At 34.3% G+C, this 72089-nt stretch overlaps 2 protein-coding genes across 2 annotated transcripts; both read right to left on the reverse strand.

Moving 5' to 3' along the window:
* Positions 1-8119: 8119 nt before the first annotated feature.
* On the reverse strand, positions 8120-16855 carry LOC145630775 (uncharacterized). Its single transcript, XM_081682946.1, has 8 exons — positions 16420-16855; positions 16058-16204; positions 15823-15941; positions 14548-14640; positions 13866-13968; positions 13591-13665; positions 11047-11142; positions 8120-8442 (listed from the first exon to the last, which is right to left on the reverse strand). The coding sequence occupies exons 1-8, from the start codon at positions 16504-16506 to the stop codon at positions 8383-8385; spliced, it is 780 nt and encodes a 259-aa protein (XP_081539072.1). The 5' UTR covers positions 16507-16855; the 3' UTR covers positions 8120-8382.
* An 8717-nt stretch (positions 16856-25572) lies between these two features.
* Positions 25573-58752, reverse strand: LOC145632126 (uncharacterized). Its single transcript, XM_081684416.1, has 43 exons — positions 58615-58752; positions 58249-58375; positions 56576-56654; positions 55356-55436; positions 55195-55275; positions 52995-53071; positions 52820-52874; positions 52606-52654; positions 51935-52072; positions 50953-51034; positions 47011-47086; positions 46868-46914; positions 46546-46740; positions 44861-44936; positions 44211-44291; positions 43628-43708; positions 43405-43475; positions 42932-42986; positions 42795-42843; positions 42165-42302; positions 40672-40753; positions 40508-40586; positions 39932-39978; positions 39487-39698; positions 39180-39267; positions 38952-39068; positions 38741-38859; positions 38592-38664; positions 38389-38508; positions 38064-38132; positions 37794-37964; positions 37630-37677; positions 37296-37437; positions 36436-36533; positions 35601-35745; positions 32376-32464; positions 32183-32293; positions 30197-30271; positions 29522-29587; positions 28969-29157; positions 28768-28878; positions 27111-27191; positions 25573-26072 (listed from the first exon to the last, which is right to left on the reverse strand). The coding sequence occupies exons 2-43, from the start codon at positions 58354-58356 to the stop codon at positions 25893-25895; spliced, it is 4131 nt and encodes a 1376-aa protein (XP_081540542.1). The 5' UTR covers positions 58357-58375; positions 58615-58752; the 3' UTR covers positions 25573-25892.
* Positions 58753-72089: the final 13337 nt, after the last annotated feature.

The following is a 72089-nucleotide window of genomic DNA, read 5'->3' on the forward strand; positions in this document are numbered from 1 at the left end:
CGACGGATCGAGAACTTAGTATCATGTATAGGGATGACTGAGTTAAATTGTTTGGTTATACATTGTGAATTTCGTATAACGTGCACTATTTTATATTGCAAGTATTATTTGTGCTCTAATTATGCAAGGTGCGCTTAGAGGCAAAGGTATATTATTGGTGTAATGATTAATTTATTACTCATTCATGATTATGCAAGCAGGATGAGTAAAGGAAGAATTTAAGTCTTCTAAGACGAGGTTAAGGTTTTGGGGTGCCTTATGCACTCAAGGTGTTTATACACCGAGGTAGTAAAGGAATAAATAATAAATGTTGCTTGCCACTAATAAATCAAGAATTGAAATTGAAAAGTTGTTTTACTTGATTGAATTGATATTGGATTGATTGTATTGTTATGCATATGAGTCATCACCAAGTCTAAACCTGTAAATCACGTAAAGTGCAAGATGGATGAGCAATAAAACTCTGGATTGGTGCACTTCTGGAGTAATGACAATCAGGGGTTGGGGTACATGGGGTATTAGCCGTGTACTTTTCTCGAGGCCGTCTGATCTACGAGTCTCTTATTTCAAATATTTTTCAAAACTAGGAGTTAGGTGAGATCTCATACTAACTACGGTCACGGAGTCGCGCCCGTGATCGTTGGATGTTTATTGATGTTTCCGAAAGGAGGCATGGGGTTTTTCTTTTATTGATGTTCCAAATGGAGCATGGGTTGGACAACCTTGTCTATTGCGTAATCCAATGAATAAAAATAATGATTTACCTATTATTAATTAATGGAGTCTTAGTAATATAAATAGTTGAGTCGTGTGTTGAGTCTATAATTTAATGATGCATGATGATTGATTATTAGTAGCATGTTATGGATTTCTTAATTTAATTTGCAGCTTGTATGTACTCAGCTTTGCTGATTGCGTGCTTTGTGTGTCTTTCTTTGGTCATGGCCTTCGCCTTTCAATGACCCTGTGACGATCCAATTTTTACACTTGTAATATTGGGGAGCAGAATTACCACAGGTTCTTACACATGCAGCATTCATCAGGGTTGTGGGATCTTGACTAGAGAGTTGATTGTTTGCATTTTATTTCTTTTGCAAGTTTGAATTTATTTTAATTCGATTTTATTTGACACTAATTCTTTTGGGTTTGAATTTATTCGAACACTGAATTTAATCACTTACTACTTTTATTGGGTTTTGAATAAGGGCCTTAATGGTTCCAAGTTGTATGACTTAATTTGGTTTCATTCGTTGGTTTTGAAACTTATTTATAACTTATTTAGTTTTTCCGCTGCCATTTTCTGATAAAGCCTTAACGTTTGAACACGTGGCGGTAGCACGCCAGTAATTCTCTTGAATGTTGTTCAGGGTCCTCACAGGTTTAAAGAGAGAATTATTGGGGTGTTACACAACCGCCCAAGGGCAAGTATAGCCGGATTATTATTTGCCGCATGCTATTTATAAGTTAAGAAAAATATAAAGTATATATGCAAAATTCAAACAATATGCAAAACCAACTCAGTTAGAGTACTTCATAAATTAAAATCAGCACAAAGGCCGAATAACATTGTTAACCGGATACACATCCGGTAAAAAGAAAGAAAAAGAAATTGTTATCCGACTCCATAGTCGGCAAAATTACAAACATACACGGCACACAGGCCGGAAGAAAAGAGAAATGGCATACTACTGCAGAAAGAACGGGGTGGCTGATTCAAGGCTCCTGAGGCTGCTGCTCCGGCTGTTTCTGACCGGGTTCGAGATTTCCTTTATTTGTCTCAGCAGTTGGGACTTAGTTAGTTTGGATTTGATTGGCTTGACCCTCCTTCTGACCCCTAGCTAGCTCCCCCTCATCATCGGAAACCTTATAGCTTTGCTCCAAGGCCCAGGCCTTGAATGGAGGCGGGGCCTGCTCACCTAGAGCTTGGGCATCGTACATCGTTGTGGCATAGTCATACCTAAGCTTGAAGACGTCGAACTCCACGTTTGGGTGGAGAAGACCCCAAGCAATCCTCAAGCGGGCCTCAGTGTCCTGCTCATTCTTTAAGACCAGCCGGTTTTGCTCCTTAGAGATCTCCTCTTGATGGTGGTTCCTCAGATTAACCAACTCCAATCCCAGCCGGCTGACGTCCGCCCTCAACTTGGCATTTTCTTGGTCAACTCCTTCCAATGCCCTGAGATCAAATTTGGCATTTTTCAGTTCCAGATCAAGGTCATTCACCCGGTTTTTGGCGGCATCGTTAGCAGCCGCCAGGTTCCGGATCTGCTCGTCCTGTTTCAACTCTACTGCTTTAATTTCTATATCGCACATTTATTAAGCATATTCAGTAGAGTTGAGAGCTTGGGTGCCCTCTTTTTGGCATCATTTACCTCATCTTGTTTCTGCCTGAAGGGGACCCGCAACTCGTCTACCCTCAACATTACCTAAAAGGGGTCAAACGGGAAGATGAGTAATTGATAATGTGAAGAAAAGAAGATCAAATGTTAAGTTGAAAACAACTTACCTCCGCCAGCAGGCCCTGAATGCGGTCGAAGTCCACCACCTGCAAGTCAGGCATGGAATTCTTCTCCAACCTGGTCAGGGACCTCACCATCCATTTGGCAAACGCCTACACATCAGGCGCTTCGGAGGTAACATCTAAACCATAAGAAGTACTTGGTAAGAAGGTTGCAGCATAGTCGACATTCATTCTTTGCCGACTGCTAACCGAACCTCTCCAGAGGGGCCGACCTTAGTCTTGACTCGCATGAAGTGAAGCGGCCAGGGAAGTTCAATGCGATTCTTACCTTGGGTTGGGGGCTTAGGGGTCTCTCCTTCCTCAGCCGTTGCAGCACCGGTTGCAGCATTGAGTGGCACACCACTCTTCGATGCCTCAGAGGCATCCGGCGCATTCTTGCCAGCGCGCTCTAAACTTTCGCTCAGAGCCTTCAGCGCTGAAGGAGATTTTCCCCCGGTCGTACGACGATCCAGGTTAGCTGAGGTGGTGGTCCTTGAAGAGTCCTTCCTCAGACTTAGCCGGGGTCTTGGCCAAATCCTCCCCGGTCACTTGATTAACTTAGAAATGGAGCGAGGAATAGATTTGCTAGCACCCTGCAAGTAAATCAACAAGGTTACAGCCATCAAAGAACTTAAGAAAAAATAAAAAAGCAATGGAGAATATCAGGCAGTCTTACCCAGCCTTTTTTGGCCTCGAGGGCTGCTTTCTTTGCAAGCAGTTGTTCCATGCGCAGCGGATTTAGCCGGAGTTTTGTTTGGGTCCACCATTCTCAGCGCTTCGTTTGCAAAAGGTAAGCAAACAGTTAGTCAAATAAACTCAAAAATTAAAGTGCATAAACAGAAGCGGCAAATTGCCGGATGTATAGTAAATCTACCCTACGGGAACATCGTGCTAAGCCCGCGGCGGAAAGGAATCTTACATCCTTGAAAAAGTCCGAATGGGGGATCCAGTTCTTGGGCACAACTATCTGAGTACCATCCTCCAAGGGTCATTTGTGGTTTCAAAGAAGCCCGCCTCCATTATTTGCTCGTAGGCTCTGGAAGAGATACGAGGAAGAGCGCACTTTCTGCCCAAAAGAGCCGGCTCCTTATTGTATCAGCACAAGCTCTGGTTGTGTCTCAGCGTGGGAGAGGAGATCAAATAAAACTTCTCCTTCCAGCCAGTCCACTTGGACACTTTGTCCAAGGTCATCAAGTATTGTGGGAGCGTGGTCAGTGTACACCACGCCCCATAGCCGCCTGGTGCCCTACTCATGTAATGCATATGAGCAAAGGTGGCAAAGCTTGGCTCCAAATTCTGAAACTCGCAGGCGGCGATGTAGCTCAGAATGTTAACCCAGGAGTTTGGGGTGAGCTGCCAGACGCCCAAGTCATACCCCTTCAAAATCTTCCTGATTCCCCTATGGAGAGGGAAGCAGAGACCGGTTGTAATCACGGCCTCATAGAAAACGAAAAAGTATTCAGCATTCTTTATTTTGTCCCCCCAAGCAAGCATCGCCTCCACAGGCGGAACCTCTATTTGCCACCCGGGTCCAAAGGGGTGTGTCTCTTTGAAAGCATCAAAGTTGCTCTCCAACAAAGCTATGTCTTTAAGGAGCATTCTTGTCTTCATTGGATTCGGAGAATCTGGTCCTTTAGCCGGCTGCTGGTAGTTAGTCGTAAAGTTGTCTTGACCAGAGCTGGACGCCTTTGATCTTGATCTCCTAGCGGCCTCTTCTTCGCTTGACTCTTCCCCTGACTTATGAGAGGAGGCGGCTTCCTCACCGCCTGCCTCCCTTAGAATGGTGTCACTTGGGGTGGAAGGGGCGCCACCCGGGGAACCACTTTACCCCTCCGATCCCTCATATTCCTCATCAGAAACAACTTCATCTGCGGGCACTTCCCTAGCGCGCCGCCTTCTCGGCTTAGTAGCCGTTTGCTTTACTCTTGCCATTGTGTCTTGCACAGACACAGAGAGGGAGGAATTCAGAGATGAGCAAAGTAGATCCGACTGTCCAAAAAAGGCACCCCCGATTCTAGATTCAGCCGTACCAGGAGACTGGCTGAATGTCCTAGGCAGTTCCTTGTGTGTGGATGGGGAGTCCATTTTTTATTTTCAAAGTCTATGTATACAGGCGGAAAAAGAATGTATATAAGCGAAAAAGTGAAAAAGGCTGAAAGAAGGTAGAGGCGGTTACCTTTATCAGAACTTTGAAAATCTAGAAACAGCCTCAGACGGTGACCGGTTGTGTTGTCTAGGACGCACACAGAAGTCTCAAGAAATCTGATGTAGGCGGGAGTAGAGTATCTCTCACTAGAATCTCTCTTTCTCTCTCTAAAGAATCTCAAGTTATAAAAATGAGAGGATAGAGGGAGGATAAAACCCTATTTATAGAGGGGTAAAACAGGGGCATCCCCGTCACACCCCATAAGATGAACAATCGTTTTACTATTCACCACTCACGAGGGAACACGTGGCCCGCCACGTCACCCCTGTGAGGGGCAAATGTTTAGGGTAAAAATACCCTAGACATGTGGACCAATCAGAGATGTCCACGTGTCAAAGGTGGGCAGGTCTCCATGGATCACTCACCGGCTGACACGTGGCAGCCTCAGATGTCAGCTGAATTGCGGCCTTCAAGGCCCAATTCCCGAGAAACCCGTAATGCGGCGCAGCTCACCAAATCTAGGTTAGAGTAACCTAGGGAGGGGCACTTTTCCCAACGACCCTATAAATAGGGAGATATTCCCCTATTTTGGGGACACATTCAATCACTTATTACACCCCATTTTCTCTCTTATCAGAGAACACCTGATCTCGGAATCCGAGAAGATCCCACCTAATTTTCCGCACATTTTCTCTCTCTTTCAAGTACTAACTTGATCGTCGGAGGCGGAGCTCCAACCACCCGGAGCCTCCGTTGTTTTGCAAGTACAACTCGCGCCGGACCAGTCTTCGAGTTGTAACTCTCCCGAGGGACAAAAACACCCAAAACAAGTGTAACATATTCTTTCTAAAGCAGATAAAAAAATGAACTCTTGCTCTTCCAATTTAGTCTCAAAAGTTGGTAAGGTTGTTCTTATTCAGAGCCACCCTGATGCTATACCTTCTTATGCTATGACCACTGCTCGTTTACCAACGTCTATCACTACATCTCTTGATAGATTGAATAAAGTTTTTTTTTTTTTGGAAGCAGTCCCCAACACAAAAAAAAAAAAAAAAAATAAAATAAAAAAATAAAAAGGCTTATCTTTGATTGCTTGGAATACTATATGTCAACCAAATTAAATCCCAAGGTGCTCTTGGTCTTCGTAAATCGGATGAAATTAACTCTGCTTTCTTGGCCAAAGTTAGTTGGAAGATTATGTTTGACCCGACTAACATATGGGTCTAGTCTATCACTGCTAAATATTTACGTAAATTCCATTTTCTTATCTACCGTACTCAGCCTAGAGACTCCTGGAGTTGGAAACAAATTCTTCATATCCGCCCTCTCTTAATACGCGGACTTCGCTGGAAAGTAGGTAATGGATCTTCTGTCCTTTTTTGGGTAGATATTTGGTTTTCTCACACCAATCTTATTGGCCTTCTTAATTTGGACCCTAATCAAATTGCGGATATTGATGTCACAGTTGATATGTTTATTAGTGATAACAATATATACTTGGGATGTTCCTCTTCTTCTTACTGTTCTTCCTAATAATATAGTTCAAATTATTCGAGGAATCTCCCTCACCTCCTCCCCTATTCCAGATGAACCATGTTGGGTCTCTTTACAAAAAGCCAATTCACAGTTAAATTTGCTACTTGGCTTGCTCATTCACATGTTCATCCTACCTTTAAATGGGAATTTAGATGGATTTGGAAATTGATATTCCTTTTAAAATTCAGATTTTCCTTTGGCAAATTAAATTCTCCATAACAGCCTCCCTACTCCTCATACTTTATCTTCACATAATATTGTTGTCCCTAGTGACTGTGCTCTATGTTCTAATCATTCTAAATCGCAAGATCATCTTTTCCTCTCTTGTCCATTTTTTACAGAACATTGGTCGTCTTATTCTATCATTCAGTGGTTTGGTCGCATCCCTAAGATTAATCAGATCCATGATTTATTTCGCTTTCTTAAAGCCACTTCGCCTAAACTCCTTGCTAAGATAGCTATCTTATTTTGGAGCATTTGAAAACATAGTAACGCAATCAGTTTTAAGAGCCCTTCTCCTAAGATTCATAGTATTTTTATTCGAGCTTTCTCTATGTATAAGGAATGAATGGGAGTCTCGGTCACTTCTTCATGCCATCCACTTTCCTACTACGACACCACCTCTGCCGCCTCCTCCTACCCCCCCCCCCTCCCTATTGTCTCGTGGTGTCCACCTTTATTCGGTTTTTGCAAACTTAATTTTGATGGTTCTGCCAATCAGAATTATGCTACTGCAGCTGTGGTCATTCGGGACCACCTGCGTAATCATGTGGTAAGTCGTACTTATAATGTAGGCTCTTGTCCGGCCTTCCTTGCAGAAGTTATTGCCCTTCGCAATAGCCTCCTTCTTGCTAGGGAATTGAAGGCGATAATCGTATTGTTATTAATATTTTGTAGGGTCATTACATTTGTCCATGGAAAGTTCAGCTTCTTATGGCGGATGTCAAGGTTATCTTAGATTCTTTTTCGAACTTTCAGGCCAGACACAAATATCGAGAAGGAAATCGTGCAGCTGACTATGATGTCTCTCTCTGTTATTCTACTCCGACTCATCAAGATACTGATCCTTTTTTAGATAGTAAATTTGCTTATTTTTACTCCTTGATAATTTAGGTCATGGTCCTATGAGAAGACGTACCTATTCTCCTCCATGGATCTTACTTTCAAAAAAAACAAAAAAAATAAGTGTTGCAATTTTAGTGAAATAGAGGTAGCATAATGACAAAAGAGGAAGCAATCAATCTACACCCTTCGTCATTGTTTAGTTGACACATTCTATCTCTCTACAACTTTCTCAATCCTCATCTTACTTGATTAATGCATCATTTTATCTATGGCTAAGTGCTGTTATCTCACCATTCTCTTACTTTCAGAAGGTTTCAATAATTGCCCTGATAACATCAACTGCTACCGGTAGAAGGAAATTGTTTGCGGAGATTAATAGTTTAATTGCCCTTTTATATATGTTCAGGGAAAATCACCTTAACGCTTTGCATACCAACTGTTTTTATTTGCTTTGCTCTCTTAGTAGCTTTACTCAGTTCAATTGCCGTATCTGCATTGGTGTTTGTGAAACCATGGGAAGGATATTATGTCCGAGTATGTTGTAACTAGGCCAGGAAAGGACTCCTGTTTACTGTTGTTTCACAGGAGTCGAAATACAAAGCCAAAGCGTGCGTAGATGGCATCGATACCACTGCAGTTGGGAATGTTCAAGCTGTTTTTCAGAGATTTTGAGGGAAAAACATCACTTGTATCAGCCTATGCCCTTCCTGTGTGATTGTTGTGGATACTTACAGCATTATACATACATGGGTAATAAATGAGTGCCTGTAAAGCTTCAGGCTCGTCGTGTAACCTCAGACTGTTCTGAAGATGATCTCAGTTTACACATGCACATGCTATAGACTTGTAGATCGAAACTAACTTGCTTGCAATCATAGAATTAAATTCTTGTAGATTTAAATATCATATACCCCTTTCATACAATCAATGAACATGATCCAAAGTTCATCAAAAAAAAAATATAAAATATATAAATTAAAAAAAAAACTTTCAAGAAGCAAAGCAACTACAACCAACAATTGATATTACACCATCAGCTTTATATAATCAAACTTCGCCATAAAAAATTCTTCTACTGCACATATGATTGATTATCAGAGATTTCTGAACTTCAGAAGTTAACTTCTCACCTTCCTGCTCATGCACTGATGCTATAGAAAACTCTTGACATTCCCTTCTTTGATCGGATTTTTGATATCTGCAACGTCATTAAACTAAAAATGTCAACTAGATAGTTTGGTTGTGATTGATAATCCCAAAATACGTGGCATAGAAAAATTCATATTCATATAACCAAAGCACGTCATAGCTGCAATTTGGTTGTTTTTAATTAGCATGGTCAATTGAATGATTCTTGTTTGAGCAAAGATGTCCAATACCGAATAAAAAAAAAAAAAAAAAAAAAAAAAAAAAAAAAAAAAAAAAGCAAGTGTTTTCATTATTTCTATCTTCTAAATAGAAAATAGCTAAATAAGCCTTAGTTGAAAATATAACATGATTACTTCCTTTGGCCTTAAGCAAGAAGGGTTTATCAAAGAGTATGAAATTCTAGACTGAAATTCACTGACTTGGACAGGACAAGAATCTAAAGTTAAATTAGAAAAAGGACAGGACAGAATCAAAAGTTAAAATTCACATGTTTTAACAAATGGAATCGTTGCATTTACAAAGAGTAATCCTAAAGATATTTGTGCAACCAAGCTAAACACTAAATTGGCCGATTTTGAGAAGAGAAAGCTAATAAACTTATCCCCTGCCTCAAGTAATGAAAACATATATGGTGTCAGGCAATTTGTACATCAAGTTGTAGTTAAAAGAAGTATACATCCCCTAATTAATTTTTATGCTCATTTAAAAAATAAAATTATTAGTAAATAGGCCCATTATCTTAGAAAAGAAAGCCTAATGTTGGTACAACATAAAATAGGGGGAAAAGGTAAGGGAAAATAAAACGACAGCAAACTAGTAAATAAGCCACACAATAATCTGAACATAAAACCAACAGTGAATTATGTTCAACCTCCTGAGAAATTCCAATCATTTCATGTCGCTGTTTTCTGATGAGTGGCATTTATGCCACTCTTTTATCCTTTTTCTCTAAGGATTCTCCCCTCATTTGGCGCTTGTTTGAGCCTTTTCCAAGCATTTTGTCCTAATTTTTGCTATGTTGGTTCCTTCTCGTGTTTCCCTTTCTTTTCCTTTCTTTTCGCCTTTCTTTATCGCTTTCCTTCTCTATTTTGCTTATGTTTGTGTATGAGTTCTTTGTTTAGGTTGAATGGAGATGCTTGCGTGATCTCGCTCGAGGCTTAGTTCTCCCTTTGGAGTCCATTGGAATAGGCGAATAGAGGAGCATGGACTTTGAAGAATCCGGAGCACACATAAGGAGCGGCCGCTCACCCCTTAGGAGCGGCCGCACCACATGCTGAGGAGCGTCCGCTCCCCTTAGGTCGGTGTCTTTGTTTATACCCTCTAGAGCGCCCGCTCCCCCTCGATGGAGCGGCCGCTCTCATGGGTATTTCCGTGCACTCTTAATCTTTTATTTAGGGTAATGTGAGGGGCATATTAATACCCCTAGGATTTTAATGAGATGATTATGTACATTTTAACCCTAATCTTAGAGAGAGAAAGTGTAGTATTGCTCAAGTTATCTCCATTGTATTCAACTTTGTTCAAGTTTCTCTTCAATCAATCAAGCAACATTCCAAGTTTTCATCTTTCATTTATTTCCTCTTTAGTAATCTCTAATCCTTTCTCTTAGTTTTATTTATTTGCCTTTAGTTGCTTATTCTCACTTATCTTGTTAGTTAATCTATCTTTGTTATTTTCATTGTTCTTAATCATGTTTGGTTTTGTGTTTCTTGAGTTTACTTCTAGTTTTGCTATCATGTTTAACCCCCCTTTTCTAGGCTAATTTCTTAGCTAGGGGAAGGGGGTGGAAAATATGTGTTGTTTATTGGATGAATGATGATGGTTGGATTGAATACATGCCTTAAATAGATGAAAGACATGATTTTTGATAGCTTGAGATTATTGTTGCACTTTATTTGATTGCCCTCTAGTTTAAATGCATGAAAATGATTTGAACTAGATTAAGATCACCTCTATTTTAATGATTGCATGAGAATGAGTTGTTAAAATGGAGTTTTATGAATTGTGCTTCTTTATTCTCTTGATTTGCTTGTGTCTAATAGGATGCATGAGAATGATCCTAATTAGTATAGACCTCTTTCATTGATTTGCCTAGACTATTGCATGAGAATGAATTGTTTAGGTAGAATCTTGTGTTCTTTGGCATGTTCTTCATGATAACTATCATTGTTCCCCTCTTTCTAATCATGTTTGACATCCCCGTATCCCTAGCGTTCTTCTCTCTTGATTCTATTTGTCTTTATCTTTGCTTATTCGTAGTTTTAGTGCTTTTTATTCAAGACAGTCAACAAAAACATTTCCCTTCTTACTCTTGCATAGTGATTTTGATGTTGAACGAGTGTGCTTCCTTAGTGGTTCGACCCTTTACGACCCCTATACTTATATTAGGGTAGTTTGGGATTATAAATGATTAATTTGATCAGGGTAGTAGCTTAACGACCTATCTATTCCCGATCAATTCTTAGAACATGAGTAAAAGAAATCGTTCTTTGTATAGCAGTGCGAGAAATATCTTCAAGATTATCTTCTTGCTCTTTGTTTTAAAAAAATAGTTGATGAGAATGCATATATGGCAAACATTACATTTTCTTAGGCAATAAGGCTGGTTTTCCATAAGCATAAAAAATTAATACTCTGTCCAATAGACATTTACCTTCATACTTCTTATTTCTGAAATATCAGTAACATGTGTGCCACCACAAGGACATCCCAGATGCTCACCTATCTTTACAATACGAGGACTGCTACCCTGCAACAGTCAAGAGTACAAATTATGGAATAAACAAAGATTACTCAAAGAAAAATTACACCACAAACTAATTTTATACTTCAGAGACTACAGAAGAAATAAATAAACAGTTGCTCTTCAAACTCCGAGGAATTTTTTACATGGGGTGGGGGGTTTGAATTAAGCTGAAATTCAGGCAATTTTAAACACATTAAAATCTGAAGTAAACATTTACATAGCTATAGTTGATCCATCAAAGGACTCTCAGCAAGTCAGCAACAACAACAATAAAGTCTTAGTTCCAAAATCATTTTGGTTTAGGTAATATAAATCTGTCACAACGAATTGTCGGCAAAATATGTAATAAACAACAAAAGGTGATACAATGAAAGTGGACAAATAATAAGAAAAAAATAAATAAATAGTGCATAAAATCTGAAAAAGGATATAAAAAAAATTAGAGATAGCTTACAAAAGGAGGCTATGGGGAGATAAAAACAAAAGAAAAACATGTGAGTAAAAACACAATAAAGTTTGAGAAAAACCTTAACAAAGGAAATAAACAAAACTAAATGAGTTCAGATACCAGGGGAGGAAATAAAAAGTGTATATTTAAAGTCATGACATGTCCTCGGTGTAGATTTTCTCCCCCTCCAACCGATTTATTCAACACCATACTTTTCTCAATCACTAACGCTTTGTTTGGACAGCAAATAAAGAAGGAAAGGAAGGGGAGGGAAATAGGAGGAAAGGAAGGGGAAAAAAGGGAGGGGGAGGTGAACTCCATTTTCCCTCCATATCTCTCCAAATTTGGAGGGATTATGCCTATTAAAGAGAGAGGGAAAATGGATCCCTCCCTCTCCTTTCCCTTCCTCCCCTCAATCTTTTACCCAAAGAAAAGAGTTTGTCCCCCTCCCTTTCTCTTCCCTTCTTTTTCTTCCATTTCTTTCTATCCAAACAAAGTGTTAAAGACTCATATTCTCAATCATCCTCTGAATTTGCTTTGGCCTTCCCCTACTGCACACTTTACCACTCTTCAGGTTCATTACGCCTTAGATGAACAAACCACCTTAGGTGATTATCCCATAACAGAACTCATATAAATAATAATATATAAAAAAAAAAAAGTAGGACAATCTTTGGGCTATTACATGTTTTCAGAATAAAGTTACAAGGAGTTAAGTTTCTAGAAAATCACTTTAGAATACAATTGGAGAGCGAAATGCAGTTTCTCGTTCTAAAAGAAGCTAATCATATGATTGATGAAAGCATAAAACAACTGAATTTAGCAATGGAAGATGACAACTTGACAATTTAGGAAGCTTTAGTAATATCTAGACCTGGTTATTGACAGGTTGGGACAAGGTCGATGCGGGTCAAAAGAATATGAAGTCATAAAAGGGTCACCTGAAAAAGAGTTAAAACATGTCGGGCTAAAATGGGTTGTGGGTATAGTGGGTCGATAGTGCACCGGACGGCAAACGAGCAAGACAAAATGTTTCAAAATTATTGGGACATCGTATTGGCCCTATAATGACCCTGTCCATTAATGCCTTGTGCCCTGTCTAATAAAAGCCCTCTAAATTTGACCCTAACCCTATAGTAATGGGACCTGTCCATAACCACATCTACTAATAAAAATAAAAGTCACAAATAGCTAATGAAATAGGAGTTTCTTAATGTGTGGCAATGCTCCTCAACCCTTCAAGTTTGGCTATTGGTGAAAATTTATACTCTGACATGAAAAGAAACCTAAGCCCGTACCACAACCAAGACTACAACCACAGGGAGCATTGGTGAAATCTGTCACCACAACCAATAGCGGGCTGATGGAATTAGAACAAAGAAGGGAAAAAATGTCAAAAAGAATTATAGGAGTTCAAAATAACTGGACTATTAAAATTTTACATATATAGCTGAAGTGGAAAAAAAAATAATAAAATATAAAATAAAATAATTCAGTTTGGCTCATGTCATGGGATCATTGGAATGTGAAAGTTTTACACGGGCTGTCATTGGCCTATCGAAACTCTCCTCCTTTATCTAGGCTTGGGACTGGCAGCGGGAAACCCACTAGCAGAGTTATATAGCTGAAGTGAAAAGAGGAACAAAAATTCCCTTGCCTAACCTAACCAGTCTTTTGCACTAGACACACAACCTATGTTGCAAGCTGACTGCAACTGATTGAGTAGACCGTAACATTTTCAGATCCAATTGTTCTTTCTAGAACTAACACTTTTAATCCATGAACATATATACACAATGATTAATTGAATATTTTAGATATTAGAAAGGGAAGGATATGGAGAGGTTTAGTTACTTTTCATTTACTAGTTAAATCCTTATTTTACGTCTAAATTAAATTTCAGGTTTTTACAGATGACAACTGTCTATGGCAAGGCATGAACACTTAAATGAAGAAGATAACACCTGATATTAGGTTGGTAGTTACTAAGAAAAAATTTTAACCTTGGGGATGTAATCTGGTAGCTGACCACCACACATCTCAGCAGCTTCATCATATGGCAGTACAGAAACAAAAACCTGAGTATAAAAAGATTAGAATAAATCAGAGGATATTACACAATCAAATTTCACAATATAAAATAAACTAAATAAAGGATTCAAAAAACTAATAGCAGAGCAATAAATCAATCTATCAATCAAGGCCTAAATCCCATAAGTGGGGTAAAAAAAATTTGGAAAGAAAAAAAAATTAAAAAAAATAAAAAACCTTAGGATACCTTTTCACCTCTTGAAATTTGGACATTAGCACCCCTTTCTAACTGTTCTAGTTTATTTTGCAATTCTGTTTGTGGAATGGTCCCTTTATACTCAACAAATGGCCTATAAGAACATACTCAATGTCAAACATACTCAATGTCAACTGCAAAGTTTTTGAAAAGGATACACGACATGCGGGTGCAGATGATACAGGAGAATCAGCAAACACTAGAGCTGAAGCCAAAATTACTGTGCAAGTTAGCATGGAAGGGAAAGAAATAAAAGGGATGCACACCATAGTCTGCACATTGTTTTGATGAGCTGTGACAAACACTAGAGCAGGGATATAGCTGGAAACTAATGCAAATTACTATTATAAAACCTTGGCTTTATGCCTTTATATTGCAACCAAAGATTGGTGCATTAAAGTGATTTTGCTAACTATACTAGGTTAATAGTTTGTAGAACTAAAACAAGTTCAAAAAAATAAATAAATAAATAAAAAAAAGGCATGAAAATTGGACACATTGTAGTTTTACTATTGGATCGTCCTAAAATGGGGCGGTCATGAATAAAAGAAAGCTTTTAGCATGAAGTATACATTGAATTAAGCCCAAATAATCAATTAGATAAAACATGCCGTTATGAAACACTTATCACTCAACAAATATAGATGTAACAAAATTAAGTTTGAAACCATACCCATCAGGGAAGTGATAGGCTTTCCCGGGCTCAAAATGTCCCAATCCCACATTACGTATGGCTATATCTAGAACATGTCCTGCTGAATGCAGCCTGTACAAACCATGAACAGTAAATAAGCACAAAAATCTAGTTAAGTAATGGCAATAACTTTCTCCAGGCACAGACTAATAGACTCTTAATCAACAATTGAGTATGAAATGCTAAGGAACGACCCAAAGTCCAAACATTATAGGAGTTTTAGCAATTGAGAAATTTTGACAATTACCACCTTCTGTTATCTCAATTTTAGCAATTACCACCTTCTTTTTTTTTTTTTTTTTGAAAATTACCACCTTCTATTTTCAAAAACATCAAAAGTTACCACCTTCTTGCCCCCAGCTACCACGTGACGTCATTTTGGGCCCATTCTTTCCTTACCCTCCCTATTTCCCTCACATTTCTCATTCCTATTAGGATTCTCATCTCCCCTTTCACTTTTTTCCCCCAAACCACAGATAATTGTTCGTCAATTTTGATTTGGAGGAGTGAATTAAAGTATTTTTGATTGTTTTGGGGAAAAAAGTGAAAGGGGGGATGAGAATTGAGTTAGGAATGAGAAATGTGAGGGAAATAGGGATGAAAGGGAAAGAATGAGCCCAGAATGACGTCATGTGGTAGTTGGGATGCAAGAAGGTGGTAACTTTTGATGTTTTTGAAAATAAAAGGTGGTAATTTTCAAAAAAAAAAAAAATAGAAGATGGTAATTGCTAAAATGGACATAACATGAGGTGGTAATTGTCAAAATTTCCTATATCAAAAGCAAGGAGTTTCAACTCGAAAACTGTTTCCGCATCCATATACTGAGCATTATATGCCATGGTTAGAATTTTGCAAGACCACACACATTGACTCTTTCTATCCAGTTTAGTAATCACATTGTCTAAACCTCTAAACCTCTCATTAGTCACAACTCATAACTCATAAGGATACATAATTTAATGAATATACCCTATATAGTTTTTGTGTTATTTTTAATAATTTACAACCTCTCATTTCACAATTTCTCTATAATAATGTGATTAGTAATTCTGAACAAATTTCACTTCTTTTTTTGGTGTTTAGAGAGCCACAAGTGCAGGGGTGAGAATCGATTCCTTATTTTCCGGGACCAGGAGTAAAGCTCTAACCACTTGAGCTATCCCTCACTCTCTCAACAAACTTCACTTCTAAATCTAAGGACACATACATATACTACTATCATTGAACAACAACATAAAATTAAACACAACACACCTTGAATTGAGATTACGACGAGATTCATCTACATGTAAATTAACAATCGTTCCACTCTTAATATCCCACTCCAACACATCATTTCCTTTGAAATTTTCAACATGCCCATAATGATAAACCTGTAAAAAAAAAAAAAAAAATTATCATCATTCATTTTTCTCCCAAAAAATCATAGAAAATTCCATTTTTCTCAAATACCCAAAACTTATATTGAAGAAATTAGATGACTACTTACAATTCCATCTTTGTTCCTTACATCATCAACAACAAATTTGAAGGATAAATTGATATTGGTGATGAACCCAGTATCTGAGGGTTGCCCACCTCCTTGAGGATGAAATATAGTGGAATCCAAAATCATTGCTTGTCTACCATCGTCTGTCTTTTCAATTGAACATTGAGATTTTAATTTCAAATTAGAAGGAATAATAAAAATGATTAGTGTAAATAATAAATAGTTAAATACTTTATGACTTATACAAAATTACTAGTTTAATTTTATTGTATAAATTATTTACAAATGATTTTTCTTTTTTTTTACAAGAGATATTTACATATGATTAAAGTAATAATTTAATTGTGTAAATGAAGAAAAACCTGCAAATGGGAGAGAAATGTTGCCTCTGAATGAAGCTTCAACATGTTGTCAAAGTATTCTAATTTGGTTGCTGTTGAATGATCCATTTCTTTGGGTTTTTTTTTTTCTTCTCTCTGTCTCTCTTACTTTGTGCAGTAGACGTAAACTTAGGATGGTAGAGAAGCATTCAAATATGGAGTGAAAAAACAAAACAAAAAAAAAAAAAAAAGCTCCATCATATAGCAGCCGCCTTGCGTCCAAAAAAAAAAAAAATAAAATAAAATAAAATAAAATAAAATATATATATATATATATCAGCCGCCTCAATTTTAATTTTTATACTCTCTCTGTTTTATTTTTTTTGGAAAATTTATCAATTACAACCGCAAGTTAATACCACTTTGTAAATTAATACCGCAAATTAAAAAGTTGTGAATTACTACCGCTTAAAATTTTAAGATGTTACGATTACTACCAAACCCCATTAAACTCAACTATGACGTCATTATATCACTTTAACCCATGTTTGACCATGGTTAAGGGCTTTAACCAGCCAAAAAAAAAAGGGTTAGGGATATAATGATGTCATGATTAAGGGATTTAACCCGTGTTTGACCATGGTTAAGGGCTTTAACCATAGATTAAAGGGCTATAATGACGTCATAGTTGGGTTTAATGGGGATTTGGTAGTAATCACAATATCTTTTTTGTGGTAGTAATTCACAACTATTTTAATTTATGGTAGTAATTTACAAAGTGGTATTAACTTGCGGTAGTAATTCGCGAATTATCCAATTTTTTTCAAGAGAAATGATATATGTACACTTTGTGAGCCTGGACTCTAGTAATCGGTGGGCCCCACATTCTAAATGAGCTGGCTGGAAAAAAAATCTTTAAAAAAAAAGGAAGACAATAATGTGGGACCTGCTGACATACATTGTCCCTTGTATCTTCTTCCAAAAATAAAAATTTTCTGTCTTTCCCCCAAATTCACAGGTTTTTTTTATTCTGATTTTTTTTTTTTTTTTTTTTTTGTAATTTTTGCAAACAATAATTGGATTTGCTCATAATCGGTAGCACTATAATAATTTGTTGAGCATTTCCTTCTCATAATTTGTTTTCCCATTGAATTCTTTATAAGTCATTTTTATTTTCTTAATCTTTCCCCCATACCTAAATTGGATTTGTTCTCTTTAGATTACATATTCTCACATCTGGTGAAATTAGTGAAATATTTTTGTGGTTGACCGAAGATGCTCAGTGTTGGTGGTTGTAGTGGTGATGGTCATAGTAATGAAAAGGTTAGTGCACTTCAATTTTTTTCAATTTTTTCCAGCTTTCGAATTATTTGAGGAATAATTGTCATTAAGCAGTGGAGTTATTTGTGGAAGCATAAGCATTAATAAGTATTGTTGTTGTTGGATACCAATAATTAGGTCGAAATTGTTTGCTGAAATTATTAGCATTAATTAAGTAGTGTTGTTGAATAGCAATTGTTGGAATGAATAGCAATAATTTGTGTTATTTTTTACTGTGTAGTTAATGGTAGATATATTAGGTTGGATTTAGAAATTCTGTAGTTAATGAAGTATATAACACACCTATATAATTGTGATGTGAGGAGGTTGTTCTACTCTAGTATGAAATTGAGAATCATACCAATTACTCATTTAATTGATATGATTAAAATGTGTGGCATTATAACCAATTACTGATTAGTTGGTATTCGATATTAATACCATTTGTGAACTGAATTGTTTTGTTCTGATTTTAATACTGTTAGTTGGTATTCGACTGTTTTACATAAAAGTTCTTGCTGATTTTGAACATGTAAATGCATATGTGATATGTTTGTTGATGTTGATATTGTGATTTCATGATGTGTTTGTTTGTTGGTTGTGTGATATCTGCACAGAATTTGGATGTATAAATCCATATGATTTTTTATGTTGATATTCTGGTTTCATAGGTGCCTTGATCTTTCAAATTCTGATTTAGATAAATGATGTATTTTGATATACCAATGCGGATGTTGTTGGTGTATTGATGGGTGTTGTTGATATTTCAGTTGTATATTTTGGTATATCAATGCGGATGATGTTGGTGTATTGACGGGTATTGTTGGTATTTCAGTATTGTACTAATTATGTATGTATTATTTATAGTTTAAGGGTTTTCCTTGTGTTGGTATTAGGTTTGTATGCGCAGTGAGAAATGTGGATCCCTGCATACGTGAAGGACATTTTTTGGGATGGGATGCAGACTACACATCAAGTTAAAAGCATCACAACAATTTTATTTATGTAACACCCCAATAATTCTCTCTTAAAACCTGTAAATACCCTGAAGAAAATCCAAGAGAATTACTGGCGTGCTACCGCCACGTGTTCAAACGTTAAGGCTTTATAAGAAAATAGCACCGGAAAAACTAACTCAGTTATAAATAAGTTTCAAAACCAATAACCAAAACCAAATTAAATGATACAAGCTGGAACCATTAAGTTCCTTATTCAAAATCCAAACTAGAAGAAATAGTATAAAAATAAAACCGAGTTTAAATAAATTCAAACTTGCAAAAGAAAACAAACTGCGAACAATAACTAACTCTCCACTCAAAATCCCACAACTCTGATGCAAATGCTGCGTATGTAGGAACCTGTGGTTAATCTTCTCCCCAATATTACAAGTGTAAAAATTGGATCGTCACAGGGTCATTGAAAGGCGAAGGCCATGACCAAAGAAAGACACACAAAGCACGCAATCAGCAAAGCTGAGTACATACAAGCTGCAAATTAAATTAAGAAATCTATAATATGCTACTAATAATCGATCATCATGCATCATTAAATTATAGACTCAACACACGACTCAACTATTTATATTACTAAGACTCCATTAATTAATAATAGGTAAATCATTATTTTTATTCATTGGATTACGCAATAGACAAGGTTGTCCAACCCATGCTCCATTTGGAACATCAATAAAAAAAAAAACCCATGCCTCCTTTCGGAAACATCAATAAACATCCAACGACCACGGGCGTGACTCCGTGACCGTAGTTAGTATGAGATCTCATCTAACTCCTAGTTTTGAAAAATATTTGAAATAAGAGACTCGTAGATCAGACGGCCTCGAGAAAAGTACACGGCTAATATCCCATGTACCCCAACCCCTGATTGTCATTACTCCAGAAGTGCACCAATCTAGAGTTTTATTGCTCATCCATCTTGCACTTTACGTGATTTATAGGTTTAGACTTGGTGATGACTCATATACATAACAATACAACACATTCTAAACACAATTTAATCAAACAAGACAAGTTTCCAATTTCAATTCTTGATTTATTAGTGACAAACAACACTTATTATTTAATCCTTTACTACCTCGGTGTATAAACACCTTGAGTGCATAAGGCACCCCAAAACCTGAACCTCGTCTTATAAGACTTAAATCCTTCCTTTACTCATCATGTTTGCATAATCATGAATGAGTAATAAATTAATCTTTTTACCAATCGCATATCTTTGCCTCTAAACGCACCTTGCATAATTAGAGCACAAATAATACTTGCATTATAAAATAGTGCACATCATTTGAAATTCACAATGTATAACCAAACAATTTAACCCAGTCAATCCTATACATGATACTAAGTTCTCGATCCGTCCTTCAAGATGCACCTAAAAGAAAGGTTTCGTAACTCGTACGTACCTTGAGCAAACGAATTGGTATGCCACTTTACTAAATAGAAATCACCTTCAATAAACTTCTCTCCTAAACCAAATAATAACATCTCAATCAAATTTACAACAATACTAACTTACTTTAAAACCTTCAAAATCCAAATCAAACAACACTCAAAAACCTTCCCTTTAGTTAAAATTAAAGGCTTATATACAGTTCTTTAAATTTTCTTCATAAAAACCTTAAAATACACTCTTATACATGAAATTACAGCAAGTTCAAAGTCTAATAAAAATCTGAAAATTATATAAAAACCCCTAATAATCTCCCTTTTTAATGGGTGATTAAACCCTCTTTATAAAACATCAAAAGTAGTATTTAGGAACTATTTTCAACACTTAAAACTTCAATAAAAACATATATATTTATGATTAATTAACTTTAAACATAATTAATTTTATTAATCAAACTCAAGGATAATATTTTAAGTATAAAAAAACTTCGTTAAAATAAAAAACTGCCCTTAAATCATATTTAGAGGCTGAATTTGGCCACGAGAGGGTGTTATTCACTACCAAAGGTAGTGAGTCTTTCGTAAAACGTTGTTTCCACATAAAAAACACTACTTTTTCATCAAAATCGGATGAGTTCAGAACCTGATCGGGATTAAAACGGGATTAATATTAACGAACGAAAATCTAAAAATTAAAACACGAATCTACGTATTCAAAATAATCTGGAATTAAATTAAACTAATCAGTAATTATAATCACCAAAATTTCAAAACATCATTACTATAAAAGCCCTAAATCAATTGTTCATAAAAACCCTAAAATCATGATTTTCAATAAATTGAAACCCTAGGTTTATAATTCATTAAATATGAAAATTTATAACATAAATATAATCTGAAATTTATAATCTTTATAATATCAAAATATAATTTGATACTAAAAATATAATCTTTATACTAAAATCAAAACCCAAAACAATTAAATTAACATTAAGCAAAATAATGAAACAAAGGAGGATGAAAATAAGACTAACCTTTTTGTGTGGGAAATTTTTGGAGATTCATGGGGTATTTATAGAAGAGAATTATTGTAGGGTAAAAAGGAAGATTGAGCCTCATAAAAATAATGGGTCAATTAAGTAAACAAATGGGTTAGGTTTGTTTGATTGGACATAAATTGTAGAATAAAGGTGCATAATAATTTGTTCAAATAATTTTCGACCCAGATTAATAATTTGAAACTTTTGAAATTAAATTCCGGAAAATAACAAATAAATATTATAAATAAAATAAAATTTCATTTATAAAATATTTTAAAAATACGGGGGATTACAATTTAAGACTACCTAAACAAACCCACAAGGCTGTTCAAGTTTGCTCCTCGTTACTGTAAGGCAATGGAAAATCGGGCTAATGATGAAAGGGAGGCTGATGCAAATGCATCTCGTTATGTTTTTACAGATCGTGTATGGATATATGGAGAGGAACTTCCAAAAATTGTACATGGATGCCAAGTTCTTGGAAGTACAAATTTAGTGCACTAGGCTTGGGTATCTAACTTGTGAATTTAGGAAGATGTGTAAAAGTGAATTGGAGTATGTCTTTACAGATTGTGTATGGACATATCTCGGTATGTAAGAACAAGATCGAACATAGTAGTTGTTATTAAAGTCGACAATATTGTTATTAATGTTACCTTATTCTGATATGTTATAGGAAAATTTGTCAATTACTACCGCGTATTAATGTCATTTTGAAAATTACTACGGCGAATTAAAAAACTTGTGAATTACTATCGTAAAAATTTTAAAAATTTTGATTTTACTACCAGACTCCACTTTAGGCCATTTATGACGTCACTTTTCCCCTTAAACTATGTTTAACCATTAATTAAGCATTTAAGCAACCAAACAAAAATCCCTTAACCCATGGTTACCCCATCTAAACTAACACACATTTCCTTTATTTCTCTCTAACAATTTCACTTTAACCCACTAACCTTCAACCTCCATTATTAAAGAACACTATAAATTGGTGTCACAATCTTCTAATCTGCAATGAATCCTTTTCTTTGCAAAATTGACAAGAAATTCGAGCAATGAAAGAAAATGGAGGGATCATAGAAGGAGAAGGAACGAAAAGAAACAATTTACAATTCCACGCTATAATTCGTTGATATATACTTTAATTCAAAGAAAAATCACATATTATGCATAATTGATAGCTTAATTCAAAGAAAAATACAAAAGCCCTATGTTAATCAACCAAAATCATAGACCATTAACCCTAAAATTCAAAAACCCTAGAATTCGAAAACCATAAAGAAGAATTTATTAGAGATGAATCACATGTTCTCTTGGAGCAATTGTAGGATAAATGGGAAGAATAAGTATTATTTTGGAGCATGAAGCTTGGAGGGTGTTTAGAAATGGTGAAGGAGGAAGATTAATTAGGTAGAGAAACCATGGTTTAGGGATTATTTTTTTGGTCGTTTAAATAGGTTAATCAAAGTTAAAAGTGGTTTAAGAGGTAATGTGACGTCATAGATGGTTTTAAATTGAGTCTGGTAGTAAAATAAAAAAAATTTAAAATTTTTACAGTAGTAATTCACAAGTTTTTAAATTCGCGGCAGTAATTTTCAAAATGACATTAATACGCGGTAGTAATTGGCTACCATATTATTACGAATGACACCAACCTTGGTATATCATATTATTATGAATTAAAATTTGTTCTCAGATGGTATATCATGTAATCTCGTTGTAACTTCTTTTGGTATATGAACTAGCTACCAATAAACCCTGAGATGGTATACGATATTCATACTGACGTATCGTGAGTTGGTATATCATGGGAAAACCAATAAGTCGTGACATGATATATTTGATTCATAATTAAGTAAATACAAGGTACTTTCGCTGGTAGCAACTATCAAATTTTCCTAAATACAATACAAAGTAATTAACACAATAATTAAAATTTACATAATAGCCATGCCATAGTATATATAAGCCAAAGCAGTTAACACATACATAATAATAGTTCACTTAGAGCAAAAAGTTGATGTATTAGGGACCTCTTACATAGTAGTGAGGTAAACACATGATATGTTAGTAAGGCCTACATAGTAAGCAAAAGGATGTTCCTTAAAACTGAGTTGTTTTCAACCTTAGCATACCAACAAAGATGTTACGTATACCATCACAGCAAACTTCGCCATGGACTGTTACTTACATACCTTTTTGGTAGGCTTTGAACCATTGAGTCTTTGAACGCAACTTTATCTTTGTCTCAACTTTATCTCAGTAACTTACATATTTGAGTGCCATTAATTCCTTTTCTTTTTCAACAGGGAAAGCATGATGCAAATAGCTTGGAGTTGATGAAGGCTTTAACATCTTATGATGTTGGAGAAACTTTAAAGACAGATGATAAGAGTTTAATATCAATTAATGAATCAGATTATGATGACGACGACGATGATGATGTATCAGATGATGAATCAGATTATGTTGTTAAGGAATAAAGGAGAAAGATACTAGAATACAATTGGAGGAGGGTGTCACTTAAACTATTTGAATGATGGATTCAAGCTTAATTTTACTTTGTTTAACCCTACTTTTGTTAGTTTATTAACACTTTATGAACGTTTAGTTTGGTGATTTCATGGTGGATTGACATGCTTAACACAGCTATATAAAACAAAAGAATGAAATAGAAATAAATGTCTTAATTAATGAAGTACAATGGGTTGACATGTTGTTGCTGTTATTGGTGTTGTTGTTGTTGTTGTTGGTGTTGTTGTTGTTGTTGTTGGTGTTGTTGTTGTTGTTGTTGGTGTTGTTGTTGTTGTTGGTGGTGTTGGTGTTGGTGTTGGTGTTGGTGTTGCTGGTGTTGTTGTTGTTGTTGTTGGATGTGTTGTTGTTGTTGTTGTTGTTGTTGTTGTTGTTGCTGCTGCTGTTACTGTTGTTGTTGGTGTTGTTGTTGCTGCTGTTGTTGTTGCTGTTGATTATTATTATCATTATTATATTTATAATATAAGAATTTGTGTTCTCCGGTGCTTTTTTTATGTTGCTAGCATGGTTATTTATTCAAGGGTTACTCTACTAGTCAATAGTTACTTAAACCCTATTCACTTCACCTTACTAATACAATGTTCAGTAAAAATAATTCTAGTTTAATAAAAATAATTTTAGTTCAGTAAAAATAAGTTCAATTCAGCAGAGATAATTTCATCAATGTATTTGATCTATTTAAATTTACATTAGAAATCAATCAATTAATAGATTTCTGTAAATTACTAGGTACTTTAATATGATTATTCCACCAATATAATGCAATCAAGAAAGGCGCTCTAAATAAAAATTCTTCATCAATCAATAAACCTATACTAAATGCGAATCTCAAATGACACATGTCATTCTGTGGTAAAATAATTTCCCGCTGAATTTTTCTTTCAAAATTTTCTTTTATTACAATTGTTTCTAAATCTTACCATAACTTAAATTATCATTTTTAAGGATAAGTATGTGCGTGATATAAGGAAAATGTATAAACTAGTATCAATTTCTTTTAAAAAAAAAAACATTATACATAATATTTTCTTACAAAATTAATATTAGTATTGTATATTAGAATATGTGTACACATAAAATCTATACTAGTAATTGTATATTAATTGACACAAAAAATCTAGTATATTAATTGACACATAAAATCTATACTAGTAATTAATAATGTACACAACAAAATTACCACATTCTTATTAAAGCCATCACAAATGATAACACATTTGTACATTGCTTAAACATCACGACAGCTTATACTTCCTCAAGATTAGTTTTGCATCATCGGCGGAGCGCACGCAAAAAGTTGAGCTTGTAAATAAAATTCCACTATTCATGGGAGATGTTTGGCATCATATGTAAAGTTATAAAACAAAATTGAGAAGAATTATCACATATATAATTTTCTAGTCAGTTACCTCTTCATTTTGAACCTTGCTATTGCATACATTATACATCCAACGAGAAAACAAAATGGATAAATAAAGAGAAAATACAAGTTTACCAATCATCTTGATAAGGTTATTTATCAAATGACAAACTTGTACAAAAAAGGGCTAAGGGCCTGTTCATATTTACTGAATTGAGCTGAACTGAACTGATTGGAGCTGAACTGAACTGAACTGATTGGAACTGAATTGAACTGAACTGAACTGAATTGAGCTAAAATAAATATTTTATGTGAGAGGGAAATTAAGAGCTGAGCTGAGCTGAACTGAACTGATTGAAGCTAAACTGAACTGAACTGATTGAAGCTGAACTGAACTGAACTGATTGAAGCTGAACTGGCCCTAAAAGTCCAATATTTATGGGTAAAATCACTGACGCCATTAGCGACTTACCTTATTTTTCCCTAAAATATGCCAACTTTGGATGTTGTTTATCAAGATGATTATTAGGGGCTTTCTCATAAATTAGGAGATGAAAAGAATGTTTAGTCATTTCTATCTGTATAAAGTTGTCACACTAGTATTTCGAATTACATTATCAATGTGAAAAACTGAAAATTATTATAGAATGGAACATATATAGTTACATAGATATCGAATTTTCACTATCTTAAATAATGTGTAACTCTGTGTGTTGGGTGATCTTCAAATCAAACAAGGGGTTTTTGGCCTCTCACAATATTTTCAAGTTTTTCTGCTGATGTATAAACATGTATGCTCGGTGATATTACCATAACTCAAACAAGTTTTTGCCTCTTTGTCGTTTTACAGTATCCTCAAGCTTTTCCACTGGATCCAAACAGACGCATCTTCTCCACAACAACAGCTTTCATAGCATCCTTTGCAGAAGCCAATACATTTACAAGATCTTTTCCAGGATTGGTTAATGAGTCCATGTATGCCTTCCTTACTTCTGTATTCACATTGAACTTTCGCACACCAAGTTCTATGCAGCTCTGCTCATACCATACATGTTTTTGAGAGTGAGAGAAAAGATAACATTCTTCTATATACATTATATTATATTCAGACTACTCTAAGACGGTATAACTCAATATGTAAACAGTTTATGAACATTCAAGGAGTGGAAGTTTTTAGCGAATTACTCAATTCAATTATATGACAAAGAAAACAAACAAGTAATAGCTTCAAGTCATCTAACGTAAAACATGCTGCAGCAACTGCATACTGAATTATACTCATCGTCTTCTCATTGGTATGTTTCGTACAAAGATGAACATTTTGAACTGTTTTTTTCACAACCAAAAGCACTAGTATGCTTTTTCTTCAAAAAGTTTCAAACTTCATGTTCTTTTGTTCGGTTTTGTTTGTTAGAGAGGAAATGGAAAATTAAAAGGGAGGAGTGGAGTTGAGGATACAAGGAGAAAAATGCAGCATTCCTTATGGGAAAGAAGTATTTCCAACCCTGCAAAAATTATCTTTGACCCAAGAAAATAGTACTCTTCACTATACAGAATAAACAGATGAGGATCGGGAATTAATGTTAATTTTCCTAGAAGATTATTTGCTTCCCAAACAACACAGTCTTAGATACAGCTTTAATCTTTTCTCTTAGCAGTTTTGAGTCTTTTGACAGCTTATAGATTATTTGCCTCCCAAACAAACACAGTCTTAACTACAGCTTTAATCTTTTCTCTTAGCAGTTTTGAGTCTTTTGACAGCTTATAGTTGATTTCAAACCATATAGTACAGAATTTGAATGTAACTTTGAATCTAAATCAGCACAGGCCTACTGCTCTCTCAACTCTTCCAAGGAAAGATGATAAAGTAAATAGTGTAAGAAAAGTTAAGAAAAAGAAAGTAAGAAAAGCAGCTGTTATTAATATTGTCATTGTCGTGAGGCAATATCAGTCGACGTAGCTCATGATGTGTGTGCATGTAATTTACCAGACTTTGGGCAGATATCAGAGTAAATTTACACAATGACTATTAGCTACGTAATATCGATGCTGCATGATTCAAGAAGAGATTACCTTGACAAGCTCCTTGGGTACACCAGAAGCTCCATGCAGGACCAGAACCACACCTTTTTTGGATGCCAAAACATGCAAGTCCTGCCAAAAAATAAGGCTCTGGATCAAAGATATGTATAATAATTCTACGCCTAAAGAAAATGATTAACATTTATATCAACATCAGTGATCAACCTCAAACCAATGCCTTTAAAGAAGTTCCCACCATCAATAGGTAGAGTTGCAGTTGTATTCATTATGCCTTAAATTTGTGACTTGTGATAACAGAAAGAAGTTTCAAAATTACACTCGATCTAGAACGAAAGAGCCATCAGCCACTTGAGAATTAAAATAAGTGCGAATAATTTGATTATCCACTGTACTTAAGTAGGTCATCATCCAAAATGTAATGAATCCATTAGTTCCGCCAGAAAAGGACAAAGTCTGAAGGCACTAATACTCAATACATAAAGTATGATCGGGAGCCATATGAGGCACTTTTATCCCAATATCCCATCTATGGAAACGCTGTCATTTACTAGCAGAGAGCCAGAGACAGTCAGTTAATTGCAAAAGTTAATTAAGTATGGCTGGCATAAGGTGGTACAATGTATTGTGGCATGAACAACTTTCTTAAGTTTCTTGGCTATTGAGGAAAATTTGATAAGAGAGAAATAAAGGGAGCATTCATGATCTAGTAAACAAGGTATTTTCCTTGCAGAAGTAGCCTCTATATGGTCTTATGCTCAAAAAGTATTTCTTGGTACGCTCATATCAGGTAAAAAAAAACCAAGTCTTGTGTTTGGCCACTTTATATGAGTAACTCACTAACTCTTATTCATTCATGTAAGTAACCTCATCTATTCATAATTCCTAATTCATTATATGAATAATACTCCCTCCGTTTTAAATACTTGCTCAATTTTTCTATGCGTGGAGTTTTAGGAGACTTTGGAGAAAGTAATACTACCTCCGTTACATATTATTTGCAACGATTAGACATTTTTCCTCTCTACTTTATGTCAAATCGTTGCAAATAATATGTAACGGAGGTAGTATTAAAAATATTGAGGTAGTGGGGTTAATGAAAGGTAAATTGGAGGAGAGAGAATCTAAAAGTAATAAAATTAGGTCCCATTAGTTGAAAGAAATGAATTAAATATTATAAAAGCTTTTCAAATAAGGAAATGGGGCAAATATTGAAAAACGGCCGCAAAAGGAATGTGGAGCAAGTATTTAATAATGGAGGGAGTATCAATTAAGTAACCCATTTGTTTTTTTTTTTTTTTTTTTTTTTTTTTTTGAAATAACCCATTCGTTCATTCAAGTCACCTCTATTCTTTTGAGGGATATTAAAATAAAAAAAATAAAAACTAAATAAATAAATAATAAAAAAAAAATAAAAAACTCCACTTGTTTAGAAGAGCAACCCAATTTTTTTTTACTGAAGTAATTTCCATCCATAAGGGTGATTAAACATTTGATCATCACTTTAACCCTTAATACTCATATAATTGCTTTATATGTGAAGTGGCCACCTATCAATTGATGGTTTGGCTAGCCAGATATAAGAATATGTGGGGAACCATATTAAACTTCTCTCTTTTCTCTTATTAATTTTTTGTTCTTTGTTACATATTCTTTGATCAAAAATTTATATAAGAATGAAAAATCCTACCTTAAGTAAATCAAGCCTCAGATTTGGGCCATTCGCAGGGTATTTCCCATGGACATTGCCAATGCACACTGCCAGAGCATCAATACCAGTTTTGTCAATGAACTCTTCTGCCTGAAATACAAAAGACACGCCTTTGGTAAGTGGCCAAAAAGACAGTGGACAAGAAGATAAAAGAGTGGAAATAAATAGTAGAAATCAAACCTGATTAATGTCAGTAAGCCTTGCTTCATACTCTTCAACAGTCAAGTCATCTTCAGTCCCTGATAATCTGCCTAATTCAGCTTCAACACTGATGTTTTTCTGATGAGCCAAATCAACAATGTATTTTGTATACAATATATTTTCCTCAAATGGAAGATGTGAGCCATCCACCATTACCGAATCAAATCCCTGGCATTATTTCCTCAGACATTAATAGACAAGTCATAAATGCATTTAGAATGTTAAGGCTTGAAAGAAAATTTTCACCCATAAAGAAAAAAGGAAAAAAATAAACTCTTAAATTTTCACCCATAAAGAAAAAAAAAAAAAAAAAAAAAAACGAAAAACAAAAATCAAGAAACTGCAAAAAGTGGCTTGAACTTTAATGTTGTCAGTTTTAAAAATATGATGATTCTATTAAATTTGACTAAATTTTTAGTCTTTTACTTAAAGTACATTATACAAAGTATGGCTTTCCAAAAAAAAAAAAAAAAAAAAAACCACAGTGATGCCGAACGTAACCGTAATAGTTGGACAGCTGAAAGATACTCACCAACTCTAGCATTTCAACTAATTCTGGCTTAGAAATTCCGTGATCAAAATGAACAGAAATTGGAACCTGTTATACAAATTTCACAGGGAGTTAAGTATTGCCCAAAAACAGATAGTCTTTTCCATTTCCACATCAAAATACTAATACTGAGCATAATGTTCTTACTGAATTTTTGCTTCTTACTTTCATAAAATTACTGTTGTCTTCTAAAATGCTAAGAGTGGAGAGCATTATTGTGAAAAAGAAAGAAGTATATGTTAAATAGTTCACAAGTATATTGAGAAACAGTGTCTCATGGGCATAACAAACACACGCTAGCCTTGTGTCTCACATCGCTGCTCCCAAAAACCACTACACTTTAGAACACCTTGCACTTGGTGAAAAAGCGATTATCATAAATAGTAACACAATAATACAAAGTAAGTGCTTTTGCTCTCTCTATTTAGCAGGATAAAGGTATACGTATGACTGAGGATAGTGGTTCATTGAACTAGCTACCCACACAAATGCTATCATCAATTCTGAAACCTTGTTCTTTTTATAAAATGTAGAATTAAATGGTAGCCATAAAAAATTGCGTATTCTCATTGGTAGCAAATTTCTCTGAAACAACCTTGTTCCCTCCCTTTGTTTCACCGTCGGCCTAGGGGGTATCCTGTATGAAAGACTACTTACACTGGCTTTCTCAACAGCTGACAGACAACAAGCAACCAAAGGAATTCCTCCCTGCTTCAAGGCACCAGGATGAATCTTCAAACAAACAAAAAAAAAGAAGTCAATAAGTGGATATCGCTGAACCATAAAAGAACATTGAGTACTTGCAAAAAAAGTAGTCAAGTTCATTGGCAAGATATACTGATGCAACATAGAATCCAAAACTACATGCCTAATAATATGGTGTGGCGGTGTGGTGTTGGTTATACAGTTACGTGTCAGAAGTCTCCACATTCATGTAATTATCTGTACAATTTATTATGTATACATGTTTTCTCTTCTTGAGATATCATCAATACATCTTCATTTTTCTATTGTACCATTGATTGTGAAAATCAATCAGTGCCTTCCTATTTATGCTGAGTGAATCATACAGGCACAGTCGTGAAGATTTTCCATCATCCAAAATTTCCCAAACAATAAACGTTAAATAGTAAAAGTGTAAAATTCCTTTGTTCAAAGTAGTATTCTGAATAGCATGTTTGTTAATCTATGCTAACAATTTGGAAAGGTGATCGTATGTATCAATGTATGACTGTATGTAGGTATACATTAGTGCAACTAACCAAAACTAACTACATATGTCTTTATTCAGTTTACATGCCAACCATGATGAAAGATCACTCAGAGATCACCCCTAAATAAAACCAACAGCACAAAGCCACAGACCAAATAGCTATCGAGATTCATGAATTAAAGAATCTGCTCAGGAGAATGCCCGTGACATAGCCAAACCAGCTAATATTTTTTGCATACCCAAAACAGTAGGTAGGAAGACGGCATTTGTTAAAATAATATATTCCAAATTAGACAAGCCAGCTTACAGTGCAAGAAAATTTGATTAGTAGTCTAATCATTTGAAAGACACAAACAAGACTTAGATCGATCTAAAGTTCATTTATCATAACTGTTGAAACCCTATGACACAAACAAGATTTATTCAGATATTGATTGGTGCCTTGTCCCTAAACAACGCAGCATACCAGGACTATACCAATGGCTGGTTTTGCTCTGGTGCTGTTTGTAATTATACTCCCTCCGTTTTTAAATATTTGCTCCATTTCTCCATGCGCGGAGTTTTAGGAGAAATTGGAGAAAGTAATAAAATATGGAGGTAGTAGGGTTGGTGGAAGAATAAAAAATTATAAAAGGCAAAAGTAGTGAAGAGAATTGGTGAATATATGTTGGGACCAGTAGGTGAGAGAAATTACTTAAAAATTGTAAAAAGCAAAAGTAGTGGAGAAATTGGAGGAGAGAGAATATGGAATTAATAAAATATGATAGTTGTTTGGGTCCACTAGGTGAGAGAAATAAATAAAATATTGTAAAAGCTTTCCAAAAAAGGAAATGGAGCAAGTATTTAAAAACGGCCGAAAAAGGAAAGTGGAGCAAGTATTTAAAAACAGAGGGAGTAATAATTAAAGCATGTTGATTCAAAATAATTATAATAATTTAATCATACCTTGTATTGCTTTTTTAAAAAAGCAACACAATGTATTTCTGAACACAATGAATCAAATCTAAAAATAAACTGAGTTAATTTAATGGTATCCTAGAAAAGGAAAAATTTGTCATGGGTTCAGATAGAGAAAACCTAGAAAAGATCAGCACATATTATCAATTTTCTACGAGTTCAATTATAGCTAAGTGTAACCAGTCAAATTCAACGACTACGGTAACTAAGAATTATGGGCCCACGTTAACCCTATTTAATCAGCTGATACATTAAGATTATTCCATTGAGGTCATGTATTTTATAGCTTTTTACACTTAAATGTTTATTCTGGAATATATTTCCTTCTGAATAATTTGACAATTTGGTGAGTTGAAGGATCATAGATGTGAAACTCATTTCACATAGAAAGCAGGTTCTTGAAATGTATGCAGGTATGTGTAGTTGATCTTAAAAAATGAGTTTTGTCATCTTTCTGAATAATGACTTCTAACCTGTAAAATAGCAGGACTACATTCTTCTTCAGCAGCAGCTACAACAGAAGCGATTCCTTCCAAATTGTAAACATTGAAGGCTCCAACAGCATAACCATCTTTTTCAGCATTCTTCGAAACAAAATTAAGTTAGTTAGAATTGAATAAACCCTTTAATGATTGAATCTCAAAGAGAATGTATATGAATTCTGACAGGCAAAAGTTCTTTGGTTGATGTAATTTTCGCAGGACGAGCCCAAGATTGTACAACTTCAGCAAGAGCTTTATGGTCACCAACATTGCCTGTGTTTTATTGAAGTAATAGTCAGCAAAAGAGATCCAGAATATGTTAACAAATAGGATGTTTCTATTGTGGTCCTTTTTATTTGGACTACAACTATACTTAATTATCATTGTTCGATTTTTTATTTTTTTTTTAAAGCTTGGTCAAACCTTAATTTTAGTATTTTCCTTTTTTAATTCTTTTTTTATTTTCCAAAATATAATTACAGAATTTCTGAAAATTATTTTATAATTTTCGAAATTTATTTATTAAAATCAGTTTTAAATAAAATAAAAAATTAACATTAAATATAAAAAATCAAAATCAAAAAATTGTTCATCAATGTTCTTCATTATTCATCATTGTTCTTCAAGAAATTTGTTCATTCATGGATGAGATTAACCACCATTATGGTAATCTTTGTCCCTTAAATTCACTCGCACATCAATGAAAATTGAAAATATGCATCGATTTACATATTATGTGTGAAAAGTTGATTCAAAATTTGGATTCATGTGTGAATCTGGGATTGTTTTTAATCCTAAAACAATATACGAAGTATGTTAATTGGATAATCGCAAACAAGGGATGTAAAATCGGTCATTATATATATGCGAAAAAAAAAAAAATTAACAATTTTTCGAAATCTAGGTTTGTGAGCAAATTGGAGAAAACAACGATTTTTGTTTTGGAATACTTGTTTGATTGGAAAAAAAAAGATATAGTTTTCAATTCTGTTTGCATATAAGGCATTAACCCAAATGTTAATAGGACATTACCTATAAAACGCAATATTATTGTTTATTTTGGTCTACGACCATACGTTATTTTGGATATAGTTTTCAATCCTCATTCACTAACCAAGTCACAATGTACATATACCAAGTTTGATATCATTGATCACTTATATATCAGCTATTGTGGTTTGATTTCCGTATGCATATTCCTCAAAATTAAATTAACAATGAATCAAACCACCTTTAGAGTTATTCTAATGGCAACCTAATTGTCAAATTAGATGATTATCTTCTTAGCTATCGTTTGACCCAATGGTTGAATTACTTGGATACTAGTTTGTTATTAATTAAAATAATGAAGCGTCTTTGATTATTATTATTATAATTTTATAATAATTAAGGAGATTAAGACCAATTCTAAATATATAAGTAATGTCATATCCTAATATTGGAAGAATCCCATATAATAACCAAATGAAAAAAAAAAACGTGGAGGTGAGCAATTACATGGCAAACTTTTTTTTTTTTTTGAAAGAATACAATGACAAATTGTTAAATATAGTAAATATATTTTTGTATTTATAAATTAGGAAAGCCAATATTCAGCCCCTTATATTTAGGCTAAATACATGCTACTATTGCTAGTTGTATTCCTTATAATTAAGACATATGCATGTCAATTTTTTTTTGAAAATCATCTTATTTTAGAAAAAAAAAAATTTAAAGTATTTCCTTAAAAAAAAAAAGATAGATTTTAAATCATAATAAACCTTAATTAAATTATGGTATTTTCCTAATTTTATCTTTTTTGAGGGAAAGTATGCAAGTTATTATCCTAAGATTTTGTTAATATCCTATTGACCAAATTGCGTGAAGAAATAACAAAATCTTAGAAAAATCTAAAATTTGAGAGAAAGTAAATCAGTTATCATCCTAAGATTTATTAATATTCTATTTACCAAATTTTATCCTCTTTTTAAATTCATTTTACACGATTGTTTATCAAACATTTCATGCTTATTGCATTATTAAAGATATATATATTACCATAATTCTAGGCGTGATAAAAATCAATAATTTTACAAAATCATAGGATATGTCGACAAAATCAGTAAGATATATATTCTAATATTTGGAAAATATTAGAATATAATCTTTTGAAATTTGAAAATTATACTGATTTTAAAATCTTCCATACAATAATAATAACATAAGAAATTAGGAAACTATCCTTATTATAATTGGTGATTAAAATGTTTTTTAAATAATATTTCTAATTTTAAAAGATATTGATTCCATAATATTTTTTTTTTTATAGTATATGCATACATAAAGCAAACCACAATAGTAAATATATATTAATTACCATTTATACCAAACCTGGTTAACATGATACTGTGGTTGTCCAATGAAGACCACATTCATATTTACTACTCCGTACCAACAAAGAACATAACAAAATATTAGTGAATTATAAATCAATAATGGGTAATGTCCAAAAAAACCTAATGTCATATGTTGTTAATAATTACAATTTTCATAATAGGTAATGTCCTATCCTTCTTTGGGGTAAAACATTTTACACAAACAAGTTTTAAATTCGTTTTCCGTGTTTTTTGGATCAAACAAGGTTTTGACCAAAAAATGATGCGATTTATTTTTCAGATGTTCATGACAAACCCCGATTATCGTAAAACTTAAAAATTGTGATTTCGATTAACATAAAATCATCGTTTTTGCAAACTTTGACTGATAATGTACAATCCAAACCTATTATTTTGGGATTTCAATCGCTGCCCAAATTCGTAAAGATCCCAAATTTTTTGTATATTAAAATTTCGCACTTGCTTTTTAAATCGAGCCATATTGTAAATCGCTTTCGATGTGCGACTGAATTTAATGGACATAGATTATGTGTTTGTGTTTAATCTCCTCCATGGATGAAAAAACTTGAAGAACATTGATGAACTATGAAGAACATGATGAACAATTTTTTGATTTTGATTTTTTTGATTTAATCGTTTTTTATTTAATTGTTTTTTTTTTTTTGATAAAGATTTAATTGTTTTTTTTTATTTAATTAAAATATGATATTAATAAATAAATTTCGAAAATGTAATTAAAATGATTTTTGTAAATTCAGTAATTAAAATTTGGAAAATAAAAAATGAATTAATAAATGAAAATACCAAAATTAAGGTTTGACCAAGGTAAAAATAAATAAATAAAAAATCGGCCAATGATAATTAAGTATAGTGGTGGTCCAAATAAAGGGGACAATAGTAGAATTTTCCTAACAAATATAGAGCACAAGTCTTAATTTCAAGGAGTTAGTGTAAAACCCAGCAAGCTACATGAGGGAGAAATTACAACAAATATTGCACGGACCAAACATGAAAATGCAAAAAGGCCACCTTACCTGGAAAAACTATGTATGGTACTCCTGGGTGTCTACTCTCACCACCAAGCTGCCATAAGGGAACACCGGCCAAAGCTTGTCCAGCTACTTTAGCCAGTCGGGTATCAAGAGCTTTGGTAGCAATATCCGATGAAGTGATTCCACCCTGAAAAAAGCAACAAATCTGCTTTATGAACTCTGTAGGCACAGTCATCTAAGTTGATGCAACTACCTTAGATTGAACTGCCTATAAATACAATTCCCTTGGAAAGCTAATAGGAATATTGCAAGACCTGATTCAGATAGAAAAATATATGAACAAAAACAGGAACACTCTTCCATTCAATTAAATAACAAGGAGATCTACACCCCTTCCCCTCCCCCCCACCCCTCCCCCCCAAAAAAAAAAAAAAAAAAAAAAAAAAAATCATGCATTCCAGCTTCAGTTCATTAGATGGATCATAAAACTTCATTTACAGTTTCACATTTCACTGCCCCTTCACAAATTCTTGAAATTACGGTCAAGATTCAATACTAAGTCACTTGACCTAATTTTAACTGTTGGATCGTTTAATAATTTACAAAGTATTATTTTGTTGCTAAAAACCTGAAATGAGATGCTTAAACAGTAACAATCATTAATATTGACACTTCCCAGTTCGTTTTAAGAGTTTTAACTAGCTGAATATGCCAACCTGACACAATGTAATGGACTAGACCTAACTGAAGTATATATTTGAGATTATGATCTTTATCAGCAGAGGTTTATTTAACTTTTACAGAGCACGAGGGAAATGCAAAATGCAATTATTTTACAAACCTGCCAAGCACAAGAAGGTAATATCAACAAAAGTACCTTAGCGAGAATATACCGAGGTCTTGTACTTATGAGCCTAACAATTTCCACCAAGGCAGAGCTTACTTTGAAATTGATTTCCAGGCTTTCAGAAGGGGCTGAAAAAAGAAAGAAGTGAAATGTAAAGGAGATATCCATTTTCCCTCCATTTTAAATCAAATCCTTCCAACGTTGGAAAGGTTTGGAAAGAAACATGGAAACTCTATCTCGAGTCTCCATTCCACTCACCTTGCACAAATGATAACCAAACAAAGTGTAATGGTTTTCAGCAATTGTGTTTTATGATTGGAACAATAGGAATTAAGCACAAATAAATTTGTTTTATCCTTCTTGTATCAACAAAGGCATCACAGTTATGTAACTCAATAATGCTAAGAATTCAATATATTGACAATTATAGCAAACAAGACTGCAACAATCCTGATACTGTAACCAACAGGCATTCATTGGAGAAATTTAACAGCTTTGAGAGAGAGCAAATATGGTGTAAGAAAAACAAGATTCTTATTAAAAACAGAATATTCCAGGACGTTAATCAAAATCAGCATGGCATGCCATATGTTAAGCTTGGAAAACAAAATGACTTAAGGAATTGTGAAATGAAGACTGTACAAGAGGTATAGACCAAAAAATGTCATACAGCCTACAGATACAAACATGATAACAACTGGAAAGTTTGGGACCTTCTGCCGAAGGAATGCAGAAAAAGCTTACTCATGCAATTGCAAATGACATGAACATGTACAAAAACATAAATTGAAGGGAAAGAATTCCCCCCAGCCTCCAGTTGGTCCGTATAACTAAGAACAACAGAACAGGTTATCAGAAAATAAGAAAGCAGAAGGTTCAAGACAACTAACTTCTTCCAGATATAAGATCTCGACTGGTCATTATTACTGTGTCCATGCCGTTCCTAAGATATATATCAGCTAATTCCGCAGCCTCATTTATTTCTTTTGCTCTTTCTTCTGGCGACTTCATTGCCACCTTGTCCACCGGTATCTGGGGAAAACAAGGATCACAATCAAATCTCTTGTCAAAGTATAAGATACAAAACCTCACACAGAAAGGTTTAATAGTCATGCAACACATAAATTTCAAATCTTCCTATCTCTTAATTTGTTTTCCTCCTTGGAAACAGGAGTTGACAAGAACTTTCATGCTTTGGTATGTGAATTAAACAATATCAATTACCTCAATCCATCTTAATGCATGTCCAAATTGAACTTTTAGTTCCTCAACCTGCATAAAATGACGATTTCAAATAATTAGGCCTCAGAAATAAAGCGAACAATTCATTGATATTAAGGAATAACAGAACAGAGCAGCAGGATTACGAAGCTTTATATGGTTATCACCTGTCTTGTAGTTTTTGGAACATAAGATCCGACAATAATAAGACCACCAGTGGTTTTCTTGTGAATTCCTAAATCCTTTGGGGAAATTGGAGGTCTTGAAATTATTCCTACTCTAGCAGAAACAAAACTAGCAGCAGTGCGACATAAATAACGCTTTCCCTTCAGCTCCGCCTGGAAAGAACACAACCACAAAGGGGGAAAAGTATTTCATACTTATGTTACTTAACCAGATAATAACAGAGGCAACACTGAATGAGAATAAAAATTTACCAGGATCATCCCATCAGCAAACACAGCCATATCTCTTTCGCTAGCTGCATTAACTATGCATGTTGACCCCTGTTACACCCAGGTATATCACAAGTTTTAAAATCCCACTAGATGCTACCTACAACTGAATTATGTGAACTACACTGATGTTTTAATGCTCTTTTGTGAACACACCAACACAATTGGAATAGACAGAAAATAACTCTCTCCATCCCAATCTGAATGACACACCGAGCTATGCACAGTATTTCATGCATATCCAAGGTGATAAATGTGAGCAACACCTCTGAAAACTAAAGGCCTATCTCAAACAAATAGTCATTACCTTATCCAAACTGCACAGATGCTCACAAACAGCGTTAGGACCACCTTTGCGCAATAGTTCGATGGAAACAGAAACAACATTACTAGCTGCTACACGCCCTTCTGTTTTCTCCTCAACCCACTAATTAACAGAAACCAAGATATAAGGCTAGTTACTTAATAGACATAACTCATTAAGAGTGGGACGTGGTCATGAAGCCAAACCTGTCGCAGATTTGAAGATTTATAGCCAAAAGCAGAATCTTTGGCGAACTCAGTGTCTCCAGCAGGAACAAGCCTAAATAACATATTTCAGCATAAAATGGCAGAAAAAGTCCATCAACAAATCAACAATAAACTAAATAAATGTTTACCGGTCAGCTTCTGCAACATAGTGTACATCCCCTATAGTGAAGCGACCTCCTTGAAAAAAGAAGGGGCAAATGATTGATGCATCAATATCCCCCAAGACCGAAATAACAGCATCAGCTTCCTGATAATCCAACAAACATCACATCAACAAAATAAAAAAAAATATAAAAACCCAAGGAAATAAATAAAGTGTATATGCATGAAGAGCTTTACCTGGGGAAAGTGACCCCTCAAAGTAGAATCACCTCTTAATACCACTGTGAACTCAATATCAGCTGATTTAGCTGCAGTCTGAAGATTGCGGCAGATTTCAGCCACCAGAGCACTAGCCTGTGCAAAGTCAGAATTCAAAAACACATTAAATCAACAAAGTTAATCATAATAGAAGCATACATCCATGGAGAGCACCATGGTCTCAAAAGAATTATTCCTCTACAATACCTTGTTAGAACTAAGAGCCCTTGAGTTTGTCAATATAAAAAAGCACTTGGGATTTTTTCTGAATTGCTCAACAAGTTTATCGACACTCCTGCAAGAGAAGCAGAAGCATTGACACCAGCAATTATCTCTAGCAAATTAAGCAATACACTATGGATATTTATTGCAGCAATACCTTGATACAAACTCATTAAGTAACCGGTTATACTCTTTTCTCAAATCATGCAAAATAGTTTACCCTATATTTGACTTTTTTTAGAAAAAATGTGTCTTCCAACAAAAGACATTAGTATAAACATAGGTTGCCTACCATTCTGTTAGAACTTCAATATCATGAACGGTTTGTGTTCCTGTTGGATCATCATCGAGAACGACCAGAGGCTTCCTATTGTCCTCGCATAGCTTGATTATGTCACTGGTAAGATCCACAGGCCACTCGGACGGAAGAGATTTCATCACATGTTCTTTACTAAGGACTGGGAGCTTTCCCTCAACTTTGACTCCAGTCAGAGACTCATAAAACTAAAAACAGATGAAAAAAGTCAGTGTTAAAAGATTCCTATCAAACTTAATGTGAAAGTCCGTATACCTATTCACACTAATCAGTAAAGATAATTTGCAATGGCCTCGTATCAACTTCTTTCCAACAAAAAATTCCTTAAGATTTGATATTACTTACTGGTCCAATTAAACATGAATTCATATCAAAAAGAGGTTTACATTTTAATAGTGTAAAAGGAGCACATCATACATACCTTGACAACAGCAGCATCATCAAGAGCACCCCAGCCAGCAGCAGAACCTGCCAGCCAGAACAATTAAGCATTGCTTGCATGTAAGGGAAATGTAAGAGTTAATAAATACTTTGACTAGCAATCAAGACGCAACTCTTTACAAATTAAATTATCAGCTACATTAACTAGCTCTGACAAATTAGATGTTGCATGTTAACCAGCTTTTTAGCTGTCACCTTCATAGAATTAGCACAATTAATCAGGTAAATGTGCCTCAGACCCATTCCATTAAACACCAACAAAAGTTACAATCCAAGTATATGCAACAGGAAAGCTATACTTGGTTTCTAGATTCCTTATTAATGCAAGAACTGAATTGGAATGCAGTACACAATGTTGTCATACACAACAACAACAACAACAACAACAACAACAACAAAGCATTAGTCCCAAAATGATTTGGGCTCGGCTAACATGAATAATCGTAAGGAACCGTCCAAAAAGGAAAAGAGCATAGCAAAATTATCGACTGAACAAAAATTGGAAAAAAAAAGTACAATGTTGTCATATAGAGTGAATAAAATCCAATATACATACCTGCTAAAAATAATTGGTGTGCTGTGACGGCTACATGAAGTGGAATTTTCCGAGATGAGCATTCATGAGAAACAATTCCCTGAAATGAGTAATAATAACCATCTTATAACAAACATACATTTGAAGGCATATAAATTGGTTGTGCGTAAGTAACTTTAGCTAACCAGGTCTTTCACAAAGATGTTAAGTGCAGAATAAGGAGTAAAATCATTGTCCACCATATGTGGACCTCGGTTTTCTAACATCCTGCAAAAGGAAGCAGGTAAGAATAATGATAACCATATTAACAGTGAATTGAAGGGTCTTTAGCAACATGATTATTTTGACGAATAAGGAATTCAGTTGTGCAACGAGAACAGAATGAAGAGTGTAAGCCTCTAACAGATTTCTACTCGTACATATGTATATCATCCATCTCACTCATGATGGAATCATTTTTAAAATATACTATTATCTTTAAAACACACTATATCCATAACTGAAACAAAATCATGGAATCGAATTTCAAGATCTAACTTCATTGCAAACCCACACCAACTTCCTGCGCAAATCCCACATAATGTGATAATCACTATATGACATTAGTAATCTTATGACAAGATGAAGAGTTTGGTCTGTGGCTGAAACTTGAAGGCATACAATAAACGAAATTGAATCTTCTGTGGTAGGATGACTGGATTTGTAATATATTGCTCTCGATTGCAAAGAGCGTCAACAAAGTTATTATCAATATTAAGGTGTCTTCTAAGAAAAGGTAAAAAGATTTTAGTGTTCGATAAAATTGAAAATGAAGTAAAACCGACAACGCATCACTGTAACCTTCCACATCCTGATGCATTCTGCAATAAACGCTTTAACTTAATCACATTAAGAAGTTCAGATTAAACTACCAACTTTCCTTATCAATCACACCAAGAAATGACACATACAATAGCTACTGACTAGTATCCTATCAAACTTTTTAAAAAATAGTAAGATAAAAATAAGACTTAAATTGAGCAAGAAAAGGGTACATAGAGTACTTCCTTATGACCTCCAAAACAATTGAATCTGATCATAAATATTGTCACAAATCGTTAAAGGGCCTTTTGGGATGGATAAACCAAATTATGTGTCTCCTCATTCTCTTCTACTAAACTTGCCTTTTTTTTAATACCATTTGAGTATTTCAAAATTGGACAGTTCCTTATGAAAATTCATGTTAGCCGAGCTCAAATTATTTTGAGACTAAGGCTTTGTTGTTTTATATTGTATAGGTAAAAATTGTGTAAACATCAAGAGAGGAAAATTAAGTAAAATGAACTGTAAAATTCAACATAAAGCTAGAATTTTTGCAATACAGTACAACTATCAACCCGCAATGGGCTCACATGATCTAGATCTAGAAAATTTCCTAAGACAGTGAAATATACCACGGTGGTTTCTACTGTTTTATTTATGTAATAGAAACCCTATTATGCTGAAGGTTTACATACTCCAGAACAGTTTTACAAACAAGCATGCCTTTTGAATTTTGTTACATAAAAAAGAGTACCAAAGATATAAAAGACAAAGCACTTGTGAGCATCAGTGAAAGAAGCTTTTAACAAAATGCACAACATGTTACATAGGGCAAAAATCCAATATCAAATTTGCAATTGCAAATGTCAATAATTACCAGGATGTTCCACTGGTGGTGGTTATGATTTGAAACAACTTTCTTGTTGGCAGACCCAAGCGAGCACCAAAGGCTAATGCCTCAGCTGCAGATGCGATATGAACTCCAGCAAGTAGTTGATTAACCATCTTAACACAGCTACATACCATAACAAAAGGGTCAGTCACATAATGCTTGGTCTCCCTCTAATTATTCAGAAATTAGTTCGAGAGAAAGTGTAGATGAAATGACTATAACCGTAAAATTACATCATTGCAGTGAGAGAATTTCAATAGCTGCAGTAGCCAGTTACATTTTTCCCTCCTTCCATTTAGAATAGATGTAGAGATAAAGTGTACATGAAATGACACTACAGTGTCTAATGGTCCAGTACAGATAGAGAAATGAAAATACACCAACCAAAATGATTTTCTTCTTGTTTAGTATTAGTATGGCCAAACTTTAAGTGAATCTGCATTCAGCATCACTTTCTAATTGAAAAGTAGAAAATATAAGCAAAATCATGATGGATCACATTATATGAAAAGATGACATGATTTTATGCTGTCAGCCTGTCACCACCAGCAATTAGCAAAACAACACAATCAGATAAGTGCAAATTCTCCAAAAAATGAAAAGTTCCAAAATTACCTTCCAGCTCCACATCCTCCTTTGATGATGTATAGCTTCTCACTCAATGCTATGGACAAGACATGCAAGTACCAATAAGTTTAATCATTATATAACTGAAGGAAAATATTATGAACAGATGGATTAGTACCCATTACCAGAAAGCACTGAAATACACTGCTCCAGAGCTTCATCTGTTCCAGATGCCATTACCTGATGAATATGTGCTGCAATTGTCAGTTATAGTAGTCACCAAACGATCTAACAGCACGGAAAAGTGCCACATATTCTTGATTATTAACTTATAGTTTCAAGTCATCAGAAGAAATTAGCACCCATCTGGCCAAATAAATGAGATCTTTGCAACTAATGCAAAAGTGCTTTAACACCAATAACACCATGGATGCTATATTCAAATTGATTCTGAAACTTTACAATGTATTGTTCTTTATGCATGTATTTGGTCCAGATATAATATTGTGGAGACGTCTTTTTCTTACATGCACAGTGATTGATTTGCAAAGAACCAAAGATCTTAAATATTCATGTTATAGACTTCACGCAGCTAAAAAAAATAATTATGATTTTTAAATCAGTAAATGGAAAGCCAAGCCGAAAGTTATTTACACACCGTAAGAGTTCCTGAGGATGCTCTTTTCACACCACCAGAAACAGGTGCATCCACCAGTTTTAAGTTCTTGCCTGCACTCATTTAACATAGACATTAATTTGACAGGACACTGGTCACAAATTTGACGATGTACAGGAGTTCTGAGCAAGTGCAACATTTATGCTAGAGATAATAAAAAAAAAAAAAAAAAAAAAAGGGGATATATAAAAAATAATATACATACCTTGTAAACGTTGATCCAGTTGGTTCACATATGCTGGAGAAACTGTGGATGACAAAATAATAGTTGCTCCCGCTGAAAGAGCTGAAATGCACGAGACCCATAACCAAAAATCAGAAAACGTCATGTTAATACTGTCTCCATAAAACGCTTTCATGCCAATTTTGTGGTGTGTGTTGCTGGAGAGAAACATCCAGGTCATTGCACGTGTTAATATTTCTTTTTATTTATTGTAGGTCAATAAGTCTTGTCAAGCATATGGACTAAGGCGGCGGGGGCTTTCAAGGATTGCCCTATTGGGGAGATTCAGAGCAACTGGGTTGATCTGTAATTTACTATATCTGTTTTATAGGGCAGCTCATCCTCCTTTGCTTGTACTCCTTTTTCTGATTAGTTACACCACCTCCATGGAACATAATATAAAGAGATCAACAAGCCACTTAGATGACAAAGAAAATATTCTGATGTTTCTTCTGACAAAATTTACAATGTCTTTCAAATCCAGCATATAAAAATATTCTTAAAGTTTTGTATAAACCAATGCGGTAAAATTAATCTTCCAGGCAGACAAGCTGCTGGCACATACCCTGGACTGCGCCCAGATCTCCAAAAAGGACACTTTCTGCTTGAGCTTCATTTGTAACCATTATTACAAGCACATCAGCACCTGAAGATAAACATTCAGACTGAATCAAGACGGCATAAAATATTCCATTTGGCAACTGCCCAAAACGAAGCTTTGTAACTCTGTCGTATGACTCTAGATTGTAGAGAAACATCCTATACTTAAACTTAATGTGGAAAGCATGGAAAAATAGACAAACTTGACATTTCTGGATCAGATGCTTCCATGAAAAAATGTCTTCTAAAATTTCAAGTAATACAGTGTTTCAATAAGGCAGTTAATTTACAACTTACGGTCATCTTAATAATTATTATACATGTTTTATAGTTTATAATATAACAAGTGTAGAAAAATACAAAGACAAAATGAGGCAGGAGATGAACAAGCCCTTTTGCAACCTCATTGGCTCCACCTGGGGTTATAGGGTAAAGCTCTTTGATTTATTGTGTGCGATTAAATTCAGGAAACAACAAAGTACCAAACCATCATGGATGCAGAATATTATCAGTACAACCACGAAAACCAACAGTCCTACACTGACTTCTTCCACACTACATGCAAATCTAGCATCCAAAGTTCCAACAGAGGGGGTAAAAATAAAATTAATATACCTTCCGCTACTTCTAGAGGAGAGTTACCCACTAATCCTCCCGCTTCGACAAATCGAGAAAGTGTTGGTTTATAGACCTGCCATGCATTATATTATATTTATATTACATTATATTATTATATTATAATAACGGTAAAGTATTTTTCTTAAATGCAACAAACAAAACATATATAAGCAGACATAACCAAATTACTTAGGAGCATCATCGAATGAGTAGAAGATTTTGACAGCAACAATATCCAGTCTGCTGAAGACCAATATAAAAGGAAAAAAAAAAAAAAAAAGACAGAGGGGGGGGGGTGGTGGAGGAACAACAACAGGGAAACAATCCTGTGCAGATATAATAAATTTGTGGGTTCTATACTTCTATATCCTTTATGCTGTCGTCAGCACAATCAATGATGCCATCAATAAGCAACCTTAGTCAAGCAAAATTACATCATTTGTCTATATTTAAGAACTGGAGAGTTTTTCCATGGTGTAAAAGTTCATTCGCGGCTGAGATATAGATAATTAAATCCAGGTTTATCCATTAACCATCAACATGTAAACTGGAACTACTTATTTGTCAACATGATTCAAAGTAGCTATTTAAAAAAGAAATTTTTTTCTGGTGTACATGTCTCCAGGCTACGAATTCTCCTGACTGTTTTGTCAGGAAGAAGCCTGATGTGGAGGCATGGAGCCTTCCAAGCAAACAGAACTAAGGCAACCCTAGAAGACAACCAATTATGTGGACTGATCACCAGCAAATGATGATGCAAATGCAAGGATTCTTTCAGGCCCAATTCAACCTCAGTTTACTTTTGGAACCATAAAGAAAATTGTTCTCAAACTCCTACAATAATTTTCAAATTCATTCAGGGAAAAGAAAAGGATTAACACTTTGTTTGGATAGGAAGAAATGGAAGGAACAGAAGAGAAGAGAAATGGAGGGGGACAAATTCTCTTGTTTGGGTTAAAGATTGGGGGAAGGAAGGGGAAGGAGAGGAGGGATCCATTTTCCCTCTCTCTTTAATAAGCATAATCTTTCCAAAATTGGAGAGATTTGGAGAGAAAATGGAGCTCACCTCCCCCTCCCTTTCTTTTCCCTTCCCTTCCTCCATTTTCCCTCCCCTTCTTTTCCTTCCTTCTTTGCTATCCAAACAAAGCATAAGGGTCCAAGAAGATAGATAACTAAAGTCGATGATATATTAAAAGAAGCACAAGTTGAACAAAAGTTTTTCTATGAGGCAATAAGTTAGTAGAATTCACTTGTTGCTTTTGCTGGAGCTTCTCCAGATCATACTACATTCTGCCTGGAACACTTTCTATGTCATTTTAGAAAAGGTATGTGTGAGTATCCAGTGACATGCTCAGGGTTAGTAACAACAGATTGGTAAAGATACTTAGACGAGAAGTTCCCTAACAGTGATTAATACATTCTCCTGACATAGAGATCAATATTTCACACTTACAATATTCTTTAGTACCTTCACAGAAACAGATATCTGTGGAAAGATATTTCACCTAATAGTGTAGCCCAAACCAAAGGTAAAATAAGGATATCAACAGCAGGAACTTTTGAAAAAACAGAATACTATAAATAGATTTTTAAAAAATAATAACAATAATATATGAAAAAACATGGTCTCTTCTAGCCCATTTAAGAACAAAGCAAATTGCAGAAAGAGAAAGTGGAATTACATCATAGCCAACGACAGTCAAATTTGACTTCAGTAGGTGAGTTGCCATGCCAAACCCCATTGCTCCAAGACCAATGAAACCAACTCGGTCTACCAATTTTGACCTAGACTCCAGCTCTCTTGCTAGTTCCAAAGGGTTGTAAGTTTCTTCATTGGCTGCTTCATTGAGTTTGATTCCTAAAACTTTCTCCCATACCTATATTTAAAAATGGCAAGCACCAGATGTGTAACAATAACATTGTATGGACACTACTAGCTATAGGCTGAAGTCCAGCACAACAGGAGCGGCATCTTTTAAATAGATATTACAAAGCCAAAATCACCTTAAACAATGGTGCATTGTCTTCCTCTCCGCCCACATGAGAACACCCTTTGAAAGCAACCAAAAATAATCAACAAAGAATAAAAAATTTAGCAGGTGAAGGCAATACATAAGCAAAAAGATAAAAGATTTGGCTGTTAGTACCAAGAAGTTGTTGATGCGAAACTCCAAGAAGCGGCAATGGAAATGGAAGAGATTTTGCCAAACCTAAAATAGCTCCCTGTATTTGCAGTATAAATTAGCAAAATTTTAAACACAGCATAACTATACCAGCTCAAATACTTGTCAGACATTGAGCAAATAAGAAAGTACAAATAAATTCAAATGAAATTATATCACAAATCTTTTGAAATATATCAAATTACTTAACAATGATTCACATAACTAGAGTATATAATCCAATAAACATAACAAATTCTCTTGTTGGCACTTCTTAATTTGAAGGGGAAAAAAAAAAGTAATTCAATAAAAATAAGTGATCTCATCTTTTGAAATAAATCAAATTACTTGACAATGATTAACATATCTAGAGTATATAATCCAATAAACAGAACAAATTCTCTTGTTTTTTTTTTTTAGGGAAAACAAATTCTCTTGTTAGCACTTCTTAATTTAAGACTAGGATCAGACCTTCGTCCCAGCCAGAACTCGTAACAGAAAAAAAAAAAAAAAAAAAAAAGTAATTCAATTAAAAAAAAAAAAAAAAGTGATCTCTCAAAAAATTAAGAAAAAGGGTAATTTGTAAAAAACCAACGAGTTTTTTGTAAGAGAGTATCTACAACAAAGTCGAAGAGTCTATCATTGGATACTGTAGACACCCAATTGTGTCTCCCCAAAACCAAACCCAGTGATGAATATCTTTCGCGTCGAATGATAATCGAATGAAGCGAAGTGTGAAAAGTCTAGTGATGCGGTAGTTTTTATTAAAAATCCTTCTTTCTGTTTTCGAAAACCTGCTCTATTATATGAAAACGTCCAATCCAGTTTAGTTTGGTCCATGATAAGGGTTCAATAATGGTGTAGTTGGATGCGGCTCGAAAAGACCTTTCCAACGATACATTATTAGCCCAATTCCGATGAATAATGAGGAAGTTAAGGTCAAAATACTAAACTGGGCCCAAACCGGATTTTACCTACGACCCAATGATCATGTGGAGGGTCCAAAGGTTTAATCCTATTCCTAAATTAATAAGGATTGATAAGAAGCTTCTATAAGTTTCTAAAAGATCTTAATTATCCTTTTTGAAAAGATAAGATCAAAGAGTTTGAAATTGAATAAAATTTCTCTTTTTGAGAATCCTAATTCTATTCGAATTTAAAGATGTTCAAAGACAGTCAGATATTATTTTCGTGCCTCATAATCTTTATCCAACTCTTATATGGATGGATAGATCTTGAAACTATCTTTCCAATGATATATTATAATATTAATTCCGAGCTATAACGAAAAAGATATGAAAGGAATACGAAACTCTATCCAAAACTGACACCCTTTCACTATTTCGGCCATATTTTTTTATACACAAAATATTTTAATCTGATTCAAATTGGGTTAGAAAGTAGACTTCAAAAGCTTTCCAACGACATATTATATGACGTATTTGGACTTTTGGATCAAAAGATATGATAAAAACAAAATCCGCAAAAAAAACTGTTTTAGCGCCAACGACAGACGTTGTCTGGTGCTGCAGGGACGGGCGACAAGATGAATTTTATTCCGTGTGGAATTCGATCTCTTTTCGCTCGGTTTCCGGACTATTTTCTTATAAATAGGGTCATTGAGCTCCGTTTTCAATCATCAACAATCACCTAGAATTCTCTAATTCTTCTCTTCTCTCTCTTAAGCAATATAGCTATTCTTTCTCCCTCTTGCTTTCTAAACTAGCTCTTTCACAAACACAATACTGAACTCACAAGATCTAGAAACACCTAGCCGAGTTCGAAGTTGCCTTCGCCCTAGACGTGAAAGCTTTGATAATTTCTGAGGGTTTGGTCACAAATCCAGTCTAAACTTTTTAACTCTTTCTTTCGATTATTTAATTTAATTTTTTGATTTATTATTTTCCTTGAAGTTACTAACGTGTGTATTTTGTTATTAGAAAGAGGCACGAGGCTTCGAAATAAGTAATTTATTTACCTATTTATTTATTGCAATGTAGAAAGCATGCTTAGATTTGTTTATTAATTCCTAGTATCATGTTAAGATGTTATTTATTGCTTTCTAGTATCATGTTTAGGATGTCTTTTATTCTTTCTAATAGCATGTTAGTTTCATGTTAGGGTTAAAGCTTTGATATTTATACTTAGTGACATGCTAGGATATGTTATTAATTATGTTAGTATCATGCCTAGGATCTTGCTATTATCATTAAGCTTTATTATGCCTTATTATGATTATGATATGATGATTCTTATGATTGTCAATATTATTTTGTTGCTTGATGTATATTATTGTTATTGCTTGATCACGCCTTTTATACATGTTTAAAGGGAATTTGTACTTGAAATCACGCTTAATAAGATAATTAATAATTTAATCTAGGCTAATATGATTTTAATTCAAGTGATCGCTAATAATAGTTTTATTTGTGCATTAATATTCAACCAACATAGATAAATAGTTTAGGGTTAACCTAATGATTGCATGTTAGTCAGAAAGCGCACATGAATACGAGTAGGATAAAGTAGAGGCCTATTTTATAGGGCGGGTTCTTTCTATTTTAGATTGGATTCGTACCCTCATCCCCGAACACCAGTCTTGGTTCTAGAGCTATTGGAGTTGACGATCTCATGGATCGTTAAGGGGTGTAATCTTCACCCTGTGAACGGTTTACAAGTTCCTAAAACTTGTTGGCGACTCTTTTGCTCTAGCTTTCTTCCCTTTGAACGCCACCATGCTTAAGTGTATGATCACAATGGGGTTCAAGTTTGGGGTATTGCTTGAAATATTCCCTACAGATACTCTCTTACAAGTCCATAGAATACGCTTCATAAATCAGGAATTAAGTAAGTGAAAGGGCACATAGTTTTATTGACATTGTCTAGGCATTACAAATAGGTGAAGGACTTGCATTGCATGGGGAAAAAATTCTTGCAAGATTATTTCAGCAGATGAAATAATGAAACTTAGAAAATCGCTTGCAAGGTATATGATTGGATACATTTACCAATTTTTAGCATTTGGCTAGAGAATGCTAGGATTTTCATATGGTTACTCTCTAAGACCCTTTTTCAACTTATATATATCACTCATCTAAATGCTAATCCTATAAATCAGCATCTACTCCAGGATGTCTTATTGAGCCACTTCATGTTTCCTCTAATTTCCAACGCCAAGGACAAAGAAAGTCCCCTTGTGAATTTATTTTCAAAAGATCAGCACTTTGTTTGGATAAAAAGAAATGGAAGGAAAAGAAGAAAAGAGAAAGGGAGGGAGACAAATTCTCTTGTTTGGGTAAAGGATTGGGGGAAGGAAGGGGAAGGAGATGGAGGGATCCATTTTCCCTTTGTCTTTAATAAGCATAATCCCTCCAAAATTGGAGACATTTGGAGGGAAAATAGAGCTCACCTCTCCCTCCCTTTCTTTTCCCTTCCCTTCCTCCTTTTCCCCTCCCCTCCCTTTCCTTCCTTCTTTGCTACCCAAACAAAGCGCAGGGAAAATAATCATCTATGCCTCACAGTAAAAATTTGGGAACATCACACAGGAGTGAAAAATTATCAATGCATAATTAACTATAAAAACAGCATAAACTACCCAGTGGTAAACCCTATTTAACCCTAATCTGTCAAAAATAGAATGGTGGCTGGTTCAAATGTTTAATCGGTAAGATATCCTTTAACATGGCCATGGATTTGGGAATGTGTAATGTAATTAAATGCTTCATAGTATCAACGCCTTTTTTTTCTCCAAATCAAAGTTGGATTCTTATGTATGGATAAAGAAGGCATTTAAAGATTGAATCAAAAAGTTGCACAGATGCAACACACCACATCATATCACCCAGTATAGCTGGACAATGACAAGTATAACAACAAATAATACATCTAACTGCTTCCAAAAAATATTATTACATCTAACAGTCTTACCAAATTATCAACTAGGGTACTTAAAGTCTGATCCTTCATATGGTCAGCCCTTAACCACTGTTGAACATGATGCTTGAAAACCCTGCATGTATGCAAGGTCTGGCTTCAGATAAAATGGGAGCAAATAATTCATTTCACATTGTTGCACAGATTGCTAAATCTGGGATTTTTTTTTTTTTTTTGTTCAACTTCATCTTTGTCCAACTAGTTCTCTTTGCTTGATCACAAGCAGATTTGTATTCAAGATGAAGGTCAAGCATATCAAATTTCAGAAGATTTTTAACCAGGATTTACTTAAATTTTTAAAATCAAAATATTCTTTGACTATCTAGCTTTGAAGTAAGCATAACTTATTTTATTCCCAAATCTCCAGTCATGAAACCATTTAAAAGGATATGAAGCATATGGATTTGAATGAGAATGAAGTATTTGATCGTAAGGGATGGAGGAGGAATATTTTTGTAGATGACTATAAGGAATAATCACTTTTGGTTCATGTAGCCGACCTCGTTTATGGGATTAAGGCTTTGATTGATTGATTGATCTGCAGTCATAAAACCATTTAAGTGTGAATCAACTGCAACAGTATGGTTGCAAACTTGCAGAATAGCCTGCCCCGACACTAATTGACAATTATGAATGAATAACTAAATTATAAACATGTCTAAATTTCATGGCATTCTGCCTTTCTCAAGCCCTGTGTCTAATTCTGCTTTTGTATTCAATCAGTTCCAAATTCCATAGTATAATAATAATCTTTGCCAAGGTATTAAGTCGCAACCGCATCACCAGGGTTATACAAGTTTTTGAGCATACCACGACAGCATTTTTTGGCTGCAACAGCCACAAACCATCTACATTGCCCGCGAAAGTGGTTCTGTGACTGTTAGTGTGATCTCATCCAGATCCTAGACTTATACCATGGTCTTTCATCACTGATAATTACATCAACAACAGACATTAGTGGTACTGAGATACTTACCATGAATTACCGGCAGCATTAGAGATAATGTCGTAAAGTATCCAAGGATGAATTTTTGCTTGCACTCCTAGACAGATTGCCTCAACTGAAGCAACAAGATGGATGGCTTCAAGTAGCTCTGTAACCATTTTTACTTTACTGCAGAATGAAAAATGAAATTGAACAATTCATTTAAGGTGTCGCAAATTCATTTAACACATAATATTGCCAAATGAAACCTAACACCCTTGACAGACACAGGTGCAAATAACATGTAACACATAATACATGTTTCGTAATGGCTTGAAAAAAAAATCTCAATTCTTTCAATGCAAAAAAACATCAACAGACTACAAAATAGATAGTTAAAAGATAGATTTCAGGATCTAATATTGTAATCTGTAATCTACTGTCCTGGACTACAAGTCAAAATTGTACACCTTTTAAACTTTTAAAGTACTAATGAAAAAGTAGGAGATGATTGTTTCCTAAAGTAAATGTTAATGCCTTTCTGAAGAACGTGAGACTCAAAGTTGATCCCTCCCGTCAAAAAAAAAAAAAAAAGTTGATCCCAATATACTAGGAAAAACCAAATCCATATTAATAACCATTCAACCAAATCCAAAGCTCGTGTATATGATTACATAAAAAAGATTCAAACACGCATAAAACTATACAAGACAGATACTTACCTTCCAGCACCAATTTCACCTTCCAAAACATATAGTTTTTCAGACATAGCTGTCACAAAATAATCAAGTCATGCAGTCAATGAACAGGCTTTCCGGTTTGCGCAATTTTATTTGCGATAAACAAAATAACTTAACACGCTTTTTATTGCTCATAAAATAAAATTTTAATAATAAAAAAAATGGAAAAAAAAAATAATTAATAACTAATGGCTACCAGAAAGCACAGGATGCGCTACATTGATTGCATTAGATTTCCCTGATGAAATTACCTGAAAATTTGAGAAGAAAACATAATTAGATACAGCAGAACATCTACAATGTGAATAAAGATGAAACTGTAGTTCTTAACAAAGTGAGCATTCTTTCGGTTTGAGGGATGAAATATAAACCATGATTTTCCCGTTCAGATCTTCAGAAGTTCCTCTATAGATATGAGCATCAACCACTGCATTTATCTCATATTCCTCTGCAAAACGATAGAATAAATTAGTTGCCTGATTTAAACGGCAATGTCACGATTAAATTTAACAAATCATCCTCTTAATCTCATAAGTTTACAAGTCTTATAAAAAACATGTAATGTTAATATAGTTTCACTATACCACAGACCTTAATACCAATAAAAAGGAAGAGGTGGAAATCAGGTCAAGTTCAGTCTGAAATCAGACTAAGTCCAATACAGAAGATAAAGTGGTTCGATTTGGGTCATATTCAGGTCTAATGTCAATTAGCTTAAAATAATGATAATCAATATGAGAAACATCAACTTTCACGGTGGTAGATTTTTGTTCGGGTCTAAACTGGGTCATGTAATTACGGATAGAGTTCGCGTCTAGCATTTTATAGATATAATGCAACCAGTATGACAATCACCACTCCACAAGCAGAGTAAATCAAAGACCCCCACTAGCTAAAAGTACCACAATTGCATCGATCAGTATGACACACTTCCAATTTTCAATAAAATTGAAGACAGTCATTCATTATATGCATTGAATAATTTATAAACACAACTGCTTCAACTCTTCAATTATGATTAGATACTGTGGAGTTCCTTCGCAACTAAATCATCAATAGGATCGATGCAGAAAATGCTTAAAAGTGGTTTTCCTTGCAACTATGAGCACACAAGCTAGTGCTCCATTCAAATAAGTAACAGATCTCTCTAAACACAGCAAAAGGACTTTCTTTCACACACCAGCAGAATACACACTTCATTGTAAAGTTAAAACACAGGTGTGGCTGTATATTAGTCATAGTCATATATCTAATGAACACACAGCCCAAAGCTTTTGGAAAGCAACCTCACATAAGTGTAGTCCTTCAATTGATTCTACACAAGGAGAAATTGGCCACATGTCCTAGAGACTCTATTACTCCACAAAATCCTATCAATATACTCATCAATTACATTTTAAGAGCAGCAACAGGCACTCAAATTTAGCTACCTTTATATTCTAAAAGAGAAGAACCTCTTCATGATCCACATAAAATCCAAGTGGGTGACATTTTACATACATTTCACATACTAAAAAATTTTCATATACACTCAATTAACATCTAATATGACATTGGTGACAAAGCTAAATTACTCGAAAATTTGTATATTCCTTTTAGTTATATAAAATAAAACTCTTCGGACAATATAGAGTGGTCCGAGGAGAGCACAAGCAAGCTTGACAGCATCATGCCATCAAGTGAATTTCCGATGGCCACCAAATGAAACAAAGAAGAATATGTGTTGCACCAAGACATGACTGTGCTAGGCAAGGCACAACCATACTATGTACCCAATATTTCTCGTAGCTTTTCTCCAGAAGGATTTTTGTTTCTTGTTTCCACATAGCTGCAGTGGGATATAATAATAAATTTCCAAATAATTTTGAATCACACAATTGTAGATCTAGAACGCATTGGATAGGGAAAAAAATGCACATAGAGTCAATCATTGGGTAATTTGTGTCAATACTACTAAGGATGGGAGTGTAAGAATGAGTCTTATTATATTAGTGTAAACTTAAAGACGGTCATGTCTCACATGGATTTTTATGTAATCTTGGGAAGTAGAGAGAATTCATGAGGTATGTCGATGTAATCATAGGAAGTTAGGATAGTGAGCGTTCCCAGGATTGTTGATGTAATCCTCATCACATTAAAAACATTCCTGGGTTGGGTTTATGTGTTATAGGGATAATGTGTGGATTATGAGGTATTGTTAATAATTGTTGACTGTAAAACAAGATTATTGGTGGCTGATTTATCCGGACTAGTGAGTGAAAGGTTTTCCATGCATGTTTTAAATGGGCATTGCTATTGAAATGTTTTCCGAGATCAAAGATTGGTAATTTGGTACAGTAGCACAACTATTTGTTGAGCGTGTCATTTTTGCAGAATACCACATTCATTAGTCATGATACAATGTCTGACTATTTATTTTCCTTAATGTTCAAGTAACTTTTAGAGCCCTTGAGTAAAATGCATCAACAACCAATCACAAAAATCTTACATAAATACTGCATCTGATAAAAATAATGTAGGAAGGTTCTTGTTATAAAAGCAAATGTCATTAGATAAGGATAGTTGATTCACCCGTAAGACGTTTTTCCAGTTTCTGAACTTCAGCAGATACTGTGACTGTACGAAGAATTACCACCACATTTTTCTTCAATCCTGAAGACATTGACATGAGTAAATATAACAGTGAACAAAAATTAATAAGAATATAGTCCAACAAGTGTAGTGAGCTTCACCTTCCAAAATACCCTCTTGGCCAAATATCATGTCAGCAATTTGAGCAGGGTGCGGTACCAGCAGGATTATAGCTGAAACGCCTGCAAGTAACAGTTAAAAGAAAGACAAGAATTTAATTTCACAATTTCTGTGATACTTCAATTTAAGCTATATTCGGTGTGAAATGAATCGCATAAATTTTTCAGATAAATTCAAACTGTAACTTTTTTTCTTTAATAGAAAAAAGAGATTATAAATCAGAGAAAATTCAAGAATAGCCAAGAAAAAAAATCTCAGCTAAGCACAAAGCAAACAGAAACTAAAACACCAAACAAAACTAATAAATTTTTAAACCAACACTTTACCATTATCTCTAATAAAAATAACCCCAACCTAAACTAACGATTTGCTTTTGGCTCTTTCCTCCCTCTCTACCATTATCTCTCTACAAGATACCAACCCAAAAATAACCCCCAAAACTGGCGAGTGTCTCTTCATAAAAAATTATCCATGTACGGCCAAAAACAAATCGGAGAGTCATGGTCCCTCATGGATACAAGTCACACAATTAGAGATAAAGCTACTTAAAAGCTACCCAAAAACAATTAAACAGTGCTTGGCCAAAAGTGTTCCTCAAGTGGCTCTCCATAAAAAGCTACTTAAAAGCCACCCAAGATCCCCATTGTTGGGATAGAGTTGGACTTGGAAAGCTACTTAAAACCTATTTCTTGAATCGGTTCATCTTTGTCTTGTATTAGATATCATCGCAAATAACTTGGAAATGAGTATTCTAAGGACAATTTTAGGATTCTTCACAATATATGTCATACTAAAAGTGGACTTTTGACACCCCTTCTCACCAAAATATACCACTAGTCACTCAAACTGCTTCAATCTTGATATGATAGAATAAAATTACCTTCCTAATCCATGATACAAAAAAGATAAAACCCAGAAACATATTGTTGCCTACAGCTCAGACTAGTTCAAGCCCCTTCATCCATCAAAAGGCAATCATGTACTTAAGTTCAACAGTTCAACTGCATTTCACTTCAACACAACACATAAAGTAGCACTATTTACTAGAATTTTCATTTATGAGGAAACCTTCATGACAAATATCTAGCTAAAAATAATCCATCTTATCAATCTTTTGGACCTTATATTCATATATGTATATTAAGATCTTGACAAGTAGGTTGTGAAAGGTAAGGACAATAGTTGATTGTTAAAATTATACCTGTAGTAGCCTCCACTGCATTTACACATCTAGTTCCCCCAAGCCTCTTTGAAAATTCACCCATCAAGGGACTATCAAGCTGAAAGAGAAAAGGAAGACAGCACAAGAATAAATTGAGTAAAATTAACATTCCAACAAGCAACTCATATATGAAGTAATAAGCTTTATCAAAAATGTAATCAAATGAATACTTTGTTCTAGTTTCAGTCACCACATTTCTCCATTTAACTACAATACAAAATTGGAATATATTTATCCAATGAGCCACAACTATTATCATATTATTCAACTAGACCATAAACCAATGGAACATTTATATTTTGGGAAAATAAGCTAATTAAACAAAGTGAGTATTTTGTTTAGAATATAAGGTTGCAAACAACCATATTTTATGATATTTTACAACTGTAACAAATATTTATAATATGGGGTGTAAAAATGATGTAATTTTGGTCTGGCAATTTAATCTATCAATCTTAGATTAGCCTGTAAAAAAAAGAGACACCATGATCTATGAACAGTACAATGAAGAAAAGTTTTCACATTGACTACAGGGGAGAGTCAATCAGGTGTTACTCGTCCAGGTGATCAATGGCATGGTGATAACTGACACAGACATGTTCATTCTTCAAAGGACATAGGCATCCATTATTATTCTTAGCCTATGAATTTGACACATTCATGCCTAATAAAAATAGATAAGAGTAGCAAAAGGATCACAACTTCATCATCTTCCATGAACTAAAATGTGTTGCCAAGAATGCCAACCAATAGCTTCAAAGGTGCAGCCAAAAAGGCAACAAAACCACTCTGTAATATCTATTGTGGCATGGTTAACATACATGGAAGAAGGATACTTGTGGACCATAATCTTCAAGATGTGCGGAAAAGAATTAACATTTTTATTTTATAGACAGGGAATATTATTTTCAGAATCCTTGTACAGTTCTTTCTTTATCACATCATAGTCGAAATTTATTTAGACCTTGTATTATAAAACACTAACACCTAGAAATGTACAACCAACTTAGGCCTCGAAAAGCTAGTCACAGTACAGTCTCACAGACCATCAAAGTATCGAACCTCAAGCAACTTTTTCATTCAATTTTTAAATCCAGCAAAAGCATCAAGCTCCTGCACTTCAACTATACTCCCTCCATTCTTTTTTTTTTTTATTTCTTTTTTTTTTTTTTTTTTTTTTTTTTTTGTGTGTTCTTGTATAAATCTTTTCTTTAAACACAGTTTGAAAGAATATAATAATTATTACCAACACATAAGAATAGCAAATTTTTATAAATTTTTACTATTACACACTTACAGATATTAATAGTCAAAGACGTACATTAACAAACATGCAAGGCAAAACACGAAGAACAACCAACAAAACGGATGGTGTACTACAATACATTATTGAAAACTTTACCATACTTCTAATGTCAATGAGAAAGCTTTCAATCAACACCACAAATTTATCTATAGTGAATCATTTTGTAGTTAAAATGGAGCTACATCACATTACAAAAACCGGGCAGGCTACGACTAAAACCACACCAAAGGCGATCGATCAATACCATAACATTCATGAATAATTTGTCAATTTACGCACACTATCAAGCACTGCAATTCTAAGATACATGAATTTTAAAAAATTTAAAGCTAAAATTAAACACAACCTGAGAATCAAAAGCTTGGACAGCGTAACCAGAGCCAACAAGTGAAGCAGCCAACTCCAAACTGATATCATCAAATCCCACAAAACCCACCACTTTTTTGGAACCCATTTCTTTGTCTAAATTTCTCCTGCAATAATATATGATTAGATTGTAATATGATCAATTGTTCGAAATGTGGCAAAAATTTCATATACGATTAGAATTAAAAATTTGTAAGTATTTATCAGCAAATACATAATATTATTGATAAAAACATGATTCAAAAATCAAATAACTAATTTATACAATAGGGAATTTGAATTTAAAAATGGAAATTACTCAAATTAACACAAATAAATGATCAAAATAACTGAATTTGTAACTTACCCAGAAACAAAATTGAGAAAAGGGCGAAAAGAGGATTAAGCTTGGAACTGATCAGTGCGAAAAATGGAGTGAAAGTCAAAGCAAGTTGAAAAACAAAAAACAAAGAATTTCTGAATTTTTTTAGTGCATGCAATAATATAAAATGACTTATTGTATTATTTAGAAACTAGTAAATCAAAAGATGATGATAATTAATACATGATTATGATGATGATGTGGAAAAGTGTCAGCTGAGCCAGCACATGTTTAGGAGGTTATATAAACTGAGGGTTGAGAGAGATGTAGAAGTATCTCGCAGGGGTAAATTGGTCATTTTATGCGGGATTTAAATTTTGTCCTTTTAGATTCAGTGGTACAAAATACACTTTCAGTGGTACAAAATATAATTTTAGTGGTATTTAAAAAAAGGTTCAAATGTCTAATTAGACTGTCAAATAACACTATTACAGCTCAGTGGTACAAAATACATTCCCAGTGGTACTCAATGCGGTTCAGTGGTACTTATAAAAATCCTCAGTGGTACAAAATATACTCTCAGTAGTTGTGGTCCCAGTTTTTTTTTGTCGTTTTTGCACGTGAAACCATTTCTGAAAATTTTTATGGGGCCCACACCACATTTTTCACTCTTCCTATCTCTCTCCTCCTTTCTCTCTCTTCTTTTTACTTTTATGTTATTTTAATGGTTGTGAGACATTAACATTTGTCTCACAACCCTCCATTTGTACTTCCTCCATGTTTAGCTAGTTGATGCCTTCAAGTTTCCAAATTAAGAGGTGTTCCAAATGGAGGGTTGTGAGACAAAGAAATTATGTCTCACAAGGGCAATATAGGCATTTCAGACATCATTTTAGAGATGTCTCATTGAGCAGTTAAATCATACCACTAGAACTTCAGTGGTACAAAATACACTCACAGTGGTATAAAATATAGTCTTAGTGGTACTCAAAAAGATTCAACTAGAGTTTCAGTTGAACAAAATATAGACTCAGTGGTAGTGGTCCTGTTAAATTTTTGTCCGTTTTGCACGTGAAGTGGAGCCCACACTACCTTTTTCACTCTTCCTATCTCTCTCCACATTTCTCTCTCTTCATTGTACCTTTTTAATTTTTTAATAGTTGTGAGACACTTTACTTTGTCTCACAACACTCCCTTTTTACTTCCTCCCAAATTAAGCATCCGTGTAGCTGATTCACCTCTATCCAGTTTTGATCCAAAATCCTTGGGGTGTTTGGTAAGGACTAAGGAGACGTGTGTGTTTCCCTCAAAAAAAAAAAAAAAAAAAAAAAGAGATTGTGTGTGCTAAATGCTAATGGTGTTCGAAAACCGATCTAGACCCGAAAAGTGAATTGGATCGAACTGAACTCGGATTGTACCGGATTAAAAGAAATTGGTCTTGTGTTTGAGTTGAAAGACATAATTTATTGCTTATGGGTTCAATCCAATCCAAAACCCTATTGTGGAGTTTAGTGCAACTGTACAAGGGATAGGAATAAAAGAAAAAAATATATATACTTCACTACATTTTATGATAATTGCAAACTTTTTTTACATTTGTCTCGTACTCCATCCATTCTTGATAATTGACTCGTTTGGCTTATTTTCACAATTCATATATTAACTTTGACCATTGTATTTAGTAACGCATTAAAAATAAATTTTATCATTGAATATAGTGTTAAATAATAAATAGGTATTTATATAAAGTTTCATAATATCAACTATTTTACTAATATTTCATAATATAATTGTATGTCTAAGGTCAAACTTATGTCTAAGGTCAAACTAATACATTTTGACTGTATCAATAATTTAGGAACAAAGAAAATAATAAGGAAAACTTGCAAAAAATAATACAGCCTTTGGCCTATTCTTTTTTAATAATACAACCTTTTGATTATTTTTTAATAATACAACCTTTAAGCGTGTTAATTTTAAACAATACAAAATCGAAGATTCGGTGGGTTTTAAGGTGGGAGAAGGGAAGGGGATATTCCCTCCCCCCTTCCCAATCCCCACCACCATAAACTCATCCTCTCCCCTTTCCTAACCTTAAAATCCACTGGATATTCGATTTTTGTCTTGTTTAAAATTAAAACCTCCTAAAGCCCTAAAGGTTGTATTAATAAAATAAAAAATAAATAAAAAATAAAAAAAAAATCAAAAGGTTGTATTTTTAAAAAAGAATGGGCCAAATGTTGTATTAATTTTTGCAATTTTTCCAAATAATAATTGCAACACTCCTTATATGGTAAGGATCCACTATTATTTTATTGTTCCTCTCTCCCACCAATACCACTATTATTTTATTCCGTAATTTTCATAAAAGAGTATCCCTTAAACATTGCTAAATTAATTTAAATACCATATATAGCCATGAGGACCACAACTTTATTCTCACACAATTACTTTAGGTCCCACCGCTTTTTTGTCACACGATTAATTTTTTTTGCCATTAATTTCATTCAGCTAAAACTTTAAAAAGTGAAATATGAGTATAGGGCAAATTATTAGGGACAGAAGGAGTTATATTTTAGCATTTCTCTTTCTTACGGGCCTACTAATAATAAAATTAGGACTAAAAGAAACAAGTCCAACATCGCAGTGAACCTAAAAAAAAACAGCTCCAGTTCAGTCATCGGCCCTCAACATACATGTTTAGGTCTTCATGTCCAATAAGTCCTGGTCCCTTGTGCACAACCCTAATTACTACTATTTCTCAAGCCCATGATCCATCTCGAACAAGATTTGGGACGGGTTTTGGGCAGTTTTTGGGACAAAATCGGGTTAGGCCCGGCACAATTTGTTGATTTTTTAGGTGGGCTTGGGAATGCAATTTTAGTTTATTTTTTGCCAAGACTGAAAATAGTCCAAAAAGCCCGCACGGTCCGACCATTTTGGGCCTGGTTGGACACATGATTTTTGACTTGAAACTTAGCCCGGCCTGAGAAGTAGGCTTATTTTCTTGGCCTCGCCCAGCCCGACCCGCCCAATGATCAACTCTAATTTCTCCCCCCCCCCCTCTCAATTTCCTTTACTTTCTTCTTACTAATTACAACTCTTTTCTTTAATTTCTTTTTTTCATTTTTCCCAACCATTTTCTTTAAACAAAAAAAAAATAATGAAAGAAAAAAATAGCAAGTACGAAGAGCTACATGATGGAACGAATAGCGAGTAACTACCGATCAAACATATTTGATGAAAATAACACCACAACGAACAACCGAGTTAAATTTGAGGAATCAGACGTTTGGGGTGGGTCAGCCCAGTTTAAGAAATCTATATGTAACACCCCAATAATTCTCCCTTTTCCAAACCACTTACTTTAAATAAAAATAGAGGAGAACGATTGGCATGTTACCGCCACGTGTTAAAACGTTAAGGCTTTATCAAAGTATTGCAGCGGAAATCCAACTTAAATATTAAAATATATAATTTAGAAAACCAATAAGTCAAAGCTTACAAATTGGAACCATAAAGGCCCTTATTTAAAACCAAACCAATAATCAAAGTCCCAAAACATAATTAAAGTAGTAAAACATAAATAAGTTCAACACAAAGAACGAATACTCTCAATCACACCAATCCCTTGACAATGCGTATGTCAAATCCCCGAACTTCACATCATCAAGCTAACCTGTGCAATACTGCTCCCCAATAATACAAGTGTAATAATTGGATCATCACAGGGTCATTGAAAGGCGAAGGCCATGACCAAAAGAAAACACACAAAAGCACGCAATCAGCAAAGCTGAGTACATACAAGCTACAACGCACAAAATCCAGCATGCTCAACTAGTTAAAGTAAATAAACATACAACATAAATTCATTAATCAAGACTCCACACTTAAACAATTCAATCGACTCAACATACTTGCTAATCAATCCCAAACACTTGACTCTTTATATTTAATTTAATTAATTTAGTTGGAGTAAGCAATAGACGAGGTTGTCCAATCCACCAAATTATTTTGGTCCCAAATGACCATTTAAAATAAAAGTTTAGCGCGATGCAAGAATGGGCGCGACTCCATTCTCACAAAGTTAGTCTAGGATAATCAACATTACTAGCTCAATTAAATAATGTAGTTCAAAACTACATAACACATTGTACTCTGAAAATAACCTTTATCAACTCAACCTCGAATAATAATAATACCATTCTTTACTCAACTCTGTATCCCCATAAGTGTGCCATGCTCGTTGTCCTATACCTAGCCTTGGACATGGGTAATTCGAATAAAACCAACAAGTATAAAAACTTGAATACTCCCAATAACTAGAAAACACCTTGAACCAGACCACATACGGGTCAATTCCCACTGTAGGGGACCATAGAAAAATAAATAATAAAGATTGTACCTCATTCTTAACTCATGATCATTATCTCATTACCAACATGCCAAGGACTAAGGTCTATAACGCCGAGCCTCAAACCCATAACAAAATAAATAATTCTCAACCTTTTGATCTCACACATTGATCAAATAACCATTCACAAATTAATTTATAATATCTCAATATTGGCACATGTTCCCAAATAACATAACAATTCGATTCATAATGTCTCAACTCTTAAAACACATACTAATAACCCAAATATAATCATATCTCAACCCAAAAATAATACTCTGTATTAATAATCCTAAAACCTCAAGAACAATACTCCCTATAGCAATAACATTAAAAAAAAACCCCAGAAATATAACACAATCATTCAATATAACAATAGTAGCAAGACAATTAAATCAGATCATATCATAAAATTATATACGTCAATCATATATACAATAATAATATAAGGTAATAATTATACAAACAATTAATCCAATATAATTCAACATGTTTGCATCCATAATTCCATACAAACATAATCAATTCACCAAAACTTGTCTCATAAACATAAGCACATGAATTAATTAAATGTATAACCAAGCAATTTTCATCCAAGTGTTCTCTAATCATGAAACTAAGTTCTTTTCTTTGGTACCTAAACATGATACTACTTACAACGAAGTAGACATGTACGTACCTCGTATAAACAATCCTTTGTGCCACTTTTAATCACTTAAAAGTCTCCTAAGAAATAATCACTTCCTAGAAAACAAGCAACAATAATAAATTAATACTTAACCAAATTTCCAGCAATATAATTTAGATTAAAACTCCTTACAACTTTATTAAAAACATGTTTTTATGGTTAATTATGCATTAGAAATACAATAGGAACAAAAGCCCCAATTTAATTAGTCATAAGAACCCTAAAATCCCAATTTAAATAAATTGAAACCCTAGGTTTTTAAAATTATAAAATCTGAAAATTATAACAACAATTATAATCTGAAATTATTAGTTTAAAACATAAAAACATGATTTTGATAGTAAAAATATAAACTTTATACTATAAAATCAAAACCCAAAACTAATTATAAACATTAAGCATAAAAAAAACTTCGTTAAAATCAAAAACTGCTCGAAAATCATATTTAGAGGCTGAATTTGGCCACGAGAGGGTGGTGCTCACTACCAAAAGTAATGAGTCTTTCTTAAAACATTGTTTCCACATGGAAAACACTACTTTTTTTGTCAAAATCGGATGAGTTCAGAACCTGATCGGGATTAAAACGGGATTAATATTAACGAACCAAAATCTAAACATTAAAACACGAATTTACGTGTTCAAAATAATATGGAATTAAGTTAAACTAATTAGTAGTATAATCACCAAAATTTCAAAACACCATTACTATAAAAGCCCTAAATCGATTGTTCATAAAAACCCTAAAATCATGATTTTCAATGATTAAAAACCCTAGGTTATTAAATTTACAAAATCTGAAAATTATAACATTTATAAAATCTGAAATTATAAAGTTTAATCATCAAAATACAATTTGATACTAATTAAATTAATTTCAAACAATAAAATCAAAACTCATAATCAATAATTATAATTACACAAATTAATAAAACAAAGGAGAAAGAAAATAAGACTAACCTTTTGTGTGGGGAAATTTTTGGGATGTATGGGGTATTTATAGGAGAGAGGGTAGTAGGGTAAGTAGGGATATTGGGCCTCATTAAATTAATGGGTCAATTAAGAAAGTAAACCGGGTTTGGTTTGTTTGTTGGACATAAATTATAGAAGGAAGGTTCATAAAAAGTTCTTTGTAATAAAATCGTTTATCAACCCCAAAAATAATTTGAAACTTTTGAAATTAAATTCCGGAAAAATACAAATAAATATTATAAATAATATATAATTTCATTTATAATATATTTAAAAATATGGGGGATTACACTATACTTATCTATACTTACTTATTATATTCTATCTATACTAATATATTAAAAGGCGTTTCTAAAAACGTTGACGTGCCACGTAGTCCCCTTTTTATTGCGCTATGTCACCTTTCAAAGGTTTCATGATGCCACATCAACACTCAAACAATCTTAACTATTACGTTGAACTCTCAACCTTTTATAACAAAGATGACTATTTAACCATCTAAGCCAATTGTCAATTATGTTGTTAATAGGTAAAAAAAAATTTATATAAAGGCAAACCACAAGGTTCAATTTTGACTACATATATAAGAATAAGGAAATTTTGTATTTTACTACCTTTAAAATGCTTAATTTTGAAAATAACTACAAGAACAAAAAAAAAAATTATTTAACTACCACTCAAACTCAATTTCTTTTTATTTTGCTACCAGATAACGAAAACTGTTACTGTAGACAGTAGTGGGGCCCACCCAATTAAAAACCATCTTCTTTTCAGTACTAGAGAGGATCCATTCGTGACAATACAAAGACTGTGTGAACAAGCATGTAGTGTCTTAACTTAGTTGTGGCCCACACGAATGCGAGGCACAATTTCTCAAGTGGTGTATAGCGTGCTTCATATTCGAGCATCTTTTTGTTTAGATAGTAGATGGCGTTTTCTTTTTCTTCTACCTCTTGTGCGAGCATAGCTCCCATTGTTTCTTTGGTGACTGTAACCTTAGAGGGATTCCTGGAAGTGCCGGGGCTAATACGGGAGGATTGGAAAGATATTCTTTGATCTTCTCAAAGGCTTTTTGACACTCGTCGTCCCATATTACTGGCACGTTTTTTCTTAAGCTTCTTGAATATTGGCTCACATATTGTTGTTAGCTTAGATATGAACCTACTTATATATTGCAATCGGCCAATAAATCCTCGAATTTGCTTCTCGGTTTTGGGCGGTGGCATTGACATGATTGCTTTGATCTTGTGGGTCTATCTCTATTCCTCTAGAGCTTATGACATATCCCAAGAGTTTGCCTGAGGTTACTTCAAATTGGATGGATTCAATCTCATTTTGTATTTTCTTAGCCTCTCGAAGAATTTTCTTAGGGCCACTTGATGTTCTGGACGGTCTTTGAATTTCACAATCATGTCGTCCATATATACTTTGACTTCTTTGTGCATCATGTCATGGAGTAGGGCAATTGCTGCTCGTTGGTAAGTGGCACCCGCATTTTTCAACCTGAATGGCATTACCGTGTAACAGTAAGTACCCCAAGGTGTTATGAATGTTGTTTTCTCCATGTCTTCTTCGGCCATGAGAATTTGGTTGTACCCTGTGTATCCATCCATAAACGAGAGAAGTGCGTGATTCGCTATATTATCTACCAAAATATCAATGTGTGGTAAAGGGAAGTCATCCTTTGGACATGCCTTATTTAGATCTCGATAGTCGACACACATTCGAACCCTACCATCATTTTTCGGAACTGGGACCACATTTGCGACCCATTCGGGGTATTTGGATACCCTGATAAAACCTGCAGTTATTTGTTTTTGTACTTCTTCTTTTATTTTAAGAGCTACGTCGGGTTTCATTCGACGTAACTTTTGTTTTACAGGTTTCATTCTTGGGATTAGTGGTATAGTGTGTTGAGCTATTTCTCTATTAATGCCTGGCATATCTTCATACGACCAAGCGAATACATCGATGAATTCTTTAAGTAGATTAATTAAATCGGCTCTTTCATCTTTGTTTAGCGTGAATCCGATTTTATCTTCTCTTTTAATGATTGGATCTTTTGAGATATCAACCGTTTCAGTGTCCTCAAATTATTGGTGTTTTATTTTCAAGTGTTTCTATTGCTTTAAAAATTTCTTTGTCATTTTCATCGTTCGTTAAGCAATCCTCGTCATCTTGAATTAAAGAAAAATACGAGGAATAAGGGGAAGAAGACATATTATTAAACTCAGAAATCATTCCATCAAATAGAGAGATGTCCGTTGGGACTTGATTGCTAATTATCCTAGGAGTAGATGCTGAATATAGAACAGCTAGAGGGAGGTGCTACAGCTAAAGACTTAGAAGACTTTATGGGGGGAAGACTCTGACTCAAATGATTCTTTGAACATTGGCCCTTGTCTTGTAGTTATTGAGATCTTCTTTCCGCTTGCAGTAGGCACCTTCACTTTCTTGCGCCATCCTCGCACTAAATCCTCTGCTGGAGTGATGAGTTCTGAAGGATCAAAGTTCTCGTTTTGTAGGACTGTTTGAATGAGTGAGGAGTTATCCTCTGTATATTTAGGCTCATTCTTTTCTCGTCCAAAGAGAAGTCCCATGACATTAAAGTCAAAGCATGGGGGTGCTTTTTCCTTATGGACAGGAGTTGGGATCTCATCTAGAAAGCAACAATCCAGAAATATTTCGAACCCGAGTTGTCTTATGCCGTTTACAACAAAGGGTTTTGGAAATTCGTAACATGGGTAATCTTCTCCCTCTCTTATGAACTGTCCATTTAAAGTAAGAGGATATTGATCCATTGGGATTACTTTCTTTTGTGTGTGAGCATTCCTACGTGCCTTTGATTTTTCCCGAGCTCGCTTTAGATCTCCGAGAGTCGGTTCAAAACCAAGTCCGAAGTATCTAATTTAGGGAGTCCAGGTATTCCCATCTGTTTCGTTATTCCTTTCTTCCTTCCTAGAGTCATTCCAAGGAAGTGTCCTTGTTTCCTCAGGATAGCATTGGTTATCATGTTGGAGTGGAGGTCATAGCGGAGAGGGGTCCTTTCGAGCTTAGAGCGTCGAAACTGAGCGTCGGAAGTCGAGTCGAAAATAATAAAAAGACAAGACGGCAAAACGGTAATAAATCAACAATGACCAAAATACCCCTAGCATCAGAACACTGAGTGCTAGTGGGTATAGCCAAGCTAGCAGCCCGCACCAAGTGCGAGGCTTGCTAGCAAGCTGCGGCTAGCAGCCCGCACTTAGTGCATGGCGTGCTAGCGCGCTGCATCTAGCAGCCCGCGCTAGGTACGGGGGGTGCTAGCAGCAGCTCTCGGTAGCAGCAGCCCGCACGCAAGTGCAAGGGCGTGCTGGCCGAGAGTGCGAGCAGCAGCCCGCACTTTGTGTTGCGAGGATGGTTGTGCCGAGAGAAAGGCAGCAGCAAGTTGGGAAGCCCACTTGGGAGCCTTGGTGCCCAAGTGGGAGTTGCCAAGTGGCGCAAGGAGAGGGAGAGAGTGGGGAGCAAGTTTGGTCCCCTCCTCTCCAAGTGGTCCTCACCTACTCCCTCATGTATGCATGACACTTGTTGATTTATTACTAGTTTGCTTAATTATTTTATTTTAGCTTTAAAATAAAATGTGAAAATCTCATTGTCCCACATTGATGGGAGAGAATTTCATACTCTCATCATTCCCTATATATACCCAACTTGGGGTATTGGGAATGATGCTTGAGTAGGAGTTGAATAGGGCATTGCCATTGCAAAAACCCTTGAACTCACATAATACTCGGGCTTGGTCGGGCCTTGCTAACCCCAAGGCAACATACCTTAAAGTCGGTAGTCGTTTTGCGGGTGGATCTCCGTCGGAGGCCGTCGTATTTTCGGGGCTAGCTTTCAAGTAAGAGCCTTATCAGTCGGGCGAAGCACGCGACAAAGGTATAATTATTCTCTTTCTACCCTTTGTGTTTATTTGTTATGCTTTTGTGATTTTAATTATTGCGAGCGAGATCCTTGGCTCGGGTTTTTTTAGCGGTGAGTCGGACTCACCAAACCCCAACATACCGAGGCGCGTGGTCGGGTAAACCCCGGAATACAAGGTCAAAGTCTATTTTCCGGCCAAGGTGTGGCCTTGCAAAAAAAAAATTAGTTAAGTTGTGTTTTTGCGAAAAAAAAAATTTATAAGGTGGTTTGCTGCAAAAAAAAATGGCTATAAAAGGTGGTTTAATGCAAAATTTCCTAATTTTAATTTGAAATTTATGAGGTCAATCATATAAACCTACTTAACTATATTTTATAAATACATACACACTCTGATTTCTTAATCGAAACATTAGAATTTCACATTTTCCAGATGTACACTTTATAACTTAAATATATGTTAAGTTGTGTTTTATTAATAATCATAAAATTTTATATTTTGAAAGTGTACTTCGGGATATATTTTTTTCTAACATATAAATCACAAAAGACGATAAAAAAATCATGTGTAAATAGTGTAAATTTTCAAACATTATTGCAATTTTTTAAAATTAAGGAACTATGTTACAAACAGGGCCGTCCCAACTCTTACGGAGGCCCTGTGCAATTACGATATGATTAGGCCCTCTTTATAATTTGTTGTTTCAAAATGAAAATATTAATCATAGATAAAATGCTTAATGTTAAAAAAAAATGGTGTAGCGCGTAAGAGATTCACGAGAGAATATGATATATAAATGTAATTTGATCCTACATCTTACATATCGTACCTCCAACCTTGATACTTTAACTAAATATTTTTTATCACACAAAATTACAAGATATATAAAATTATTGGCAATTTGGCATCCAAAATTTAAGTATTATTTTGAATGTACAAATTTTTTTCCAAAATGAAAATTTAGTATTAGTTGAATATACACAATGACTTTTTTTTTTAATTGTCAATTATTATTTATCACACTACAAGATATAGAATTTATGTCGAATACAAAAATCAAATATATATACCAATAATGAGCATCTTAAAATTTATCTTGTGTAACAACAACGAAAAAATAAAAATTTATCTTGTGTAATAACAACGAAAATATAAATGCAAGTAAAGGAATATTAGATCAGTTAACAAATAATTAAAACACTGCTAATGCCAACTATATATGTTGTATAAATCTTTAAAGTAAAATTGAATGCCAAAGAAAAAAAAGACCTCTTATTAGGATTCGAAGCTAAAACCTTCAATATCAAATAATAGGTGCAAAACCATTGAGCTAAACTGCCTTATATGAATAAACTAGCTTAGGACCAGTGCCATGCACGGTAATAAAAAAAAAATGATTTTTTTTATTTATTTTTTTTATATAAAACTGTCATCAACACAATACAACTATAACATAGGTTGTGTTTAGTTTCTTCTTATTTTGCAAATATAAAATTAAATACGGAATATAACAAAAGAGCGATAAGACCATGAGTATATTAGAATAATATATTACACCCAATGGGTAGGAATAATAATCCCGTTTTAATGATATTTGGTCAAATTTTTTCCCTATCAAAATATAATAACATGAAAATATTTAAGAATAAAATTTAGAAAGTGCATACATAGATTAGAGTTTATAATATTTATAATGTGAAGCTATATTGTTATACTCCCTTCATCTCATTATGTTCTTCTTATACATTATTAGGAGAGAAACCAATTAAAAATATATATATATATATAAATAAATAAATAAAAAATAAATTAAAAAAAAAACAAAATTCCCATCTTATATTAAAAAAGAGACCCTAATCAAAATAGTAATAGTAATAGTAATAGTAATAGTAATAGTAATAGTAATAGTATTAGTATTAGCATTAGTAATAATAACAATAACAATAATAATAATTTAATAACAATAACAATAACAACAATAATAAATTCATCGGTTTTTTTTTAAATATTGTGTCACAATTACCTTATTTAAAATAATAATTCATATTAATAATTATAAAGAATAAAATATATGTATTGTTCTATTTAAAGATATGGCGGAGTAATATTTATAGGTGAGTAAGTAGTAGATTTGGAAAATATTTTGTTACAAATAAAAAAAGTTTGTGAATAAACAATACCATAATTTTATGATTTGGTGAATATTTTGTGTATAAATGATAATAGGTAATTACATTGGGTAGATAAAGAAATAAAATTAAAAATGGGGGGAATTTAGAGGGAAAAAACAACACCAGGAAGTGACATGTATCATTCCTAGTGTCTGTTTTAGTATTATAATATTGATATTCTATTTAAAGATATGACAGAGTAATATTTATAGGTGAGTCAGTAGTAGATTTGGAAAATATTTTGTTACAAATAAAAAAAAGTTTGTGAATAAACAATACCATAATTTTATGATTTGGTGAATATTTTGTGTATATATTATACTAGGTAATTACATTGGGTAGATAAAGAAATAAAAATAAAAAAAAGGGGGGGGGGGATTTTAGAGGGAAAAAACAACACCATGAAGTGAAATGTGTCATTCTTGATGCATATTTTAGTATTATATATTGATGGATTACACACTAGAAAGTTATATAACCATTTATAAGAAATCTAGGTCTCTTCAGTTTTTAAGCCCTGTGCACCCGCTCAGGCTACACCGGGTAAGGGTCGGCCCTGGTTACAAATATATACTACAATTATAAAATTAAAATACAAATTTACAATTAAACTATTTAATATGGAATATACAATATGCTTGTTCTAAAAATTTATCTGTTTAAATTACATATATTTATAAATATATATACACATAATAATAAATTCTCTATGGTGAACTCCTACTTTTTACTTTTCTAAGTGGTAAACATTCTTAAATTTTATTATCAATGGTAAACCTTAATTTGTGATTACCATTTATAAGTGTTATTTTAATAAAAAAATCCTTAATTATGGGTTAGTTTTTTATTTTTTTAATAATTAAATTATTATAAAAATATTTTTCAAAAAAAAAAAAAAACCAAACCCCTCCCCCACCCAACCAGCAGCTCCTCCCCCTCCACCACTGTCAGCCCCGACCACCAGCCCAACCCCCAACCTGATTTACCCCCGACCACCAAACATCCTCCCAGCCCAACCCCCGACCACCGAAACCCCCACCCGACTTAACCCCGACCACTGAACAACCTCCAAGCCCAATCCCCGACCACCGAAACCACCACCTGACCTGGCCCCGACCCCTAAAACGCCACCCCGACCCCCAAAACAGCAACGAACTCCAATAAAACCACCGCCACCCCCACCGCAAAACTCCAACCAGTTACCTGACCACCCGCACATCTCCCTTCGCTGCTCCCAGATGCACCACCAATCAGCGGAAAACAGGGGAGGGGTGGTTTCGGAGCTGCGGTGGTCGCGAAGTGGTGGAATCGGGGCTGCGGTAGTCGAGAAGTGGTGGAATAGGGGCAGCGGTGGTCGATTTTTGCGGGTTAGGGTTTGTTTGGATGGGTGACGCG

Source organism: Chenopodium album, chromosome 5, assembly GCF_948465745.1.
Source record: "Chenopodium album chromosome 5, dcCheAlbu1.1, whole genome shotgun sequence".
NCBI classification, from domain to species: Eukaryota; Viridiplantae; Streptophyta; class Magnoliopsida; order Caryophyllales; family Amaranthaceae; genus Chenopodium; species Chenopodium album.

Bases quoted from the DNA above. Each gene is read 5' to 3' on its own strand.
- LOC145630775 (XM_081682946.1), bottom strand. From the start codon at position 16,506: ATGGATCATTCAACAGCAACCAAATTAGAATACTTTGACAACATGTTG. The intron at 16,205-16,419 runs GTTTTTCTTCAT...TCAATTGAAAAG, and splicing joins CATTTCTCTCCCATTTGCAG to ACAGACGATGGTAGACAAGC. The intron at 13,969-14,547 runs GTATGGTTTCAA...ATGTTCTTATAG, and splicing joins GCCTATCACTTCCCTGATGG to GCCATTTGTTGAGTATAAAG.
- LOC145632126 (XM_081684416.1), bottom strand. From the start codon at position 58,356: ATGGGTTCCAAAAAAGTGGTGGGTTTTGTGGGATTTGATGATATCAGT. The intron at 46,741-46,867 runs GTGATTTTGGCT...TTTTAAATATAG, and splicing joins ACAATGCACCATTGTTTAAG to GTATGGGAGAAAGTTTTAGG. The intron at 40,754-42,164 runs GTAATTATTGAC...TTCCTTTTGCAG, and splicing joins ACCACCAGTGGAACATCCTG to GATGTTAGAAAACCGAGGTC.